We start from the raw sequence: 72,089 nt of genomic DNA, 5'->3' as shown, positions 1-72,089 counted from the left end.
TGTCATCTAGAGTAATAGTAAAGGCAGATCTCCCTCATGGAAGAGCCAGCGGCTACTGAGGGCTGTGAGCCTCAGTGTGGGCTGAAGGCTTGAATTCTGATGCTGGCCCTGTCCTATGATTTGACTTTCTTCTTGTCCTATAAGTGGAAACTTTACACCTTGAGTCTGTAGCTTCCAGAAAGCTGGAAGAGACATAGATCTTTGTTTTGGCTAATTTGTAAGAGCAACCTCTTAGAAACCCAATTTGCTAGATAGGTAATACTAAAATCATTTTTTAAAAATTGGTTTTCACCAGTCATGCCTCAGCTTGAGCCTCAGAAGCTTAATCTACATGATGATCAACCTCCTTGGATAGTTTTATAAAGGAGCCTATTGGTCCAAACACTAATTTTTAATCTTCAGTGGCAAGTGCCTCATGTGCCAGGTGTTCTAAGATGAATTCTTAGAATGTTCCAGAAGATCTATGTTCTCAGACCCAGTTTTGTTATAGGATTTACCTCATAGAGAAAAAATTCAGAGGTCATGAGCTGAGGAGCTCATGAAGGCAGGAGTTCGCTCCTATCTGTATTAACCTGGGGCACAGTGAGTCTACCCAGGGGCCAGTTTGCCCAAGTTCTGGGTCCTAGAGCAAGGTGCTGTTCTGAGTACCCTGCAAGTCCAGCATCAGTGAGAAACCAGGCCCCTGTCTCCATGCCAATGACAGGCACAGACCCCCAGCCTCCGAAGCTTATCGGATAAAGCCAGGGCACCCATGTGAAACCTGTTAAGAACTGATGATAGCCAAAATGATCTCGTTGCAAACCAGTCCCCTTTCTAAATTAGAGGGGACGCTTTGGCTTCATCCAGATTCAAATCTGAATGGAACAGAACGGAACGCTGTCATTTCCTAGAGACATGAGGCATTGCTTGAACACCAGAAGAGGAGATTCTATTGCTGCCGTCCATATTGGGAACAGATACCCCCACCCCCTCCTTTCTTCCCTACCCTGAGAAACCAGATACTGACATAAAAGGCAGACCAATGAAGAAAATGAAAGTGACAGCTACAGAGGATACCTTCTGGGTGATGTCCTGATGGAGTGCGGTTTGAGCCTGCCTGAGCATGGGGGAGGAGCGGGGAGCTACATCAGAAGATCCGTGAGCACGTGATGAAGGAGGCACTGGACCTAGTGAGCTGGCCTGACCTGGGATCAAGGATGAGTAGCAGGATCCATGTCATTTGCTCTCTGGAGCCTTTCTTCGGGTTAATAAATACCTAACACAGTACTAAAGATTTTCTAAACGCCCAACTCAGACAACCCATTTTTGGTTTTGGTTTTTTGGTTTGGTTTGGCTTTTGTAGTTAATGTGCACATTGTTAGTTAATGAGCACATCTGATCTTAATATATGTGTGGATTTACAGGTAAAAAGCCGAAAGCTTTAAATTCATACTCATCAAAGTGGCAGGCATTTCTATGGCACGAACGTCTTTAGAATGTGAGCATAGGTCATGTTTTTAAAACCATCTTGTGATAAGACACAGTCAGCTTACGGCAGCAGATGAGGTCATCTCAGAACCCATTTCCAGGAGCAACCAGCTAAAAGTTCTGCAAAAGACTGTGGCGCGGGGATGGAAGAGGGGTGTTAGTGTGTGCATGGTTCGGGTGACTGAGCGAGCAGCCCACTTCTGTGTGTCCCCCATCACATGGCTGAATTCTGAGATTTGCTGTCGTGGTACAGAAAAGTGCTTTGTTGGGGCTGGAGAGACGGCTCAGAGGTTAGGAATCCTGGCTTGCTCTTCCGGAGGATCCAGATTCAATTTCCAACATCCGCATGGCAACTCATAAGTATCTGTAACTCATCTTCCAGCAAATCCGATGCTTTCACACAGACATGCATGCAGGCAAAACACCAATGCACATAAAAATATAAATCATCAAAAAGAAAAAGGAAAAAAGGGCTTGTTAAATGTGTCCAAAGCCAAAGTACAAGCTGCGCAAATCAATTAGCATCCAACAAAATGGTGGCCCTGTCTTTCAGTCCTTGTCACAACTGTTTTACCATCTTAATGAAACCTCTTCTATTGAAATCATTTGCACAGAATTGAAATGATGACCTCTTCAACAGTTTGGTTTCCAGAATCCCTGCTCTGTTTTATCTTCTTTGAAATTCTAAGTGACTAACATACCATACTGCAAATATATAGTCTCTTTCCCCAAAAAGCCCTAGTGGACAAATAGAAATGTGTCCCCTTTAAATCCAGGAAATGGTATCTCGTGATTAAATTAGTTCGAGCAGTCCTGCTCAGTGTGTTTTCTATTGGGGAGTTTGTAGCAGATGGCCTAGGCATTCTTAAGCTGAAGCAAGTTTGGGCTTGCCAACCTCAGTTAAAAATCTCTCAAATGTTTGCTTTGGACTGAGTTTCTGAACAATGGGAAAGAACCATATGCAACCCTTATCGTTAAGGAAAAATAGTCCATAAAAATACTGGGATTCATTACGGCTTGTTCGGTGCGAGCAGGCTGCAGGTTTGGTTGTTACAGAGATCGCATCATTAGAGATACTGCAAGTCTGCTTTGCGTTACCCTAGCTGCAAAGCCAGCCAGCCCTGTGCTCCCATCCCCAGCATCTGTGTGCTTACCCACTGTGATTCATTACAATAACAGGAATTTGCTGCTGTTATGATTGAAATAAATCAGCTTTGTGGTCTGGGCAGCCCGTTGTGATAACCATGGCTCCACCTCAAATTTGCTGCCTGGTCTTAAGTCATCTGCTGTAAAGTCTGGCCAAAGACACAAACAAACAGATCCTATATATGTTGGGAATTTATATATAAAGTACTTACTGAGAGCCAGGAATTTAACTAGGACTTTTTGCTACATGAACCCATTTCATCTAACATCTCAACAATGATACTTATGGGTTCGTTCTCTAATCTGCTGTGGACACACTAAGGCCTTCTCTAATCTTCTGTGGACACACTAAGGGATTGCGACCCTCCATTAATGTGCTCCAGGTCCTCCAGCTGGCCCCTGGCTCTACTGGCCAAAGAGCCCTGGCTCTGAACAGCTGTTCTTTCACACCGGCACGCTGGCAACAGCGTGAGATCTGGAATCCTTTTCATTCATTTCTGTTGAAAATCCTGAGAGGAAGAAGAGGGCTGGCTTGTTCACACACTCCCCAGACCACTCAGGTGTGTGCATCCTGGGCCAGGTCCATCACTGTCCATGGACTATGCCGGTCTCTCTGCAGAGAGAGAGGCCAACCATTCCTCAAGCTTCCTTCTTCCAATGGTAACTGTAACTTCTCATTCCTTTTTTATACTTTAATATTTATTTCTACAAGGATCTAATATTTCATTTTCTGTGTGATGTGTATGTGTGTTGCATGATCTTAAATTTAAGTTTAGCCTATATTTCTGACTATTCACACTGGTCGTGTTAACCTGAAGTATCCATAGGTAGGGCCACACATGTGCTAAACAATCTACAAGGCCAAATGGCCAATTAAAGTTTCAGTAGCTGTGAACAGTGATTTCCCCAATTTTTTGAAACCTGTTTGCCTGATGTTCCCACCAGTGTACTTACTAAGGGCCTTGGTTTATGGTTTTCTGTTACTATTGCTATTTAAATATTCTGTTCTGCTACTACTAAAATATTCATGAAAGGGTTACCATCTTGGAGCATGGTCTTTGGGGTAACCTGAATTTGTGATCACAAGACTGGTTATGTGATCATCACATTTGTGATCATGGTGACTGATACTGGATTCTAGAATAAGTGCTTTCCTGATGATATGTTTTGGCATCAACACATAAGAACGCTACCCTCTACACAGTAGGGTAAGGGCCCAGTGAGGGACAAGGGCTCTGATACCATCTCCTCATGGGTACATCTTGTCCATCCATCCCTCTGCTCGCACAGCTCAGATTGTGCTGGCCACTCTGTTGTTAGCCATTTCCCATTCTGAGTTCTACTGTGGTGCCAACTCCAGACCTCCATGCCTGACCCATCCTAACGCTGTGGACTGAATGTGCCCCCAGTAAAACAGTGTGTAAGGAGAGCCCTTAAGAAGGGATTAGGTCAGCACCTCTGCTTATTGGATCGGACTCCTCTCAGAAACAGGAGCTTCAGGGAAAGATTCACACACACACACACACACACACACACACACACACACACACAGTCTGCCTTGTCCTGCTTTCCACCATAGAATTATACAACTAAAAGGTTCTTGCCTGCAATGAGACCTCAACCTTGGACCCTAGATCCCCCTGAAGCACACAAAATCAATCTGTTCTCTCATAAATTATTCAGTCTCTGGTATTCTGTTATAGTAGCACCCAACAGGCCAAGATTTGTCATCTGTATTTATGAGTTCCAAAGCCTACTAATAGCTTTTTTATAATGTGTGGTTTTAGTCATGTGTAGTCCCACCTGTTCAGAACAAGGGATCTAGGCTGGCTTGGGCATCTCCACCTAGTCCATAGTAGACTGTACAGCAGTTACAGCAGTAAGTTCTCCAAGGAAGCCAGAGCGTATTCCTTTGTGTACTAATGAAGAGTGATGCATACTGCTCAGTAAGGCACGTGCCTGTGCAAAAATGCCCACGGCCACGGCCACTCAGCTTGGACCACAAGTAAGGTAACACATTGCTTTTCTTCTCAATTCCAAGCCAGTTAGTGCTGCTTCTCTTCCACTCACCATGGTAACCTTGCAATTCCCTTCTCATCCGTGTTAGAGTTGAAACTACTTCCTGATTCCCTCGGCCAGGTGAAATGAACATCTATAGAGCATCCCAGGATCAAATATGCTACCTGCCATCAGACCAAGGATCAAGTGGATAGAGACCTCAACAGATACTGCGCAAGACATGGGCAGAGCATGGCCAGCCAGGAGGGGGCTCTCACCCTTTCCTGTAGGGGTCACCAGGTAGAGAGCAGGAAGGGACACAGTTGCCACTAATTAAATAAGACTCCCCCCCCAGGTGACACTGAGACAAGAAATCACCACAGAAATATAACAGAGGTACTGGTACTGTCTCTGCAGAAGCAGCCAGTGTACCTCCTCAAGGCTGCCATGTGCCATTGACACTAGAAACACTGATGGAAAAGATGAGTCCCCAGGGGACTGTGTTTCTCATTTTCTCTTAGTCTCTAATCAACTCGACTCCTCCTAAGGACAGAGATGCTTTTGATCCACAGAAGCTAAGAGAAGATTGTGAGTAAAGAACACCTCACATCCTTTGTGTTATTCTATGAGCCATGAGAAGGAAAGAGCCCCGACGCTAGAAATACCCATAGCTGAGAAATTTGCAAAAGCGGTATAAGAAGACGTTTTCAAGAGGCAGCCTGAATTCTCAAGCCGTGGGCTGGGCTCACATTTAGGAGCGAGCATTTTCTTTTCCTGGATATGGTCAAGCAGAGGCTAAGTTGTGTCCTAACAAGAAATCTATGACACACATTCAACATGACTCACGCCTCTTCCATGGCAGGACGCCGTGGTAGGACTCCCAGGGTTCACTTGGTGAGGCTATTGTGCTTTCCCAGTCAGGGTTCTCCAGAAAAACATGCTAATAATATATATATAACTATATGGACAGAGATTTATCATGGGAATTTGTATGTAAGATTGCAGAGACCGGGAGTCCCAAGACCTGCCGTCTGCAAACCAGAGGCTCAGGAAAGCTGACAGAGTGACTCAGTTTAAATCTGAAGGCTCAAGTGGCGTCCAGGTCAGTCTGAAAGCCTGTGAACGAGACATGTTGACATAAGAGGGTGAGAGGAGATAAATTTATGACAGCTACCAAAAGAACTGGCCCTTCCCTGACCTTTCTATTTGATTCAAATCCTAAACAACAGGATGCCCTCCAACACTGGCAGGGGTCTACCTTCTTTATTCATTTGAGTCTAGTCTCTTCTGGGAAGTCTCACGGACCCCCCAAAAATGTTTTCCCTTCTATCTGGGCATCCTCAGCCCAGTGGTCACATAAATGAACCACCACAAACCAACAAGGAGGTACCAAGTGGTCCCTTCATGCTTATCAGTTAATTAGCTCAAGGGGGTTGGATTAGGCATCCCTGGTCTTCCTAGGTGATCAAATTTCTCATTCATTGATACAAACCTAGCAATTGAAGATCACCCAGTAATGTCTCCTCCGCTCCTTCCTGCCCCGCCTTCCTCTCCTCCTGCAACACCCCATCCCATCACCTAACAGCAATACTTCAACAGAGAAAAGATCCACAGAAGCAAGGCGGGGCTTGACTTTGTCCCTGCCCTGGGAGATGGGGACTTCAGCAAGTTGTTGATCTGCAGCCACATTCCATTCCAGTGACAGGACTGTGTGAAAGGACATGTTCGTTTAGGCACACACAAAAATTGAATCTCATCTCTAGGTCTGGAGCTGAGTAAGGAAGTTACCTTAATTAAATGCATCAAGTTTTAAATGTGTTGCTCACCACGCAGAGTCTCTTAGGGCCAAACTTGACATTATAGAAACCATTCCCACTGGTGCTCATATGCTTGTCCACCTGCCAAGGACCAGCCTCAGCTTGGAGAGGAGTTCTGAGAGAAGGGATGTCTGGGAGCGGCAAAAACAAGTGACTCCGAGTCAAATCCTGGCTCCACGCTGGAGGCCTATGCTCTGCTGGAGGCAGCTTTTTAGACTGTTTGTTCTCTGTTCTGATTGCTTGTTGCTTGCTTGCTTGTTGCTTGCTTGTTGCTTGCTTGCTTGCTTGCTTGCTGATCTGCTTTCTCTAGAGATCTCCAGACAGCTCTCTCTGTTCTGCTTGAGACTGTTCTCCAAAGAGTTCTCTCCTGCTGTTCTAAAAACTTTCTTTGGAAAGCTCATCTCCTGCAGATCACAAGCCCAGTCTTTTATTTTACACATCAGTCTAGTCATTTACTCCAGGTTTCCTTTCAATTATCCTGGGACCCCTGCCCCTTAATTCTTAGGAGACAGCAAGCTCACATCTTTGTTTTTTTAACATTGCAAAAGAATACAGAGATCTGCCTGCCTCTGTTAAGACAGATGCTAAGCTAGCTGGGTGGGACCCTGTTCTGAAATGACCATTTCCACCACACATGTGCCTGGACTCACTGTGTCCTAACCTTGATCTCAGGAATCTTTCTGCCTTTGTATCTTTCTCACAAACTGACTAATTACTGCAGCTGCCTTTGTTCCTTCAGATTTGTGAAGCCCCTCATAAGTCCCTTATAGTTTGAATAGTTGAGAAATTATACGTTTTTGAACTCATGTTTTAAGAGTTCTTTTCCACGGCCTTAAGATGCTGTCCTAAAGGTCCCAGTGTTGACCATTTTGCTAAGACATTAGCCACGCCTTCACCTTCTGGACTTGTGCTGATTATCACAGAGTCATTAATGTTAACAGGGAGGGCCTTCCTTAAAGGAAGGATGTAAAACATGTACATCATTATACAAACAAGCCCAGAGCAGCCATCAACACTCTTGGAGGCCCATGTCCGCTGGCCCTGTCCTGGGGACAGGTACCATGTCAGTCTATCCCCACCAAGGCCATGCTGGACCTAGCACCCACCTGTGGTTGTTTGATTCATGGACCTGGGGAGAAGAAATCTGCTCTTTACTTTCCAATGCGCTAAAGACCTATCATTTAACAAAAAGATTTAATTTTTTTTTAAAAAGTAAGAGCAATGGAGCTAGTAGAAAAATAAATATGAAGTCAGGTAGCTGCCGAGGCCACATGTCCTTCTGGCTAAAGCTGTCAGTCCTCCCTCTTTCTCCTCCCTCCTCCCTCTCCCTCTCCCTCTACTGGAATAATTAATAGACGTGCTCTTTGTTCTAAATGAATGAACTAGTGCTTTGGCATCCTGTGCATTGCTTCAGCCCCAGGTAGTAAAAATAGTTGACTGTGGGAAAGTAGTTAGGGAAATAAAGTCATAGATCAAATGTATACATAATTAAAGCCTGAGAAGCAGATTGTTTCCCCAGCAAACAGGCCTAATCCAGAAAAGAGGAAACACTGAGCACTGTGACAGGGTGAATGGTCTAATTGTGTCGAGCAACTGAGAAAAGAGACTACGAGAGGCACCCCGTCCACCGAGCCAGCCAGAGTTCCCTCTGAGCCACTTGTGTGAAAACTTCAACCAACTGCTGGGATCATCGTTGCACATGCCCGAAAATCTTGTAAAAACAAGGCAGCGAGGCTTTGGGCTGGAGGGCTCTCTCTACTGCATTCACCTTGACCTTGGCAGGGTTCTTCCTTGGCTTGCTTTCTTTGTTTGACTTGAGTAATCTCAGGTTCCTATCACCACCTAAACCCCCTTTCATTCGGTAACTAGGGGCTTTCCCCTAGAGCCTCATTTACAAAATGTAATGGGATCCCCCACACTTGTCTCCTGAGTATCTCTGACGATGTTCCTTGTTCCCATCTAAGTTTAGTATCTTTCTATAGAAAAGTGCCTCTCTCCCTCCACCCTCTGTCCTTGTCAGCTCTCTCCATGGCCCTAGGTAGCCCGGCCATCAACCCTGCCTTGGCTCCAGAGCTGTGACCCTTCCAGCAGCTCTACTAGCTGCCCCAAACAGCATCTCTAATCACAGTTCCTGTCATGCCTGCTTGCCCCTAGCCATGGGCATATCAGGGGCATGAATGAGCTTCTGATGCTCCCAGCCAAACTTATCCAGGGAAGAAGCCATCTTCCCTGCCATTGTTTTCAGCCTGTATCAATCCTGACTCCATCATGTACCTACTTTGAGGTTGAGTCCCTGATGACCAGTGGATCCTAATTGTCAAGCCACTTGTTTGATAAGTGCCACTCCAATACTGCTCTGACCCCTGAGGGACACTCCCATATTGGTCCCAAGTAGCCATATCTGTCCTCCTTGGAATCCTGGTCCAGGTCTGGAGCTTCCTCTGCATCCCACACCTAGCAGAAATGCACACCTGGCTTCAGACCTTCTGCGGCTGTCCAGGAAGCTCCACGGGAGCCCCACCGCCTGGTCACTACAACCCAACTGCTAAAAGACCAGTAAAGGCCTTTAAAAAAAAAAAAAAAACCTACATCCATCTGGCTGCTCAGCCTCATCCCCACAACCTTCATTCCGGATCTTGTCATGTGAGGTTGTTCCTCAAGGGAGCCCTGAAGCACCCTGCCTTTGTCATTTGCCCCAAATATTAACACCTTCTCCATTCCCAGTGACCTGCCTTACACCCCTCCTGCAAGACTCTTCTCACCACACCCTTGCAAGTCAGTCAAATGCTGCCAGAGAAGATGCCAGGCTGAGTGGACAGAATTGACTTCATAGTAACACAGAGAGATCACTTTGCACTTATACGAGGGAGGAATGTTACTGTGTTGCTGCATGGTGAGAGGGCCTAAATTCTGCCAACTGTGTGTGTGTGTGTATGTGTATGCATACATGCATTTGTGTGTGTGTACATGTGTGCATGCATGTGTGTATGTGTACATGCATTTGTGGGCATGTTTGTGTGTGCATATGTTACATGCATATGTGTATGCATGCATGCATTTGTGTGTGTACATGTGTGCATACATATGTGCATGTGTGCATGCATTTGTGTGTGTGTTTGTGCATACATTTGTGTGTGCAGAGTATGCATGTGTGTGCATACATATGTGCACAAATAGAGGTACTAGGTCAGTGCTACACCACTGAACCACATTTGTGGCCCATTTTTCAATTTTGATGTTTTGAAGCAGGCTGTAGCTCAGTTGCCTAAGCTGGCCTTGAACTGACTGTGGTGCAAACAGGCCTTGAAATTGTGGTCTTCCTGCCCCTGCTTCCTGAGTAGCTGGAATTACAGGTATTCCCCAGGTTTGGCCTTCGCAAACTTCAGTCCTAATTAAAGATTTCTACTTTAGCCCTGTTGCTGTGCCGTGAGTAAATGGGAAAGATGAAAGTAATGGAAGAATGCCTTTGTCACGTGTCACCAACTGAAATATACAGACTTCTGACCCTACATAGAAATTAGGCTGCATGCTTACCTCCTCGCTCCCCAATGTCAACGGATTAGACAGCATATGCGTTGCCTTCAGCTATTATAAACAATCTAGACATGACTGGAGCACATGGGAAGATGTGTGGGGGTTTTACGGACACACTACATCTGGGCAGTATCTGATCACTTGCCTATCTCCGTGGGATCCTACTCAGTTCCGGCAGATGCCAGTACAAGGCTGTGTCATATGGCAGTGTGTGTTGCCAGCTCTACGGGTATCATAAATTCTATCGTGTTTTTTGGAACACTCAAAATTTCACATTTGAGGCTTTAAAATTTTTTAATGTAATTTTTAAGATTGAAATTCTTTAGGATGCTCTCTCTACACAATGTAACGAATCCCGAAGTAATGAAGGAAGGGCAACATTGTTCTGCTTGGACATCCAAATAAACCCAGAACTAACCATGGGAGTAAAGCTAAAACTGAATTGTGATCAGGGCACTGCATCTAGAAACTTCTAGAGTTCGTTCAGTGTGGCACACAAAGGAAAATATGTGGAAATGCCTCTTAGAAGTGAAAAATAATGAAGTAAACAAATTAAGCACTCAACATAAAGGTTATGTCAAAACAATAAAACTATCCAAAATCAATAAGAAAAATAAAAATGCACACATTCAAATAATATAGGAGGAAATTACTTCATGGGGAAAGTCAAATAAACAGTTGGTTATTTTAAAAAAAAACAGACAAACATCTTTAAGTCAGGCCAAGAGAAAAGAGGAAATTGAACAGAGTATAAATAATGCGAACGTGTGTGTGTGTGTGTGTGTGTGTGTGTGTGTGTGTGTGTGTGTGTGTGAGCTCAGGCACAGACTGACACAGCATGGGAGTTCCACGCTCAGCCACAAGCCACATGCATGGAGATATGAAGGAACTGGGTAGTGTTTTGAGAAAGTGTGTATAGACAAAATAAAGTAAAAAAGGAGAAAACTTGAGTAGTGGACCCAGGCCTGAGCCACCGGTCAGTTTTCCAGAGCTTCTGTCCCTGAAGCCTTTGGCCACCACTTCCAGTCCCCAAGGCACCTTCAACACAGCTGTGTGCTGGGACCACTGAAGGACAAGCTAATGCCTGGCACACCGGTCAGGATGCTGCAGCCCCCCACTAGCTCACAGAGCCACCCTGGCTCCTGCAGTAAAGATGCCTCTGCGAAATCAAGACGAAAGCACAGGAATAGAGTTCAGAGACCAAAACAATAAAATCATCACACAAAATTCTTGCTGAAGAGTAAGGTGATTTGGCTAGCATTTCAATATTCTCACATCGGTTCCTCATGAAGCTGAAAAATGAATTTATCTCTCTCAAGATCAGCGCTACCATCTAAGACTTGTTTCAGAATCTATGGCTCGCCCCTATGTCATGTTTTCTTATCTTGTTCTATATTTACTAACCTAAGAACATTTCTTCTCTCTCGAGACTCAACTAGCCTGTCCCCTGACTATGAGGACCAGCTGTCCCCAGGTAGACTGAGTCCCCTCACTCTCTGTACTTCCCACATCAGCTCTCTCCTCATAATCCCTCCCTGGCCCTGGGCTTCAGCCACTCTCACCTTTTCTGTTCCTTAAGCATCTCGAGAATATTCATACTCATACTCATCTCTGTCTGGAAGATTCCCGCAAGGATAAATGCTAATCATTCTCCAACCTGTCGCTACCGTCTCCGACCAGCAGAAAAGGAGCGACTACACAGCGTTCTTCTCAAAGCGGGTTTATTCAGGAACCTTACAGCATGTCAGTGAAAATCTTTCTCTGTCCCCTCTGTCTCTCTTTCTGTTTCCCTTTCAGTTTCTCTTTCTCTTTCTCCCCTCCCCCAAGCGCAGTCCTATTATCCTGATCTCGAGTCATGGGTGCACCTGCACAGCTCACACGGGGGAGTGGCTAATCTGGGGGGTGGGAGTGGCTAATATGGGGGGGGGCAGGAGGAAGTCAGGTGCTAGTCACAAGACTAGGCCGGAGTCCCAAGCATCATCTAGGGACTGCCGCCACACCCGCTCTCCACACCAACTGTCACTGTCTATCTTGAAAGAATAATGAAGGGCCCACCCCACCCCACTGTTAACCTTTTCACCATCTTGATTTCTTCATAACACTGCATGGAAAAGTCTAACTTTCTCTTATTAGACTATATATTTAGTGGCCCAGAGACCTTAGCTCTAGAACCCCAATAAGTATCTGTTTAATTAACCCACTTATAGTTAGATGAGCAATGGGTATGTGAGCCAATGTTTGGATGGATGGATGGATGGATAGATGGATGGATGGAAGATAGATGGATAAACTTATAAGTTAGTAGATATTGTTATATTACTGAAGGAACCGCTTCCTGCCTGTGTACTAATATGAGTCTTCAAAGATGAAGATGGAGTCCTTCTGGTTCCACTATAGCCAGGTCACCAGTCTCTCACTTATTTAATTTACTCATTTTTTTTTTGGTTGCCCTAACTCATTCTGAAAAGATTCTCAGACTGAGTTGGTCAGTATAATCCCTGTTCATCTTATTGTCATTCTCCTTGCTCCTTGTTTGGCAAACCGTGTAGAGTCACGACCCCTTTAGCACAGTGAGAAGTAGGTGCTGATGTCTTTCCACTTAAATCTGGGCTTACCTGAGTGGTTTGCTTCAGTTCCAGAATGAGGCAGGAAGTTACCCTGTGAATCTTGACACTGGATCATCAGGAGCCTTGAAGCTTTCCTGTGGCTCTTGGGTGTCACATTCTTGGAATCCTGATGCTGTGTATGGCGCATACAGACCACTTGAGAAGTGAGAATAGACCAGTCATTGAGTTTTAACACCACCATACAGGCCAATGATCCAGCCAGTCTACAAGCCCAGCCCAGCTAAACTTTCAGATGAACTCGCCAGCCAACGCAGGGTACAGTGTCCAGCCAACAGTAGGGCCACAAGAGCAGTAACCAATAGTTTAAACCACTGCATGCCCAGATAGATTTAGGGGCTGCAAGAGCTAACAGAGCTGCTGTCAAGCCATGCTAGAATTGTGAAGTAATAAGAGAAAGGCCAGTGTGTGCTGTGGGCAGATGTGAGGTCAAGTACATAGTCAGGGAAAGATAAGGGGTATGGGGAGGGAAACGAGCCCCTCACCCCAGAGTCTGGCTGAATTCTCTCACCAGTTAGAGTGGAGAATTTCATTTAAACTAACACAATTGGCTACAGCAGGTCTTCCTTATAGGTTTGGCACAAGCAGAAGAATGTAGACACCTGCACGTGCGGGGCTAGAAAACAACTTGAGACTAAACTGGAAAAGGGATAGAGAAGTGGCATCTCTACCATATGCAGAAGTGAGTACAATATTCCCTTTGTAGAGAGAGAGATTTTAAATAAAAATGGGATTCCTCTGACCCTGTGACCTTTGTTTTATCCCAGCATGCAGCTCAGGAGCCACATATCCCATTTCCCAAGTGAATGAATGAATGAATGAATGAATGTGTAAGTGAGTGAGTGAATGAGTGAATGAAATTTTTCAAGCATATAAATGGCTACTGCTGAGAAAGTACAGTGTGAGCCTTAAGCTCATGCAGCACACGGTTCGTTCTGCCCTTTCCCCGAGCCCCTTACTCCGTTAACATCCTGTTCAAATCCATGCTAAAACATCTGCTAATAAACTCGGGCTCCAAGTGCACTACTTCAGCCTGAGCCTCTTTCCTGCGCTGAAGCTGAGGTTCTGTGCTGCCCTTGAAGAGGTCTCTGAAGCAAACACCTAAAAGACCATGCAGGCAGCAGTGTAGATCTGCTTTGTGAAGCTGTTACCATGACAAAGTACTCCAGGACTAGGTTGTCTGGTTTTAGACCTGTGCCCAGCTAGTCACTTGCTTCTCAGTCTTCCTTGGGTCTCTTTGTAGATGGCATTTTTGCTTGGGCTAAAAAAAATGAGACTGGGCCCCTGTAAGTTCAACTCCTCTCTCCCTCTAGGTGCATATTTTTATCATGTGTTGTCATTAAGATCTCTTTTGTAACTAATTGTTTTGCGATAAAAATCAAGTGTCATCACAGTTTTGCCTTGGGTTAGGTCCAGTCTAAGGGACAAAAAACAAGAGTAAGTTGGCAGGTGTCACTCTAGAAGGCTCTTCTGTGGTGAAGACTCCAGCTGACACTGAGACAAAGAAGAGAGCTTGTGCTGCCCGTGATCAAAATGGATCTGTTAGAAATCTGGTGGCAAACCAGGCAGGAGCCAGAAGCACTGTTTGTCTTTGTTTCTACTTTTAAATGAAGGGCTTGGTGATGTTGACAGGTGCTTGGAGAGGACAGAGCTCAGGGAGGAACAATTGATGTCCTTTCAAGCTCTGAGAACCTCATTCTAGGACTTCAAACACTAGCCTTGATTTCTAAAGCAGAAATCCGATCACATGGCTTCCTGCTGAAAGCCTGTCAGGTTCCCATTGTCTACAGCAAAAACAAATTCCTTACACTTGAGGTCAAGCTCTACACTAGCCACACATACTAGCACACACACATGTACACTCACACTGCACATGAACACACACATGTACACACACACATATACACACACACATACACACACACATACACACACACAAACACACACACACACACACACACACACACACACACACTCATTTCCCCATCCAACCTCCCATGATCTGAGCACTCTGATCCATGAGTCCCATCTCCCTGGAGTTGCTCGTTCCTAAATGAAAGCTCACTTGCAAGGACCAGTGGCAGGTTGGCTTGGCTGCCTCCACGTGACTCTTCGACCTGTTTGTTGGACCTTCCCACCTATGACAATGCTACCTTTGGATTTTAGCAATTATTGGAGCACAGGTTTTTTTGTTTTTTAAGTGCCAGATCTTGGGGTATCAGCCCTACTTCACACTTACCATTTTTTTGCAAGGAAGCTCTGAAGAGTACCTGCCTCAGACTTGACTACACCCCATGCTCCCCCACACTCTGGTGGAAATTCTCTACTACCTGACAGGTGTCCCCCATACCTCCTCTGCCATCAAGGGGACATAGCTGGATGCACCTCTTTGAAAGGCTCTCCATCAGCCCAGATGTTTAGCTCCTACTCTGCCTTAAGTCTTAACAACACTTCCATTCAGCCCATTCCTTCAGACATCTCCTCTGGAGGAAAAGAGCATTGACTTAGCACAAAGTTTGACTCCCAGTGAGAGTGAGCTATTTTTTTAATCATTCCTTCATCCACTTTTAAAAATTATATAAACAAGTTTTGAATAAGATATATATGTACAAAATCAAGAAGATATTTTTGGTCAAGAGACATAACTCAAATTTTCTGTCTACATATTTATTTTATCCAGTATATTAGTGTTTGGCATATACAGCACTGGATCCCAAGTGTTTTCAAAAATACTCCAGGAAACTTTATTTTCTCTTTACTTTGCTCAATAAATTCAGCATGTCTGTCTTTTGGCATTGTAAATAATATATTCCCAGCGTGGACATGGATATGAGACAGTCACAGTCCCTAAGTGCTCTGGGAACTTCTTATGTTTCTTTTACATTGGAAAATTCTCATTTTAAATGTCAAAGTAGAAAAGCATCTAGAGGTTGTGCGATAAAGTCTTGCTGTATCTCTTTCCCCTGGATACCCAACCACCCTCTACTAAGAGGCAACTGCAACTTTAAAAATATTTTTACTATCATGCTATTTATAAACTATCTGCCGAATTGATGATTTCTTTTTTCTGCCACTACTACTCACATACCCTCATGTTTGGAACAAATTCGGGTGATTTGATTATTATTTACCACATTAGTTTCTCCCCACTTGACAGCAATCATCTCAAAATCTAGACCGGCTCTAATTTATCTTCACTTTTCGGGGATATTTCCTGTATGGAGCACTAAGGTAACAAAAAAAAAATGGTTTGTGACTAAGCTGATGGAGCTGCTCATGTCCAGACCTTAGCAACTAGCAGAATAATCTAACTGCACAGACTTGCATAAATTCAGGGAGCTAGGAAATCAGAACCTACCAGATCCATCTCTCTTTTCTTGCCTGCTATCGCCTTCACACACATCCCTGACATCCCCTGTAGGTCAGGCTGCTTACACTTGGGGACCACTTCCTGGCTTAGCAGGAAGAGTCCAAGAGAGAGGCCTCAGGGTCAGAAGACTCAGCCTGAGGCTTGGGTCAGCTCCAAGCTTTTCCTGGGAACCTGAGGATTCCTTACAACTCACTGGTCTCTAGCTGCTCATCAACGGAAACCTCTTCCCACCACTTCTCCCTACTGGTTTTTCTGGGTTGCTCTCTACAGATCTGAGCCTGAGCACCACACCCTCCAGAGATGGTGGTTCCCTCCTGTGATTATATTGTATATGTCACCCCAGAATTTTCCAGTCATTGGCCTCCACTTGCCCTGATTGCCAGAATATGATAGTAGAAATAATAATGACTGGGTCAAAGTTTGCCTGTCAAGACACCGCCCAGAAAGCAGAGCTGGACTTAAAAGCAAATGTCATCCCCAAACACTGGGCTCCTGGTCTCACACTTGCCAACTCCAGGATCCTGGCGAGAGGTGAGGTGGTCACATATGCCAAAAGGGAGAGGTATGACAAGCAGGCTCGGGCTCTAAAAATGGTACTGTTGATAACCAGTAGTACAGTAATTTTCCCCACGGCATTGCCACCATACCATGAAATAATTCAGAGCAAGGAGCATACCCAGAGAAACCTGATGAAAAAGAGAAGCATTTCATTGCTGGCCATTGGCAATCACGTGACCTCTAGTCAGTGCTCCAAAAGGCCAGACCTGAGGTCTGAGAGGCCTCCAGCTACCCCATAATCCCAGGCAGCCCCAGGAGAACCATGCTCTCAGACAGACAGAACAAAGGAAGAATCCAGTCAACCTGCCACATCCTGGGACTGACTGTCAAATTGTCCCAAGAGCAAATGAAAGAAGAGATCAGAAGTAAATGTGAAGTCTACAGGCTAGGAACAAGCAAATTGTAACACCCACGGGCCCTGAGGGTGGCCTCCAACCCTGATATCTTCTCAGTTACAAAGCATGGTTGGAGGCAGGGTATCAAAGGGGTAAATTGATCAAAACATGCTTCTGGAAAGTTCCCAACACCTGGCATTCCAAGTTCATTGTCTCAAACATTAGAGAACAGACAGTAAATAAATAGTAACTTGGTGGGGTGTATATTAGTAGTTAGGGTTTCCATTGCTGTGAAGAGACACCATGACCCAGGCAACTCAATATTTAATTGGAGCTGGCTTACAAGTTCATGGGTTTTGTCCATTATAGTCATGACAGGAAGCATGGCAGCATGCATGCAGAAATGGTCCTGGAGAAGGAACTAAAAATTCTACATCTGGATCTGAAAGCAGCCAAGAGGAGGGACTCTTCACACTGAGCAGAGCCTGAGCATGAGAACCTCAAAGCCCACCCCCCACAGTGACACACTTCCCCCATCAAGGCCACACCTACTCCAAGGCCACCCCTCCTCCAATAAGGCCACACCTACTCCAACAAGACCACACATACTTCAACAAGGCCACACTTCCTAATAGTGTCACTCCCAGGCCAAGTATATTCAAACCACCCCAATAGCCTTGGTCTCTCTTTCTGTTACTATGACAAAACACAAAAGACTTGGTAGCATAACTTTTTTAAAGGTTCGTTTTAGCCTAAGGTTCTGGGAACCCAAAAGCATGGTGCCTGCATTTACTCAGCTTCTGGTGAAGCACTCGTGATAGAAAGCATCTCCGTGACCAAAGAAGAAACAAGAAAACCACCAAGAAGGCACAACCTTCTTTACAACAAACCTTCACACCATCTCATCCATTCCCAGGAGAACTGCCCTGATATTCACAGGAAGGAAGCATCACAGACCAAAGCTTTAGCATACAAATACCCAGGAAGAATCCATACTCAAACACATGGAAGCCCTGCTTTGTTATAATGTGCCTATAGTTCCTGCTCTACGGTGTCAACTTCCCTTTGGATAATGTACAGCCTTGTAAGGGTAATTGCTCATGCCTCCTATGACCATCTTCTGGCTTCTAAGGATCTCTCTGGACGTGAGTGTGGAGGAGTCAGGTAATCTCACAGAACAGGAGAAAGATTACAAGCTCCGAAACCTTAAACAAATGCTGAGCAACAATACCAGCTGCAGTGTCTGAAGCAGTTCTGGCCAGGTGCTGGCTACCAGTTGAGAACAGAGTGGCATTCCATCATTTCTGAACTCAGCCAGGCTCAGCATTCCTTCTGCCAGCTCTGCTGACTGCATAGTACCCAAGGCAGGGACCTCACTCTCCTCCTGCACGTGGCCTAAGGCAAAACGCCCAAGCATCTCAATTGAGGTAGCCACTTTCCCATCATGATGAACCTAAGATCTCTGTGCTTAGCATCTACCCCAAATAGGAGACCAAGCTGGATCTCTAATCTTATGCAAAGCCACCACCATCAGGAAGCAGGCAAAAAGTGTTCCTTCCGCACACCAGCAGAGAACAGGCAGAAACATTTAGATATGGTTGAGCCCCCGTCCAGATCACCCTCGAACTAATGTTTTTCTCTACTCTTCTCCAGCTCTTTTCCGAAATCCTAAGCCAGCAGAGAAAATGTCCTTCTCCTGTGCTCTGTCCTCATTATCCAACATTCATATCTGATCGGTCCTTCTCGGGAGCCCAAGATTTTTCCTCAGAAGTGTGTAGGATTTTAGTGTAGGCAGATAGATGTCTATGAAGGAGCACTGTGTAGAATACAGAATACTTTTTCTCTACAAACAAGACCCTGCTCAGGAATTCTGGATACTAAGCTCATCCCCTCCTATGGCCCCCAGGAAGAACCTCAAGCTGGAATCCTGCCGTGTGTCTTCCCTACAGCAGATAATGTGGTCAAATACTGAGAACACGCTTTCTAGGAGAGGAGAAGGCTCATTGTGACTAGACACATGGCCACCAAGAGGGTCCATAGACAGATGTCCTACTCTACATGGGCAATTTTCCTGAAGCCAACTAAATTATGGCCCTAGGGGAGCTTCGGTGAACTTGGTGGTTGAGTCACAGGGTGGCCCAAACTCTGCGAAGTGAAAGGTGTGCTCTATTCTGCTATAAAGTACCTGGTCTGCTCGTGGCTAGGACACAGGCTCTACCCACACTGTTGCTAGTCAAAGCTTCTGATCCCTTTGCATTTGCCTTGTCTCCCTATTTGGAAGAAATGCAAGACCTTGGGAGCTACTACTGTCTGTAAAACAGAGTACAAAAATGTCTCCAAGTTGTGGATACTTGGACAGAAAATACCACTGGGCATGGCCACCAGGTCTCCATTGAAGATGAAGTGGGAGGAGAGGACTATAAACCACTGATGAAAAAAAAGATTGGCTCAAGAAAAGGAAGTAAATGGATTCCAGGGGTGGGGGCAGATTAATCAGATCCACCTTCATTGATATCCAGGTTATGACAGGCCCATGAAAACATCTGACTAGCGACCGATCAGTCTCAAATCAGAGTTTTAACAAGGAAAAAAAGTGTATGAACCCTTTAAGAAAGTGTAAGGCCTCTGCCTCATTAGAATTTAGCTGACTTATTCAAAAGGTCTTCATGGAAGGTTCTAAGGACAAGAAGCTGGATGGGTAAATGGAATGTGTGAAATCACTTTTTTTTTTCAGTCAGAACAACTGTGAATCCAGCCCACTCCAGGAAGGTGATAGGGCCCAAAGGAAGGAGCAGAGACATCCGGATTCAATAGACTTGAGTTTAAATCTTTAGGACTTGAGGAGGGGACCCCTCAGGGCGAGCAGATCCACAGACAGGCCCAGAGAAGTGGAACTAATTGCTGGAGTGGGGAAGATGTGAAATTGTCCCCCTTGGGTCTGGAGAGGGTGGAATAGATACTGAGCGTGAAGAAGCTATGGCTGAGTCTTGGCACCCCATCCCCCAGACCATTCTCCATGCCTGCTCCCCACCCCAGGAACTGTGTCAAAAAGGATGCTCAGATATGCTACAGTGGAGAGTTAGTCCCTTCCTCTGTTGCTCTATTAGGCTAGGCCTCAGCCTCACTGTTTGGGGAGATAAATAAAGACTGATAGACATGTCCTCTGTCATTGTGACCCCCTGCATGGCCATTCTTCCCTGTGTCTCCTGCAGAGTGTCTCACTTGGCATTCTCCTTGACCTGACATACCCATTTTGCCTTCGTATTTCTCCTTGGCTTGGGATAAGCCATGTTCTCTGACTCCACCTCTGAGCACATTGCCTACCAATGTTCTTCTGCAGGTCAGGCACAGCACCTAGGCTGCTCTCTCTGCCTCCACATCGTGCCCCTGCGCTGTGCTCATTACTAAAATAGATGTTGTTTCTAGGGACTCATTCCCAGGCCAGAAACATACACAGCAGAAGAACACTTCTGTCTTCTCACTTAAGTGACACATGGGAGAGTTCAGGGTAAGTGAAGGAATGAAGGCCTTGCCTACCAGAAAGGAAGCCTGGATGTTGTTTTCCTTTATTTTCTTTGGTTTCCCTTGCCAAAGCTGTACGTATTGTTGAGCTTGATAGAACACACAGCATAAACATAATTGTTATTTCTAGCCTCAATCCCTGTAACTCAAGTCTTCATCTTCCACACTGGCATTGCCTTCTCAAAGTGTGTGTGGGTGTGTGGGTGTGTGTGTGTGTGTGTGTGTGTGTGTGTGTAGATAAAACAAATCCTTTCCTCCCCAAGTTGCTTTTAGTCACGGTGTCATTTCACAGTGAGAAAAACCTTAGCTAAGACAGAAGTTTGTACAAGAGAGTGGGCTATTTTGATAGACCTTCCCATGTTTTAGGGAAGATAAAGGACTTTGTAACTTGTGGCTGGGAATGCCATTGCATATTTCAAAGAGAAGTAAATATTCTATCAGGGCTGTTTGAGTGACACTTTGAAATAAAAAGTACTAAAATGAAATTTTTGGTTTACTGGGACAATTATTGCTGAAAGCTGAGAATTTAGCTGTGATTGATAGGAGACTCATGTCACTGAAGTAATGCATTCTGGGAGTATTTCCTCAAGGTCAGCATACAAAGCTGTGGCCCAGAGGGAGCCAGGGCTGTACCTTGCACTGACAGCCAAACTTGTAAGACATAAGAATCACCCAGGTGGCACTAGATTTGAAGGCATGAAGCTCGGCACCACAAGAGGCCAGGAGAGACCATTTCTGAAATTCAAGCCCCAGTTATATTAGAAGCCCCAGGGTTGGGGAAATCATGATCATGTAGAGAAGTTGAGGGTTGGTATTATATGGCAAGATCCAAGCCTCTGAAGAGAGCCCAGAAGGAAATGTTGGTGAAGTGCAGCCAGGTTTCATGAGACATTTTAGAGATGTCAACGCTCTGAAACAACCACCAAGGACTACAGGTGGTATGGGGTGGAGCTAAGCCTACGAAACAAGCTGTGCGTACTGACGACGGCACAGGTGGAGAAGTGGAACGCTCTGCAGCGCCCAGAAGCTAAAGAGTGACTCCCAGATGCTGGACACTGAGCCTTTCACACTGCTGCACTTCAGGTTTTTTCATGATTGTAACTGTGCCTGGGTCTTCTTTCCCATAAGAAGCATGTAACTTATTGTGCTGACTAGTTTTATGTCAATTTCACACAAGCTAGAGTATCTGAGAGGAGGGAACCTTAATCGAGAAAATATCTCCATAAGACTGTGTTCAGGGACTGGAGAGAAGGCTTAATGGGTTAAGAACACTGACTGCTCTTCCAGAGATCCTGAGTTCAAATCCCAGCAACCACATGGTGGCTCACAACCATCTGTAATGGGATCTGATGCCCTCTTCTGGTCTGTCTGAAGACAGAGACAGTGTACTCACATATAATAAATAAATCTTTAAAAAAAAAAAATAAAAGACTGTGTTCAGGCAAGCCTGTAGTACATTTTCTTAATTAGTGATTAATAAAAAAGGGCCAAGCCCATTAGTGGTGGTGCTATTCCTAGGCTCATGGTCCTGGGATCTATAAGGAAGCAAACTAAGGAACTCCTGAGGGCCAAGGCAGTAAGCAGCACCCCTCCTTGGTCTCTGCATCAGCTCCTGCCTCCGGGCCCTGCCCTGTTTGAGTTCCTGTCCTTACTTCCTTCAGAGATGAAGAATGATGTGGAAGTAGAAGCCAAGTAAGCTCTTTCCTTCCAAAGTTGCTTTTCGTCATGGAATTTATTCACAATATTATTAACCTTAACTATGACACTTGCTTTTTACAGGAACCCACGGTTAAGAAACTGTGGAATTGGCCAGCTTCCCCTTCTTTCCAGGCTGGGACCACGGAGGCTGTTCCAGAAGGTGGAAAAAGAAGGTTGCTGTTGTGCCAGAAACCCTTAAGAGAAAGTTCCTGCTGTGCCAGAAACCCTCAAGAAAAAGTAAAGGAATTTCACAGAGTTGAAGGTGAAGTGTCTGAGGAAGAGGTTTGCCCTGAAGACCCTGCGGAAGGCAAGGAGGAAGCTCATCTATGAGAAGGCAAAGCTCTATCACACGGAGTACAGGCAGATGTACCAGATTGAGATTCGAATGGCTAGCATGGCAAAGAAGGCTGGAAACTTCTATGTGCACACAGAACGGAAATTAGTGTTGGTCAGCAGAATCCGGGGTATCAATGGAATATTCTCATAGGTGCACAAGGTAGTCTTTGACAGATCTTCAATGGCACCTTTGTTAAGCTCAACAAGGCTTTAATTAACAAGCTGAGGATTGTGGAACCATACATTGCGTGGGGGTACCCCAACCTGAAGTCAGTGAATGAACTCATCAATGAGTGAGACTATGGCAAAATTAATAAAAAGCAGATTGCCTTGACAGATAACCCCTTGGTTGCTCTATCTCTTGGTAAATTTGGCATCATCTGAATGGAGGATCTAATTTATGAAATCTATACAGTTGGGAAACACTTCAAGGAAGCAAATAACTTCCTGTGTCCCTTCAAATTATCTTCCCCGTGAGTTGGAATAAAGAAAAAGACAACTCAATTTGTAGAAGGTGGAGATGCTGGCAACAGGGAAGACCAGATAAACAGGTTTATTAGACGGATGAACTAAGATGTCGTCCATGGTATTTTTATAATCTGGTCAGTTAATAAACAGTCACAGCTTGGCAAAAAAAGAAAGAGAGAGAGACGGGGAGGGGGGAAAACGAGCAAGGGAGGGAGGAAGGAAGGAAGGAAAGGAGAAAGAAAGAAAGAAAGGAAGGAAGGAAGGAAGGAAGGAAGGAAGGAAGGAAGGAAGAAAGAAAGAAAGAAACTTTGGAACTTTAGAGAAACTTCAGAATGTTACAAAGACTACAGATTTTTCAAAAATCCAAATATTTCAGAGAGATTTGGATATTTAAGAGAGGCTTTGAACTTTAAAAGAGACTTTGGATGTTTTAAAGAACCAACTTTTAAAGGATTTAATTTTTTAAAGACTGTGGGACTTTTAAAATTACTTGTGTTGAATACTGAAATATTGGTGTTAAGACTGGATTTTGGGAACAGACAGTAAAGGAAAGGTTGTGGCTAGATAGTAATATGTTTGTGTGCTGAGCTGAAATTTGTGCTTGCTAGTTGTGTGTTTTGTTTGTTTTGTTTTGGTTTGGTTTGGTTTGGTTTGGTTTGGTTACCTTAACACAGCTAGAGACATTTCGAAGGGAATGCCCCCACCAGATTGACAAGCTTGGGCAAGCCTGTGGGGCATTTTATTGACTAACAATTGATGTGGTTAGACCCACCTCGCAGTGAGTGGTACCATCTATGACAGGTGGTCCTGAGTGGTGTAAGACAATAGGCTAGGTAAGCCATAAGGAGCAAGCCAGTTAAGCAGCATCCCTCCCAACCGGTGCTTCAGCTCCTGCCTCCAGGTTCCTGCCTTGCTTGATTGAGTTCCCGCCTTGACTTCCCTTAGCAATGAACTGCTACCTGGAAGTGTCAGCTAAAGTAAACTGTTTTCTCCACAAGTTGCTTTAGGCCATAGAGTTTATCGTAGCAATAGACACCCTCACTAAGACAATGTGGCTGGTGAAGTTCCTACACATTGAAAGAAATAAACACTATGAAGGGGGGGAACTGCATAAAGCATTGCTGCATCTGGTGTCTGAAATAACTGTCCCTGTGGATTCTGTATACATAATCTCACCATGTGCTCTCAATAATGCTAAGGACAGGCTAATGTTGTTCTGGTTTGTTGTTCTTGGTATTATTCATTAGGCTTTACTTATTCACATGAGAACTGAACATTAACTCGTTCAGGATCGCAGAGCTAACAGACAGGTCTCTTGCCTGCTAATTTTATACTTCTCCATTGCATGAAAATAAAACTGCTTCAGCAGTTACAATTTCTCTCAAGATACAAATAAATGAAACGTATTTATTTATACAACCATATAATAGAATATTACACGATGCTAAAAAAAAAAAAAACTAAAGTGACTTGTATAGCCATGGATACGTGAGTAAGAGATGGAAATGCGTGTTTGTAAGTAGATGAAGCCAACCATAAAGAACTTCCACATTTATACTCCAAGAAGACAACACTGTGGGCCTGAGAGAAAGATCAGAAATTTTCAGGAACTAGATGATAGGGCGAGTGAGTAAGCAGCGCATCGTGAGCGTGAAGGCGGTGTAATGTGGGCTCTTGCTTACACAGGCTTCCAGTCTCATAGACTGTCTCATAACGTTAGTGGAGCCTATGGCTTCTGAGCAATAGTGAATGGATCGTTTCATCAATGTAAACAACCCCCATGGTGTGATGGGATGTCGAAAATGGGGGACTATCTATATCATGAAAATAGAAAGTAGAGACCATTTCTGCACCCTCTACTCTTACTATAAACCCAAAATTGCTTTAAATAAAACATTAGAGTAAGAAAAAAAATTTCATGCACACCAAATCAAAATTCCATTAACTACAAAAAAAATTCTTTTTATTACATAGGAGGTAACATGGACCTATGAAAACAAGGCTGGTGTTGGGTCAAGATTTCATTTTGCATGGGTTTATTCAGATTAATCTATGAAGGGAATTTAATAGCTAAAAGGGAAATTAGATTCTGCCTTATCTGCCAAACTATGCTCCCGCCTTGCCATGAACAACCCTCTCTACAATTAGGGCTCTAGTTTGCAAAGTAAAATGTTCTCTTCACCAATCTAGTTTGTGATAACAGTGCCTCAGATGGGTAATCTCTAAGCAGAATTACTTAGCTCATGGTTCTGGAGGCGGGCAAGTCTAAGAACAGAGCACCGGCATCTGTTCAACATCTGGTGAGGGCCCTCTGGCTGTGTCAGCCATGGAAGAAAGTTGGGCGTAAAGGGGGAACTGAACCCATGTTATTATCAGTACTGCACTCTCACCATCACCGCATGAGTCTGTTCTTGAGGACGGAGCCCTGTAGACTTCACTTTTTCAACACTGGCCAGGCAATATTACTGCAATGGGGGTCAGGTTTCCAACATACCTCCGGGCCGGATAGCCAGACCTGCAATCATAATTGCTGCTACTCCAGAGACTACGACAAAAGGATCAGCAATCCAAGGCCAGCCCCAACTATAGCACATTTAATATTTAATAGTCTATAACTTGGTGATAGTCTGTCTCAACATAAAAATTAAAAAGAAGAGGTCTGGAGTTATGCCCAGTGGTAGACAGTTTGGGCAGCTATATCATAATTGAGTCCTAGGTTCCATACCCAGTACCACTGAGGGGAGGCCATAACCCCAACACAAGAATCTGTGGACCGTATTCAAGTTACAGCAGCCATTCTATTTCAACTCTAATACCTGGGCCATTCTTCCTTCTGCACAGTGGCCTCTGCTTTCCTAAGATGTAGTTAATTTTTTCACACAAACTGGCACAGATAAGCCTTTTCAACACCAGGGTGTGATCTGGCACATTTCTCATCTCATTTTTATGCTGACTCTACATTAAAGTGGAGAGTTGTCAAATATTTTACTTAAATTGCCTCTGGAAAATATCCCTCCCTCTTCGTGCCAATTTTTGTGTAACACCCAGTCCAGATGCACACAGATCTGCCTTCTAGCATATCCTATAACTGATGGCAGTTGTTACACAGTATGCGCCTGGTCTTGGGTACCACAAAAGCAGGTGAGATGGGTAGCCAAAGACTGAGCAGAGACATGAAGGTCCCTGCTGTCATCCTGAAATCCTAAGATCAAAAGAAAACCCAAGTCTCCCAGCCCAGCAACCCTCTCAAATGAAGAAGGTAATTTGTTTAAAATAACACAGTTAAAAGCTAAACAGGTGGGTCAACCATTCAGAGTTTTTTCTGCTCCTGCGAAGACCTGAGTTTGGTTCCCAGCATCCATATGAGGCAGCTCACAACCACTTAGAACACTGAGAATGTAAAGCTCACTCTGGCTTCCACCAGCTCCTCAATTCATAATATACATACTCCCCCCCCCCACAACACACACGTGTGTAATTATAAATAAAACAAATCTTTAAATAACACAGTGTTTTAGGCTTTGTGGAACCCAGATAAACATCTGGTAATTGTGTCTTCAGCTCAGAGCTCACAAGCTATCATTTCTGAAACTCCATTCTATCTCCTAATATTATTACTGTGAGCTGCTGTTTGAAGAATGCTCAACTTTGAATTCTTACTTTACAATTACTTCAGAATATGTGGGGTTGTCCTACCTACCCATCAACTTCATGCTAATATGCCTCTTTTTTCACACCACGAAGGTAAATTCTCCAAAGCTAATAAGAGTGATTGTGCCGGGAAGGTTGGGAAGTGTTTGCTAGCAAAATAAAAGGTATATTAAAGACCCAAAGGAAGGCAAGAAGCTGTAGGAGGGGGGTTATAAGGGAATGAATAGGAAGCACAGGGCCTCATATGAGAACTAAGATACCATCTTGGAGCAGAGAGCAAGTCTCAAACACTGCACCAATTCTTAGGGTCAGTGTGAAAGAAAGGTTATTAGATACAAGGCCAATATACAAAAATACCTAGTACAGCCAATAAATAAGAAAGCAAAGACTAAGAAAGGTGGTTGCATTTATAATAATGAGAGTAGGGAGAAACTCAAAATACATAAGTCCTTTATAATGGAGAAGTATTTTTAACTTTTTTTGAAAAACTAATACAAGAAAACCAGGCAGTTAGGTTGTCACCTAGTCATAGTGACAGACAAATGCTCCTTTTTTCATGTCACAATAAGTGAAATATAAGTCCATATGACAAATGGCAGCTCAATGGGTCTTGTCAAAGTCATCTCAAAGGACGTCTGGGGGAGCAAAGATCAAAATAGTGCAGGTAGTTCTGTGGCCAAAGGATAAAACAAAAGAATGGTGCAATGCACTAGGTACCCTTCCTTACAAAAGACTCCAGTGGCTAAACAAGAGTGTCCTCGAGTGGACAAATGGCCAGCTTAACACTAGAGATTCCAGAAACTGTGACACATTCATAGAAAAATGAGCCACAACCAACATGATCCAGAAATCATGAAGGAGACGGGTTGGCTTCATAAACAGCACCATGACACAAGACTCTTACAGGGCAAGACAAAATAATTACCCCATACTGCACCAATTAATTTCAGATGAACTAAGAGCACTACCACATTACAGGAACTGTGATATTTAGTAAAGACCCCCATCCCCTAATCTCCTCATATGCAAAATGGAACAATAATGACATGTAACTCCTAAGACAGAAGGAAGAGTAAAGTGAATGGGGTGATTTTGCTACTCAGAACCAGATCCAATACATACATTCATTCAATAAACAAAGATCAATGGTAATGAGTAACTGAACATGTTTGCAAGTTTCTCTGGGAACTATCATCAAGGGAAATGATAACTTTTTAAATAATATGCCAACATCATGAACACAACTGAAAACATAAATAATTTGACTTGGGGCTGGAGATGGCTCAACAGTTAAAAATACTAGCTGCTTTTCCAGAAGACTGGGATTTGGTTCCCCCATGTCTCCTAAGAACTCTCTGTAGCTCCAGGCCAGGGAACCTGATGCCCTCCCCTGGCCTTCTATAACCCTGTGTAGACATAGTGCACAAACATACATGTAGGCAAAATGCCCATATACATAATATAAAAACTCAAAAAAGATAATTTGATTCTATTAAAGTTTAAAAATCTCTATGTTGAAAGATGGCAGGACTAGCTTTTGCATTTCAAATCAGCCCAAAGGTTGAGGGAAGATATTTACAACATATATAATATCCATATACAGACTTTGTAAAGATCTATTAGAAATAAGAAAAGGACAAGTCTAATATAAAATATGAGCAAAGAATAAGAACAATGATTCAAAAAGGAGAAAATCAAAATTCAATGAATGTATAAACATGTACATCATGGATAATCATGGAAATTGATATGTAACAATGAAACAACTTTACAATATTCCTTTACACTTGTTGCCTTACTATAACAAAATACCAGAGGCTGTGCACTTTGCCACCTGTTTCCTACATACCACAGCTGACAACGCAGAAAGGCTATTGCCAGAAAACATCCAGAAACAAACCTCAGGACCAACCTCTACCACTGTCCTCTGGTCTAAGCTCCATCCTTTCCTCCTGGACCACTGTAATAGCCTTTTACTTGCCTATCTGCCTGCCCTCCTAGGCCATTGGAGTCAGTTGCCTTTCACTAGCTATCAGCTTGAACATGTGCCATCTTTTAATGTATTTTAGGTGCATCAACTGAAGCAAAATTTTAGTCAGATCACATTACTTTCCAGCTCAAAACCCACCCACAGCTTCAACCCAGAAACAGGCGAATGATGTCAAGTGGCCACAACCCAACCATGGTCTGGTTCCAATTCCTCCTTGGCCTAAGCCCCTACCGGATCCATCCTTGGGCCCCTGCACTGATGCTGGACTTGAAGGCAAAACCTACATTTCCTTGAACTCACACAAATAAAATCATCTCAGTGAAGCCTCTTCTTGCCAGGCTTCTAAATTCTGATAGCACCAACACTCCCCACCCGTGCTGTCTGCTGTACCTTTTATTAAATTTATGTCTCAGGAACAAGAGATTTTTGTTCTTTTGAGCATTTGACATCCCAGTATTCAGAAGGCACTCAATAAATATTGGCTCAATAAATAAGCAACCATGAGTTATAACTCTATTAACTTCCAAGCATCGTGTTTGTAACTGGACCATAGAACTGGAAGTATCTGGGGCAATCTCTTAAGGACTGGCAGTTATGTAGCAGAAAATAACTGAACTCTTGCATATACACATGGCTTAAGGATTTAAAATAATTAATTGAGGAAGCTATGGAGGGGAATTCGGCTGTTTCCACTTACCAAGGCTGTTGGTTCTGTTTTGTTCTGCAGAAGACACGACGCCAACCCAGAGGATACCCTTGCTAGCCCTCATGGAAATAACTGTCTCTGAGCTGCCCATTGCTCTACTGTAGACATCATACAGATTCGGAAAGTCGGAAAGTCATGTTTCTGCCCTCTGTTCCAGTGTCAAGGGAGACCCGTCTCACATGTCCCAGTGATGATCCTAAGATGGAGTGACAAATTGGAGCCCCCTTTCTCCTTCCAGGAGAAGTATTTGGACTCACAGGTAGCCTCCGAAAACAGAGCACATGGTGACCTACCCGCCTGGGAATGGGGCTTTCTGAGGCATTGGGGGTTTGTGCCTCTCTTAGGTCATAGAATTGTATGATTCTTCTATGACTTAAAACATGATTTCAGAAGCCTGACAGGGTGTGCTACAGATGGTGTTTGAGTGTGGAGCTCTGAATCACAAACTTTCCATCATATCTCCCAGCCCAGCCCCAAATCCACACTTGCTTACATTTAAAAAGTGGGTGAAAGATCTTGGGAAGGAAGCCATAGAATGCATGAAGATCAGACTGCATGGGGAGAACTGTCTTTATTGAATGCAGTTAGGAAGGGACGTGCTCCCCCGTGAGGAAGTTCACTGCCAGCATGCACTGTAGGGAAGCACACCAGGACCTGTCTGCTTATGCAACTCGGAGCGTTCATCTTTTCACCCCTTCCTTTAGTCAGCTCCAGTCTGGCTTTCATTAGCATCGCCATGTGTTGTCTCCTTAGTGTAGGCTGCGGTTGTTGACTTGTAGAGCATTTGAAAGCAACGAAGCAGGAATAGCACAATTTGGTCAGAGCCAGCAACAGCCCAGAGTTTAATGAACTTACTCAAAGCAGGTCCTGAAAACAAAGGCTTACAACTGTGCCTTTTGCTTGAACCAATGCCCAGAGCCAAGTTCTCTGTGTCCAGGAATTCTTCAGCATGGATGAATCCCTGTCTCAACCTTGCGAGGCCAGCTGAACCCAAAGGCCAGCTCTCAACACCTTGCCCTGGAAGACTTGTGGCAAGCTGTCTTGCTGTGACATTTAAGAGTCTCCATCCCCGGGGAGCTTGGAAAGTCATAACAGTTTCCATCACTTCAAAGGTGGATCCGTCTTGGCTTTGAAATACTGTGTATCTGAGGCACACTGTGTTAATCCACTCCTTGGCATGTTCTATTCTACTCTCTGCATTAGCCACTGATAATCAAAATGACCCAAAGATGCTGTGACTGTCCATCAAACTTAACACATGGAGGACACCCTTTATAGTGGGCACAGGTAACCAGCACCCAGTCCAGAAGAAAAGAGTGCTACGCACCAGCTTTCTGCTTCCTAACTAGCTGCCTCACTCTCTTGCCACCATGACTCAGTTCCCTACAGTGAAAGACTAGCTTCAACTTGTGAGTCAAAAATACTCTCTCTTTTTTGTTGCCTTTGGTTTTTTTTGAGATAAGGTCCATCTCACTATGTAACTGACTGTCTTGGAATCCACTATGTGGACCACAGAGATCTGCCTGTCTCTGTCTCCCAAGAAGTGGGATTAAAGGTGTGTTCCAGCCACCATGCCTGGCTCTCCTTTCCTGAATTGGTTTGGTTTTTTTAGGAGTTTTATCACAGAAATAAGAAAAACAATAATAATGCATACCCTGAAATAAACCATCACAGCAACGGCTACCTTATCGTTGGCAAAGGTGTCAAAACTATTCATCTGTTTTTAAAACATGATGCCTCCACAGCAAAGAACACTAGGAAGACTGGATATCTACATGTCGAAAAGTGAACCAAGCCCAATAGCTCACACCGCACAAAAGTCAATATGGAATGGATCACAAATCTTTGTGTAAGACCTGAAGTAGTAACACTTCCTGAAGGAAATAGGGCAAAACATTAAGATATGTGGATGGGCAAGACCTTTAAAGATGCTCCCAACAGCAGCAGAAATGGCCCCAAAAACTGACCAAAGGGACTGCAGGGAGTTAAACGGCTCACCTAGCAAAGAAATCCATCAGGAGAGAAAAGAGATGCTCTACAGATGGGAGAAACGTTTCCCAGCCTCAGAACTCGTAGACATATCCGGCCATACCTGTTCTTCTAAAAGTCCTGTGTGTGAACACAACAGTGTGTATGTGCTTAACCTTCTGAAATGAAACACATTACTTGATGTGCTTTTCCACATCCCACCAACATACAACTTCTTCAGCAACGCCTGCTTAAAGCTGGACTGCTTTCTTGGCTTTCACTGCACAGGTTCCTTCACTTCTTCGTGAGCTGACTATATGCCCAGTGCCTCCCATTTCCTGGCTTGGTTCTAGAGGCACAGCACCTCTCTGCTCTGCCGATTACTCCTATGCTGGGCAGAGTCTTAATTTGACCATTTACACATCTTTGCTTTTGGTACCTGAGATTTTTCCTGGAAAAAAAATGTTTGCCAAGATGTTTTCTTTCATCCATTTTACTCCTGGAGGTCTTAGATTTGGATTTTAATCTATGTTGAGTTGCTTTTGATATACATCTTAATTAGTTTTCTCATCTAAGAACCTCTCAGAGACTTTTTATAAAAATCAGAATTCTCAATTCCTTCAGGAGCCATTCAAACCGGCTTAATAAAATTAACTGTATTCCTTAATTAGTTTTTTTTTAACAAAAGGATCAATTTTTTCATAAACATGGGTTGATGCGGTCTTGGGGGCACTTTTTCTCTCTTGTTCGTTTGGTTTCAGATTTGTTGTCGTGAGGTTTCTTCACCATGACTTGCTGTCCTGACCATCTTCTAAACCTCGGTTTAGTTTGTTGTGGTCTCCTCGTTTCTCCTGGGTTATGGCTTTGTTGTTTAAAGCCCCGTCTGTCTTACTGTATGTTGAACCTAAGGAATTATTTGTAGGGAGGTTTCCCTTTTATTTCCTCCCTAAACTCAGAAGCAAGACCAAATCAGGAGGAACAGCAAGCTTTTTTGCAGAAGCCCAACAGTAAGCACATTCGACTCTGTGGTCCTGTGGTTTCAAAAGTAACCAGAGATAAGTTAGCATAGGCTGGGACTGTACCAGTGAAGCTGGGAAACTGGGTGACCAACTGAGCTTGTCCCATTGGCACCAAGTTAACTGCTGTTTAAAGCTCAGTTCCACTAGCCACTGGGCACTTTGCAAGTGAGCAATACCCACAACAGCAAATACAAGTCCTTTCCATTCAAGGTTCTACTGAGAAAGGCTGTTGCTTTGGGCCCTAGGCATTTATGAGGCTCTCCCTGAAGTCCCTCTTTCAAAATCCCAGCATTATGTGGTGCTTTCTGACCAGACCTCAGATCTTCCTACAGCCTGCTGTGAAGTCCATAAAAATCCAAAGTGCCGGTCTTGCACTTGATGAAGGATGCTGAGTGCTAGTTCCTACCTATTCCAGGTCAAGCAGTGGATGCAGCCTGCTTGCCTCTCCAGATGTGACCACACTCACATCGTAGCCTCTGAGGACATTCTCTGCTTTCATGTGTCATTGGCAATGAATTTAAAATATTCTTAATGTACCTTATACAGCATCTTTCATTTATCCATTTTGAGTAGGTGTTGAGACACAGTCTCTGTAGCCATGCAGAATTCACTGGGCTTGGACTTGTGAGCCAACCTCCAAGTGCTGGGATTATAGGTGTGTCCACCATACATAAACGATTACACATATTTAGGTGTTATATCTTGCTCTAATTTGTTCAAATATTTAGCCCCCCACCACCACCAAAGATGGAGATGGCATCATTGGAATTTCCCCAAATCATCTCTGTCTGTCTTTCTTCCCCTCCTCCTCCCTCCTGTTTATTTCTTCTTTCTCTTCTCCTTTTTCTTTCCCTTTTTTATTCCCTCCCTTTGCTTAGAAGAATGAAGGGAAAAAATCAGCCTCAAACAACTAGCTGAAAGCTCTCATTCTTAGGAGAACACGAGAAAAAAACTATGATCAGTGGGTCTGGTCTATCTGCAACAGTTTAATGACTCATATGAAACACACCCTTGATTTGTATTTGAAATAGAGTCTTAAATGACGAGAGAGTCTGCTTTTGATGTGCTGGCTCTTACAGGAAGTCACTGAAGGGAAGAACTGTTTGTTGGCTGGTGTTTAGCTGGGGACAATGTAAAGGAGTACTCTATTTGCTAATGATTATGTCCTGCAGAAGAAATTAAAAAGCAAAAAACTAAATGACATTGATTTGGGGGTTTTAAAACTGCACACCTTTCTCAGTGGGACCAAGGCTCTGGTTTAAGACCAGAGCTGGGAAGGATGCTCAGCAGTCAGACATCTAGCAGTTAAGAGGCCCCAGGCATCCCAGCTGGGGAAAGTCTTTCCAACCCTGGTGGGGTGGGGGAGGCTCTGTGCTTGCTCTCTCCCTCTTGCTGGAGCTCTCTCTGACTGGGAAGCATTTATTATGTGAAGACATGTGAGCAAGCCAGGCTTTTGCTAAAGTCCTTGGGTTTTAAGGTTTATTGTAGTGGGTATTAGTCAGAGCTCCTTATAACTCCTTTCAAGCGAGGAATTACTCAGGCAGGCTTAGCCTGGGATGAGAGGTGAGTCAGATGAGTGGATTCTGTTTTATGGCTGCTATCCTGAGCTGGGCATCTGCTTGCTCTGCCAGCTTCAGCACGACACATACTGAGCTAGACACACTGATCCTGGCTCTTGGTTGTTTCTGCTTTGCTTTTGGCTTTTTAGGCAAACAGAGAAAAGACGAAAATTTCTAGTAAGATTGTAAAGCTGTATTATTGTGAAATATTTAGATCATCCAATTCTACTATTTTGTAGTTGAGGTTTATAAGAAAACACACCCAACCACCTTAGAGAAAAGTCTATCTGTGGCCTAGGCCCATCTCCCCTGTCCCTCTGTACCCCTGTACTGTTTACAACGGTAAAACAGGCACACAGAACCTACAACCCTGGAGCCTGCTTTTCAGGCTCATGGTGGGGGTCCCAGAGCCACTAGATTTTTACCTAAATTACAATAAACGCATCAAAGCCGAAGAGGACCAAGGAGACACGTTTGATGGGACCAGATCAGTCTCTAGTAACCAGGCCATGATGACATAAATATGCTTGACAATGGTGTCAGTGATCAGTGCACCTTCATGTAGCTCAGCATGGGACCAGCCCTGGTCATACACTGTGATACAGCTGAGGATGGGAAGCCTAGACTCTTGAGTATGAGTCCCAGCTCCCAACCATGTCATTTTGGACAAAACCTTACTCTGTGTCTCATTGCTCATCCTAGAAAACAGATGGCAGGACAGTAGTGTCAGTAAGTGGCATAAACCCCGTGAAAGGGTCCAGTAGGAAATGCCAATCCAGACCCAGTTGGGAAGGCAGCATGCTTGGACTGCACACGTGAGCTGGGAACATCTCACACATCTTTAACGGAAGGGTTAAAACAAACCTATGGACTTCTCAGCAGAGTGCATCTAGTCTTCCATTGGCCGGAGCTACCTTTCCCATGGTTGAGAGGAACAACATGACAGGAGTCTCCATACCTCCTGTGTTCTAACTGCACTATGAAGCCAATGCCAGAGAGCCAAGGAGGATGAAGGAGCCAGAGGTGGAACTGATGCTGTTTCTCCCTCCTTGGCTCTCAAATTACCCTTGTTTTGATTTATCCATGAAAACTTGTATGTCTTTTTCTCCTTTCCCTCTTGCAAAGTCAGGGAGCTCCCCAAGAAGCTACACACTGCCCACAGCTATTAAAAAGCAACTGGGGAATTCCTTCTACATTATCTAGAAAGTTCCTCTGCAAATAGCCCTGAAAAGAAGCTGGTGGGTAAAGGGAACACGGGAGTAGCAGGAGGCAGAATACTCTGAAAAACCCCACTGCCTGCTGACTACAAAAAACACTGGGAAGGGAGAGCCCAGCCTCCTCTGGCTGGCTGGAAAGGGCTCTCTGTGATTATAGGAAGCTCCACCTAGGGGAAGAAGAGGTCCTGAGACTCATCCAAACCTGCATGTGGGAAAGACTGCTAAACACCAGCCCAGCCCTTCCTTCTACCTGCTTCCTCCGTTGAAGGCTTAGCCTCTTAGCCTAGAGTTTCATTTTGTTCTGTTCATTTGGGAGGTGAAGGGAGTGAAACAGAGCTTTATGTAGCCCGGCCTACCCTCCCCAATGCCAGAATTATAGGCCTGTATGCTGAGTTTCTTGCTTTTTTTTAAGATTTATTTTATTTTTGATTATGTGTATATGTGGGCATGTCTGCATGTATGTATGATGTATGTGTGAGTATGTACAAAAGAGGGTTCAGATCCCTGGGGCTAGAGTCACGGGACACTGTGACCTGCTGGGAACTGAACTTGGTTCTCAGTGAAAGCAGTAAGCACTCTTACGCACTGGCCCTGGAACATTGTTTAGAACCTGGAATAAACCATTACCACTCGGGACCAGGAGGAGGTTCTTTTGAGTTGGGGAGGTTAATTAGAGCAGGCTAAAAAGGGATCAACACAGAGAACCAATCTCAGGCACTCAAGGACTAAGAGGGCAGTTAAAGGATCTCCACTTTCCATTTCTTCCTGATTTTTCTGAAATAAGTGTAGTAAAGATCACGCATTATTTTGAAATAACTGTTGGTAGCTAAGTGTGTTCGTTTGACCGCAGCTCACTCAGGGATTGAACCACATGGGGCTTGGCCCTCGGAGTTATGAAATCACAGTGGGCCATGAGGTCCATTTCCAAACAAGCTTCTTCCCATAAACCTCCTGGATTCCCTCCCATTCGAAGTCTAGGACACTGCTTTTGCTCTCCCCAGGCATTGCTTTTCCCTAGTTTGGCAGGATAAAATAGTTGCCCAATAATTGAAGTCGGCATTTTTGGGCAGAAAAACCAGCCACAGAACAATGTTCTATGGAATTGTTTTTGATAAGGGGCTAGCCAGCTGTGGCAAACCCAAGCAAATTAAAATGTATCTTTCAAAAAGAAACAAACACAAGCAACCTCGGGCTACAAAACATGCATTAAAGCAATACTGACCAAGTATGGTTCAGTGGTGGAGTGCAGCTAGCATGCTAGAGACTCTGGATCTAGCCCCAATATCTCAATAAATATATGAGAAAATTAACAAAGAAACAAATAAAAAGTATATAAAATTACTTCCCTGTGGGTCTCCAGGTCCACAAGGGAATGTTTACACCATTCTAAATACGACTAAGGCAATTCAATCCAATCATAAAAGTGTGCATTTACATTCCAAAGACCAACTACCTTAATATTTAGAAATATTTGAATACATATGTGTGTGTGTGTATGATTCATTTGACTTCATTTTCATTGAAAGCAAGTGAATAGAGCCAATTTTTTTAATGAAGTGAATTTTCAATCCCCTATGGTAACTTTAATTCTTCCATGGACTGAGAAAACCATATTTAAAGCGTAAAGCTACACCCAGCCTTTTAAATAAACCACAAAAACAAAGATCTGTGCTGCAACAGACCTACTTGAAGGCTTACCAGATACGGCTTACTAATCTCCTAAATGCTTTCCAATCTTTGCTGAAATGCTTTCTAATGAAAGACAGGTAGCAAATAAAATTACAGAAAGAAAACACAGTGTAATGTGGTATGTCATATTATCCAGGGCCTGACTCTTCCCTATCACTCCCTCAGAAAAATGCCACAGCTCATGTGCGTGACAGCACCACACCAGGAACAGCTTCGAGTGCACACTGGTGACAGACAACGCTGTCAGAACAGTCTGAGACTGGGTGCTCAGCGTCCCACTTTAAGACCTCGAATTTCCCCCAAATAGCATTATGAAGTCATATTAGCATAGTCAGAAGGAAACAAAACTATTAAAGATATCCTCCAAAAGAATGAAAAGATGCCAAAAATCACACAAGGACTTAATAACCACCGTCTTTACAACGGAAAATAACACTTCTGCCAGAAGCTATACTCATTTTGCTAGCCGGGCTTGTTATGTTTAATTTTTATGTGCAAGCTTTTGCCTACATTTATGATTCAGTTGCTTTTTTTTTTTTACAACCTTCTCTAGGCTTTGTTATCTTGCTTTTATCAAACTTCAAACCATTTAAATTTGACAGCAAAAGAAAGTAAAAGCTCACATGTATACACAATGGAGTTTAGACCTGCTTAGAGCCACTAAAACAACTAGGAAAGAAAGTCATTCCTCTGCAGGAGACCTCGGAAGCACAGACAGGTTGAGTAATCAGACCAGGTCACACGTGGCAGGAGGTGAAGCTTCAGTTTGAACATGAACAGGCTAGTGCCAGACCTGCTCTCTCTTTCCGATTCTAAAATCCACCTCTCCATTGGGTCCTGGGAGCCTTTTTCTTCCCTGGCATCTGGGACTTTCTAATGGCTACCCCCAGTTCCCCATCCTCCCACTGCTACATATTCCTATTCTGTGCCTGACCCTCTGTACTTCTATCCTGTCCCTTCCCATACCTGATCCTGCCCTCACCCTTTTCCCCTCCCTTTCCCTTCCCTCTTTCTCCCAGGTCCTTCCTGTGATTAATTTGCCCCCCCCCCACTTCTATGTAAGATTAAAGCATTCATACTTTGGTCTTCCTTTTTCTTAAGTTTCATGCAGTTTGTGGGTTGTATAGATTTTGGGCTAAGATCCACTTATCAGTGAGTGCCTTCCATGTGTGTTCTAAACCAAAATATCCAACAAAGGAGGGAGAGGATCTGTAGAGATCACCTCCAGAAGATAAGCATGGTCCCCAGTTGAGGGATGAGGCCAAACACCCATCTCAGAATTTTTAACCCAGAATGGTTCCTCTCTAAAAAAAAAATGCCAGAACAAAATGTATATGTATATGCCATCCAGAGACTGTCCCATCTAGGGATCCATCCATCTGCAGACACCAAACCCTGACACTATTGCTAATGCCAAGAAGTCCTTGCTGACAGGAGTCTAATATGGCTGTTCCCTGAGAGTCTCTACCAGCACCTGACCAATACAGATGCAGACACTCACAGCCAACCATTGAACTGAGCCCAGGGACCTCAAAGGAAGAGCTAAAGGGAGGGGAGGGGAGGGCAGGGGAGGGGAGGGGAGGGGAGGGGAGGGGAGGGGAGGGGAGGGGAGGGGAGGGGAGGGGAGGGGAGGGGAGGGGAGGGGAGGGGAGGGGAGGAGAGGAGAGGAGAGGAGAGGAGAGGAGAGGAGAGGAGAGGAGAGGAGAGGAGAGGAAAGGAAAGGAAAGGAAAGGAAAGGAAAGGAAAGGAAAGGAAAGGAAAGGAAAGGAAAGGAAAGGAAAGGAAGGGAAGGGAAGGGAAGGGAAAGGAAAGGAAAGGGCCGATCTGGGGCTGCATCTAAACACCCACATCTTCTGAGTCTGTCTCACACAACACAAGTTGGCTGAACGCCTCAGCTGCTTCACCCAGCTCTGCCTGCTCCAAAGGCCAGCCTCTTCTGCCCTTGCCTCAGGACCCCGCAGTGATTAACATATCTCCCCAGGACAGGTAGAGCTCTACTCTTTCTCTCTCACAGGAGGACACCCAGACTTCTGAGGCCAGCACTGAAGCCCCTGTATACCCTGATGCAGCTCAGCGTCACCTCCCATATGACTGTCTAGCCCAGTGTCTATGGAGAGTTCTCTCTGTCCTCCTGTATTCGTGCCTGGTCTCCTCCAACTTCTCCACCTTTAATTATGAAGCCATGTGCATCCCTTAAAGTTCAACTCTTCTACCATTTCCTTTACAGAACCTCTGCCCGCCAGCTCTGTTCCTCCAGTACAGGGTGGAGGTGGCATCTGTCTGTGCTTCTGAGCCTTGGAGAAAGTGTAATGGATCCCTTTCAGGGACTGCAAATGACGAATGACCTGGCTTCATGCCTATGGACATCAGACTCTAAGGAACGTGAGGATCATGGTGTGTGCCTGCAGATTCCAAGCCTCCAGTCTGGGTAAAGATGCCCTGAGGACTGCTTTAGGCTGGAGCATGGGTAGCTGCCAGGTCACGTGAGACACCCAGTCGGTGTTGTCCCTGGCCAGCCTGATGGCCTCAGCTGCTATAGGTCTCTATAGAAAGGCCCCACAGCCCTCACTGCCAACTGCTATGTGATTCTCTATCTACCCTATCTCTGAACACCCATGGAGACCCACGGAAGACAGAAAGCACATTGGGACCACCAAGTGTTGGGACAGGTGGGCTGTTGATAAAGATTCTTCTTGAAGTAAAAAGAGCTTTGCTGACCCCCTGCTCACCTCCCTGCCAAAGGAGCAGGTGAAATAAGTCACACTGCCCCCCCCCAAGATATGGCCCCTGTGTGAACACCTCTGATGGCTTTTCTTTATTTTGCCAGAGTCTGTTGTCTAGCAACTGGAATAGAAGAACTTTCTCCAAAGGCTAGAGTTCACACAGGCTCTGGAAAAATCTTCCAGCCAGGCAAAGCAATGCCAAAGGGGGGCTCTGGCCTTCCACACTAAAGCAAATGCAGTCAGAATCTGTGTTCTTTTATGGATTGGAGCAATAAGAGAGTAGAGGTGGAGATTGTGGCCTATAGCCGGAGGCTCAGAGAGGGGGTGACAGACACACAGAGGAGAGACTGAGGCTGGCTGGCTTGAGAGGAGGGGAAGGCAAAGGAGGCACCAGGGAGGTCTGGCTGGTCACTTTCTTTTTCTGAAACTTCCCAAGATGGTTCCCTTGACTTGGCTTCCAGCATGTTACAGGGCTTCAAGCACAGATTGCATTTGAGACATTTCCAATTTATACACATGAGCGGATATGATTTTCCTGCATTCACATTCTTAGTGTAATGTGCCTGCAAGGAGAGTTATTTCCTTCAAAGGGATTTTTCCTAATTTTAATCAGAAATCAATTCAATAGAAATTAGAATTTTATTGAACTAATTCCCATCTACAGTGTAAATGTCATAGCACTCACAGAATCCATCTTTAATTCATTTCATTCATGCTTGCTTGTATTTTTCAGAAGGTGCCATTTTATTTTTAGCCCTTTAAATCTAATTTTCATCTCTTTCCTAATCTAATCTACAAGCCTTCATCTAATTATCGAGGTAATTCCTAGTTTCCATTCAGCTCTGAGCACTCTCTCCAGGATAAACACTACATTTTCTCTTTCTCTGTCTTCACTTACAAATGAGGATGCTCTAAGATTCTTTATCACCGGCAGCAGCAAGGGGCAGGAGACGGGTATGAAGAGCTCATGTTTGGGCTGCACACAGGACTGCCTGTTGCTGGCTGCACCATGATAGTTTCATACACCATCCATTTTCTCTTTCCCTCAGCTCTTGAGCCAGGATTCTGCATAATGAAAATGCTCCTCGTGCTATGTCTTCTCCAGTGGCACAGGTGGCATCGGAGCTGGGATTCTAAGAGACCGAGGCTGCCCACCAGCTGTTGTCATTTGAATATATTTTTGGTGTCGCCCAACATTCACATGTTGAAGCGCAGTGCCCGTTGTGAGCTATAAAGAGAAAACTCAACCTGAATGGTGTGCTAGGAGGTGACTAGACTTGGGTCGAAGTCATCAGTATCAAACACTGGTGGTCTCTTAAGGTTTGAGGGACTGGAAAGAACACACACACATGTACTAATTCCCTTCTCTCACCAAAAGATGTCAGAAGCAACTGAGGCATGGAGGTGCCATCAGGCAAAATCTTTGCATATAGCTTTATAAAGGTGGTTCTGTTCCCAGTCAAATGTCCCAAGTGCATCCGTTTCAATTAAGCCATGTGGCTCCATGTCCTTCCTGTCTCAGTGCATTGGTGAAAGCTGTCAGAACCCACCCAGACTCAAGGCCTGAAGACCTGACCCCTTCACAGCATTCAGAGATATTAAGGAGCTGATGGCCATGTCAAGAGGACATTGACAATGGCAGTGATATAGTTCTTTGCTAGGATTGTGTCCATCAACTGCCCAGTCCTGTCTGTTTTACCTCCCAGTGCTCAGTAAGAACCAGCTTAGCAGCCACAACCACACAGCAATCCAGCCTCAGGGAAGTGGAGAATTTTTCCCCTTTATGTGTGTCATCTCACAGTAGGGTGGGGATGGAGCAAGACTCTTGTTATCCATTTCTGCTTCTCCCCTGACCGACCAGGTTGCTATCAGGTACCCCTCTCAGAGCTAGCATGGACTCATCTGCACAGTGCTTGTCCCTGTGTTCAAGAGACTTTTTTCAGTTAACAGAACCCCTGCTACCCCTCTGCCTGACCACAGCCAGACCTCTATCCCTTTCCCCTTATTTGCAGCCCCTTTGCAAGAGCAGCTGAATATTTCAGAACACCAAATGCCACCTTCTTGGTGCCTGCCAGAAGGCATAGCCACAGTGCCCTGTTTGCTTAAGAAAATTGACCCAAGGCTGGGGAGATTACTCAGCAAAGGAAAGTGTTTGGCATGCCAATGTGAGGATATGAGGTCAGAACCTCAGAAGCCACACAAAGCTGAACATGTGAGTGTAACTCCAATCCCATCATTTCTATTCCACCGAGAGGTGGAATCGGAAGGGTGAGGAGCGTCTAGCCTGGCACATGCAGCAGCAAAAGAGAGACTATGTCTCAAACAGGGCAGAAGATGAAGATCAACAAACACACACACACACGCACACACAGAGGCAAGAAGCAACTATGGATTTTGGGGTGGGAGGAGGGGTTCCCACTCTGCTTTTCTCCATCATATTTGAAGTTTGAAAGAAAGAATACTTTCTGAGAAGTAGGGGGTGCCTTTACTTTGCAAGTGTAAACTCCTAAGTGATTGGAAACAGATGTTCTCAAAGACTTTAGAAAGTTCTCATTAATTCCCAGGCAATATAAATGAGAGAAATGACTTCCATTCCTGTTCTTGCCATGATCCTAAGACTCAGTAGTGGTGCGTGCACCTTTTCCGGAGACACAACTATCTGCTCAACCCTAATAGGACAGCAGTAAACAAACTATGACAAACCTTAGGCCAATGAATTTACTGGGAATTCTTACAGAGCATGGAGGAAGGGCTACTTATGGGAGTTAGAGTGACCTCCATCCAGCTCCATTACCTTTCTGGTATCCTTTCTGTTAACCTTCCATTTTCTATATACTCTCATATCTACCAAGTAGTTGATGGAGACAAGAATCTTATGTGAGAGTATTGAGACCCTCCTGTCCCTCTCAAAAGAGATTTTCAACAGTTCCATTATATAGACCTAGCTACCTCCATATTGCTCTGATCACTTGGTTGCCATATGTGATGGTTTGCATATATTTGACCCAGGAAGTAGCACTATTAAGAGGTGTGGCCTTGTTGGAATAGGTGTGCCACTGTGGTCTTGGGCTTTAATACTGTTGCCCTAGCACCTGGAAGCAAATCTTCCTCTGGCAGCCTTTGGATGAAGATGTAGAACTCTCAGCCCCTCCTGCACCATACCTGCCTGGATGCTGCCATGCTCCCACCTTGATGATAATGGACTGAACCTCTGAACCTGTAAGCCAGGCCCAATTAAATGTTGTCCCTATGAGAGATGCCTTGGTCATGGTGTCTTCCACAGCAGTAAGACCCTAACTAAGACATCATGGCTAGTTGTCAAGATGTTCTTTGCCCCAAGATGACATGGAGTGAGTATGTTATACCTGGAGTGAAAAGGGCCATAGTTCAGCAATCAGAAAGACAGCAACATCTTTGGAATTTAAGAACTCTGGATTAATGGATCTCTGAGCTTACCACTGCATAAAGGTGCAGACAGCTGGATGGAGCTGCTGTTCCCTCCTGATCTAATTCAGCAGGTTTTGAGACCACACCAAAAGGATGAGGGCAGACATTCCTGTGCTAGCATCATTCAGAAGCAGGTGGTAGCAGCAGTGATGGGGCAGCCCAGATGCCTATCTATACATCAGCAGTGATGGGGCAGCCCAGATGTCTATCTGTGCATCAGCAGTGATGGAGCAGCCCAGATGCCTATCTATACATCAGCAGTGATGGGGCAGCCCAGATGTCTATCTGTGCATCAGAAGTGATGGAGCAGCCCAGATGTCTATCTATACATCAGCAGTGATGGAGCAGCCCAGATGTCTATCTGTGCATCAGCAGTGATGGAGCAGTCCAGATGTCTATCTATACATCAGCAGTGATGGAGCAGCCCAGATGTCTATCTATACATCAGCAGTGATGGAGCAGCCCAGATGTCTATCTGTGCATCAGCAGTGATGGAGCAGTCCAGATGTCTATCTATACATCAGCAGTGATGGAGCAGCCCAGATGTCTATCTATACATCAGCAGTGATGGAGCAGCCCAGATGTCTATCTGTGCATCAGCAGTGATGGAGCAGCCCAGATGCCTATCTATACATCAGCAGTGATGGAGCAGCCCAGATGTCTATCTGTGCATCAGCAGTGATGGAGCAGTCCAGATGTCTATCTATACATCAGCAGTGATGGAGCAGCCCAGATGTCTATCTATACAAGAGCAGTGATGGAGCAGTCCAGATGTCTATCTGTGCATCAGCAGTGATGGAGTAGCCCAGATGCCTATCTGTGAATCATGTTTCACAAAAAGTTACTTCTACTTTCAGGGTAGCTGAAGCTATCACAATCATCAGGACAACACTTGAGTCCAACTTTGCCTTGGCGTCTGTTCCTGGTGACACCCAAACTCTGAAGATGCTCCATCTCTCAACTCATATTGTGCACAGAGTCAATACGCCAACTCCTTTCTTTGCCATCTAGATCTTTGTCACCTAGATAGTAAGGTGCTTGGCCTTCTCCTACCCAGGGCTGATTCAAAACTGAGTTTGATTGTGACGCTATCGTGATGGCCTCTTTCCTGGAGAGGACATAAGTGACTAAAGGTTTGGAGGGCACCATCTTTCTGGGGCTTGTCCAGGGGCCCTACTTCCAACTCAGTTCTCATGTTGAATGAGATACTCTTGAAACACCCATTTTATAAGAGCCCTAACTATTCACCTTCCTTCTTCTAAAGGCTCATCGAGGCTTTTCTCTGTTCAAACATCAATAGTCCGTTATGCATCATCTTCTAGGGTCCAGAAGCAATTCTTCTTAGGAGGACTGAGAACAAGGCCGCTATGCTTTTTTAGCTGGGAACTGTCACAGCCAAAAGGAAAATCAAACATCTGGTTCTGAAGGTGATGATAAGTCAGAGGGGAGAGGGGAGGGAGGGAGGCAGGGAGAGAGAGAGAGAGAGAGAGAGAGAGAGAGAGAGAGAGAGAGAGAGAGAGAGAGAGAGAGAGTGTGTGTGTGTGTGTGTTTTACAGAGCCCAATACGCCAAGGCACTCCAGCCCTATGGAGCTCAGAGGCCACAGGACTCAGAAAAGGCTGGCTGTCCTTTGTTAAGGAGGAGAGCACACATTTCCAGAAAGTTTTCCCTGAGATATTTATAAACAGGAACGTTAATCTTCTCCTTGGTGACCTCTCTAATACACTTTCTCTGCCTGTGAATTATTTACAAGTTCAGTGAACTGATTCTTCAAAGCACCCTTTACAATGGACCTCGCCTGGTTTGTGGTGCATCCTCGCCAGTTACCAACAGAGGGAGCTATTTTCTGTGGGACTCTCATAATACTTCCAGCCACACCCTTTCTGAAGGCTGCCCTAGAAGGGCTAGCTCCAAGAAAAAACAAGCACCCAGCCTCAGCTACACCAGTGACTCCAGAGCCCAGGACAACCCCATCTGAGCTCAGGGTGACCTTAGTCCAAGGGGCTTGATCTTCAGCCTTTTGCTCTGAGCTTACCTTTCCTTGTTGCGCAGATCAAAGCACCTGCCCGGGAGCCTGATGACCTTCGACATAGTGAGGGAGAGCACTGACTCCCAAGAGTTGTCTTCGACTTCCTCAATCATGGCTCAGCATGTATACTATGACAATCACAACCACATTAATTAATTAATTGTAATCATTTATTAATATAATTACATAGTTATACTCCACCTAGTTATATCAATAATATATTATATAAAATTATTGTTTATATAATTAATTAATTATAAATAAATAGGTGAGTGAATAAATAAATGTAATAAAAAAATTTAAAGCACAAATCTCATAGTAACAGTCCCTAACAAGAACAACCAAGTTTGGATATGAAATGCAAGACATGGTGTTCAAAAGAAAAATTATAAATAAACATGTTCAAAGAGCTTAGGGAATTCAAAGGAGACACAAATAAACACCTGAATTGGCAGAGAAAGGACAGGAATAAACTAATTGAAGCTCAGAAAACACAAACAAAGAGCTGAAAGAAATAAAGACAATCCAGTACATGAAAATAGAATTCAATAGAGATAAAAATACTGAAGGAAACCTGAGCTGAAATAAAGCTGGATATAAAAAGATATTCAGTAAGAAAAAAAAGCTTCAGTGGAAAGCCCAACTGAAGGATGGATAACACAGAAAAAGGAGGAGGAAGAGGAGGAGGAGGAGGGGGAGGAGGAGGGAGAAGAGGAGGAGGAAAAAGAAGAAGAAGAAGAAGAAGAAGAAGAAGAAGAAGAAGAAGAAGAAGAAGAAGAAGAAGAAGAAGATGATGATGATGATGATGATGATGATGATGATGGTGACGATGACAATGACAATGACTGGGGTCTGAAGACCAGGTAGAAGAACCCAATAGTTCAGTCAACCAAGAACTGAATAATATATGAACAGAGTATGCAGGATCCCGAGACACCATGACATGAACGAATCTATAAATAATGGATATAGAAGAAAAAAATCCAGATTAACTGTGTGGAAAATGTCTTTAATAAAGACACTGAAAAAAATTATAAAACCTAGTCAATGAGATGCCCATCCAGGACAAGAGGCACACAGACCACCAAACAGACAAGACCATGAAGGAAATGGCCCATGCCATATTAGAGCTGAAACACTAAAAGTCCAGAACAAATGAAGGGCATTGGGAGCTAACGAAAAAAGGACCCACATCATCTATAAAGACAGCATTAAAATCACAGCTGTTTCTCAATAGAAACCTTTGAGATTTTGGTTTGTCATTTTATGTATACATGTATGCTGAATGTGGACTTGGTGTTTGTAAGTGCAGTACCCACAAATTCGAGAAAGGGGGAAGAGGTGTATCTGAAGGAAATGGAAGGTATTAGGGGGAATATTGGGAAGAGAGGGAAGGGAAACTACTGTCAGGATGTTAATATAGGGGAGAAGAATAAAAAGAAGAAGAGAAAAGAAACAAAGAGAAAAGAAAAGAAAGGAAAAGAAAAGACAAGAAAAGAAAAGGGCATTGGATCCTCTGGAGCTGAAGTTATAGGTGGTTGTGGGCGTGGATCCCTGACTCCGATGCTAGGAAACAAACTCAGGTCCTCTACAAGAGCAGTACACACCCTTAACCACTAAGCCTCTGCTCCAGCCCTCAGTGAAAACTCTAAGAGCCCCAAATGCTTGGAGCAACATAATTCAAGACCTGAAAGAACACAGACACACAATTTTAATCATGCATGCACCAAACTTGACCACGCCCAATTTCCCAAAACAAATACTGCTAGGGCCTTAACCCACAGATTAATCTGACACTGTCATAGAAGGTAACTAATGTCCCACTCCCACTGAGGGAAGTAAATCAGAGGCTACAATGAGGGCAGTCCTTTCTCCAAGCCATCTCACAGCATTAGTGAGACCTCAAGTTAATGACTTGGAGATGGACCTCGTTCTGGTTTCATTTCTGTGGTTGGGATAAACTATATGGACAAAAAGCAACTTGATGGACGAATAGGCTCATAATTTCAGTTACAAGCTGTCTTAGTCACTGTTCTGTTGCTGTGAAGAGACACCATAAAGTCTTTAAGAGAAACAAATGATCAGACCTTGAATCTTGAAGGAAAATATAGTAGCAAGAACAGCTGGACCTTATTCCAATAAACAGCTGGACCTTACTCCAGGGAACAGCTGGACCTTACTCCAGGGAACATCTGGGCCTTGTTCCCAATAACCCCTGCTTCAAGTAGCAAGGGTCCAGAATCACATCTGCTCTGCTTCTGCCTAATGACAAATATGACACACGTGCTACCAAAGATAAACCATCAGCTATTTCAGATAAGGTGCTACAGGGTCAGGAAGGCTGGAACAATGGTCCAGTGGCTAAGAGCACAGACTAGTCTCTCAGAAGACTAGAGTTCAATTCCCAGCACCCATATGACAGCTCACAGTTGTCTAAACTCTGCCCTAGGAGATCTGACGCCTTCTTCTGGCCTTCAGGGGTACCAGGCATGTTGATGGTGCATATACTCACATGCAGATAAAACACAATACATATAAACTATAATTTTAATTTAAAAGTGTGGTTCTGATCTTAGTTGCTTTTGTTAAGACCAAAACAATAGGCCCATGGTGACATCTAAGAACAATTTTTGTGTCATTTGGTGCCTATTCTAATAGTGACATCCACTCAAAAACGTTCTAATAGGTTCTTCCCTCTTTATAGTATTGTAAGAGGGGAAACAAATAAGTCCTGGGCAATAAGAGACTTCTCTTCAGACTCTTGCAAACACCCCACTGCCCATTTTCCTCCCCCACTAAAGTCTGTGAAGCCTGACTTCCATGAAGAAGTTTGCCACTTTACTCTTATGGTGCTTACTGCTACCTCAAGCAAGAGATCAAAAGTCAGGCATGGAGACATGGCTAGGTTCCTGGCTTATATGGTGGGTTTCCTGTTCTGAACCTGGGCTTTTGGGATCATATTGATTCTAGCATCAGAATGCAGTTAATAGAAGGTTCTAGAATACTGAGTAAGGTGAGTTAGCTTGCTAAGATGATATTAATTGGTTAAATTCTTTAAATTTGTAATTGTTGAAAGGCAAGTGCTTAGAGACTTCAGAAGGTCACATTTGCACAGAATTGTATTTTAAAATAGAAGACTGGGTGCTGAGTTGGAAAACAATTGGTTGAAAGGGGTTCGTGGGGAATACAAAGAAACGGTTTTTACTGAGCAAGTGTGATGTGCTTGGGCACAAGATGTCAGGGGACTGTTACCAATATCCGCCTGTCATTGATGAGAACATGGAGGTGTCCACAGGTGAGCTCTTTTATGTATTAATACACATCTGATTGTAGGAACTGTTCCACAGAGCTCAGAGACATGGAAGTGAGAGGAGTGACGTAGAAGTGGGAGGAGTGATGTGGAAGTGGGAGGAGTGACGTGGAAGTGGGAGGAGTGACGTAGAAGTGGGAGGAGTGACATGAAGTGGGAGGAGTGACGTGGAAGTGGGAGGAGTGACGTAGAAGTGGGAGGAATGACATGAAAGTGAGAGGAGTAATGTAAAAGTGGAAGGAGTGACGTGAAGTGGGAGGAGTGATGTAGAAGTAGGAGGAGTGACATGAAGTGGGAGGAGTAATGTAAAAGTGGGAGGAGTGACGTAGAAGTGGGAAGAGTGACGTGGAAGTGGGAGGAGTGACATAAAAGTGGGAGGAGTGATGTAGAAGTAGGAGGAGTGACATGAAGTGGGAGGAGTGACATGAAAGTGAGAGGAGTGATGTAGAAGTAGGAGGAGTGACATGAAGTGGGAGGAGTAATGTAAAAGTGGGAGGAGTGACATGGAAATGGGAGGAATCCCTGGTGCTTTTAAATCATGATCTCAAGAGAGTTCTGTCATCCCGGGAGTCTGTAGCTCCGGGGTGTTTCACCTGGTTAAGTCAGGGGTGTTCTCCACACCTTCATTCCTTTCTTTTCTGGTCCTCTTCTGAGACTATGCTCCTCTTGGGGGAGTTTTTTGTTGTTGTTGTTGTTGTTGTTGTTGTTGTTCTCATTCTTTACACACTTTCATTCTCCCTTTGTTTCCTAACCTCCTGCCTAGCACCCCATCCTGCTAGAGTCAGATGTGTCTGCTTTCTATGTTCTTCTCTTTTTTTTTTTTCTTTTTTTTTTTTTTTTTTTTTTCCTTTTTTCTTCTTTTTTTTTCAGGAAAGAAAATTACTTATGTCTTCCAAAAACTTTCAAAAATTTGGACCCAACTACTAATTACCCCACATCTGCTTTGCCTCAAAACTGAACCCGGACAAAGCAGGCATTATCTGCAGACCTCTCCGCCAAGCTCTCAGCACCGGAGGATAGATGAGCCATCACCCCATTAACAGATTGCACCCTATTTTACAGAACTCCCACGGGCTGCTTTGCAGCCATCAATTTGCTAAGACCTTGTAAGAAGTAATTGACTCCAACCTTGGTCACACCAAGGGCAATGAAAACAACTAGAATTCTTAAACCAGAGAGGATAGAAACCAAAGTGCAGACTGTCCTTGATTTATGGTGGCTCGACTTAGAAATTACCCACTGTATCAAAGGGCAGAGGCATATCCATGCAACCGACCTGCTTTTCACTTTCAGAAAAATCACATATGATATTCAAGGCTTCATGCTTGATGATTTTGTTCAACAGTAGGCTTGAGTAAGTGTTCTCTGCTTTTAGGGATACAACCTATCATTAGTCAAGGGACATCTGCAATCCCCAGAGACATAAATTTAACAAAGAAAGGAAGAAAAGAAGAAAGAAAGACAGAAAGAAAGAAAGAAAGAAAGAAAGAAAGAAAGGAAGGAAGGAAGGAAGGAAAAAGAAGAAAGAAAAGGAAGGAAGGAAAACAGACAGGGAGGAAGGGAGGGACAGAGAAAAAAGAAAGAAGAAGAATGGGAAAGAAAAAAGAAGGAGACGCTGCTGCGTGCAGGACAGGGGACGCTGCTGCAGAACTGGGGACACTGCAATGGTTTCTAGTCACCCCACCTCACTGCTCTTCTCCGTAAATCCTAAAGTCTGTCTGTGAGCATGAACACCAGCCCTGGCATGCAGTTCTCCTCACATCTGGACCTCCAGCCACCTGCTTCTACAATGTAAAAGCAGAATGGGACTAAATTCCAATTTTTACAAAACTCGGAGACTAACAACTGAGCCACGTGTGCAAATCACAATCCAAAGGAATGGTTCACATACGTTGTTTAAGGAGCGGTGACAATTTGGATCCCAGGTTCATTCTCAGGCTCTGATCTAATCCTCTCTCCTTTATGCATTGAAAAGTAAGGCCAAACATGTGTTAGAAAAAAGTCCAAAGCTTATAAAGAAGGTAAAGGTGAATAGCAAATCTGCCGTCATAAATCATGGTCCGGGTCTCTTGTGTAAGGGAGCCATTATGAGTGGCATCTACTACCTCCACAAAAGTGTCTGCATATGCAAGTCCTGGTGCCCAGTCCGCTGAGAGCATTCATAGTCTAAAGCATCCAGAGCCCATCGTAATGTACTTCTCTCTGCATGTTCAGGAACACTCGGTCCTTTCTAACTGTGCTCTCTCATTTTATAGAAAAACGAGAATGCATCTCCCCAAACTCCTGAAGACTGGCACTTAGGTGCCTTCTGTCTTCTACCCTGCAGAAAATACTACACCTGTGCATGCATGTAAGCTCTGCACATACATGAGCATCCAGTGTGACATATCCTTAGGGGGTGACCTCAAGGTCCTCTGTCCATCTTCTGCAAACTACTAAATGTGCTCTAAGAAAATAACATAAATATGCTCTCCCACCAAAGCACAGCGACCTGTCACCTTTGGCTCACTAAACTGGCTTCCCCACTCTCTGCTTAGCTGACAGGAAATAATGTCACCCTACACTTTGGCTCCATGGCCTTTTCTTTTGCAGCAGATTGCCTGTGCATTTTCTTTCTCAATCTATCCACTGAGCTTCTAAGTTTTAGAAATAGATTTATGTAATTCCTGGCTTTACCTCATCTGATGTATTTGGCAAACATCTTTCCAGCTTCACGCTGTAACCTCAGCTCTGTTGCTTTTCCCATTGGTAGACTTTAATCTTGTTTGAATACGTTCATATTCACTGCTGTTTGCTTTTACAGTTTCTGCATTTCACGTTGCTTAATTCCTTAAGCCCTACACACTCTTGGGAAATACGCATGAAGACTAAAATAGGACATGTGTGTCTAGAAGAGGAATTCCCAGTTTCTTTCCTGTATGGCTGTGGTTTAGCTCTTGGCTTTCCCCTAGAATACAGTTTCTTAAAGCGATGACCCGCAGAGTGGCACTGCTGGGCAATGGCAGCAACTTCAAGAGGCGGAGTCTAGTCATTGTGGGTGTGTCCTTGAATAGAATTGTATGACTCTGGTCTCCTCCTCTTCCTCCTCCTCTTCTTTCTCCTCTTCCTCCTCCTCCTCTTCTTCTTCTGCCTTTTTCTTTCTTCCCTTCCTGTCATGAGGCAAGATTTGCTGTCTTGATGGCCAGATGGCCATGAAAATGAATGGAAATCTGTAAGTGACAGGCATGAGGAGGTTGGGGGCATCTCCAAGATGAGACAGAGACCTGGGATAGGAGAGGCTCTAAAGAATTAAGGGGGTGACCTTAGCTGTGACTCACAGCATTGGGGACATGGAATCTAAAGAGGCCTCCTAAAAAGGCCTCCTAAAGAGGAGACATGAAACCAGGCAGGAACCCCCAATGGAGCAATAAGGATACTAACCCACCTACAAAATTTTTAACCCAAAATGTATTCTGTCTACAAGAGATGCAGAGATGGGAGATGGAGCAGAGACTGAGGGAATGGACAACCCATAACCAGCCAAACTTGAGACCCATCCCATGGGCAAGCACTAATCTCAGACACTATTAATGATACTCTGTTTTGCTTACAGACAGAAGCCTAGCATGACTGTGCACTGAGAGGATCTACCCAGCAGCTGACTCAGACAGATGCAGACACTCACAGCCAAACAGTGGGTAGACACTGGGACTCTTCTGGAAGAATAGGAGGAAGGATTGCAGTCCCCAAAGAGGATAGGAACTCCTCAGGAAGACCAACAGAGTCAACTCACCTGGACAATTGGGGCTCTCAGAGAATGAACCACCAACCAAAGAACAGACACGGGCTGGACCTAGGCCTCCCCACACATATGTAGCAGATGTACAGGTTGGTCTTCTTGTGGGTCTTGAATAACTGGAGCAGGTGCTATCCCAAAAGCTGTTACCTTTTATATACTGTACACAGGATATGTTCTTCCACCTGGCTGCCTTGACTGGCCCCTGGGGGAGGGGATACACCTAACCTCACAAAGACTTGATGTGCCAGGGTGGGTGGATAACTCAAGAGGCCTCAACCCACTCAGAGGAGAAGGGAAGGGGAATGAGGAGAAGGACTGTGAGAGGAGGTGACCCAGAGGGGGGTCGGTGAACAGGATGTAACGTGAGTACATAAAAAAATTAAATTAAAAAAAAAAATACGGATTTACTCTCTTAATCTGATCTAGACATGTATGCCCCGTTTTTGCTCAAATCGTTTAGCTGGCCAACCGTGGCTCAGGGAACACTGTGGAAGAAGAATCAGAAAGATGGTAAGATCCAGAGGAACAATAATGCCAGCTGCTAGATAGTGTCTTCTAGACATGATAAGGATGCTAAACCCATAAAATCTCAATAACGTAGTTGCCTAAACAAGTCCTTCACGGTGTCAACATCAGATGTCCTGCCAGCATGAGTGGGGGAAATTTCATAAGGTCACATGACTAGATGAACCATACACAGTTGGTGGCTGCTGAGAGAGCAGATGATTGGTTATCTAATCTTAAGTGGTCATCTCTTGGCACATGGATATATGAGCGACCCTAAATGGACTTGGTAGATTACGTACATAACTTGTGTGCATGAGGCAATCATAAATAAGGATGTCGTGAATTTCGGAGGGGGAGAAAGAACACAGAGGAGCTGGAGGAGGAAGGGGGGAGTAGAAATGACATAAATAAGAGAACTTCATATGAAATTCTCAAAAAATTAAAAATAAATAGGGTTTCAATGGAAAGAACACTTATTCATCACTATTGTGAGTGTGGATTGCTACAGCCACTGTGGAAAGAAGTATGAAGGTTTCTGGAGAAACTAAAAATGTAACTGTCACACAACCCAGCTCTGCTGCTTAAAGATAAAATAAGCCCAAGTCCTACCCCAGAGGCGCTTGCCACCTTGTGTTTGTTGTATGTACTGTTTACAGCAGCTAAGCAGTGTGCCCAGATAAGATGCCATCAGCAGATGAATACGTGAAGACCACATGGTGCACATGCCTGATGGGATCTTATCCAGCCATAAAAAAACAACAACAAAATTGTGCATTTAGAGGCAAATGGAGGGAAATAGAAATTATTGTGTTATGTGATATAAGTCAGACTCGGAAAAATAAGTATTTCACATTTTTCTCTTACATGCAGATAATGTATTTTAAATTTTATCTATCTGTGTACAGATGTTGGGATTATAAAACTAGAAAGGGGACTGTCTGAATGAGATGTTCCCCTCAGCCCCAGGCATTGGAATCCTTGACTGTTTGAAGACTTCTCGGCTGGTAGTGATGTCTGGGGAACTTTAATAGGTATAGCCTTGTCACAGCAAGTGTGATTAAGAAGTATAGCCTTGTCACAACAAGTGTAGTTAATAGGTATAACATTGTCACAAGTGTGGTACCAGGGGTGGGCTTCAAGAATCTGAAGATTCATTATTCTGTTTTGGGTTTGAGGTTCAAGATGTAGCCCCTCAGCTTGCTGTTCCAGCCGCTGTGCCTGCTGTGTCCCCTTTACGGTGATAGACTCTGTAGGAACCAGATGTCCAAATAAACCCTCCTTTCATAAATTGGTGGTGTGTTCTGTCACAATGATAGAAAAGTCACTTAGACAGAAGTTGCCAGGGAATGATCTATTCTTGTGGCAAGCTGACTATGCTTGGGAGCTTGGGGGTTTTGTGGCTTTGTTGTATTTTTTGTTTGTTTGCTTGCTTGATTGATTTTTTTATTGGACTTGCTTATTTGTTGTTTGTTCTGAAGAATGTAAAAGACTGAAACTTTGGACTAGAAAGGTGGCTGAACACTATAAGTGGAGCTTGCTGAGCCATTTTTATAAGAGTTTCCACGGTGCTGTAAGCTGGCCAAGAACCCATGACTGAGGAGGGCATAGGCCCTCAGAGGGAGAGGAACATACTCGTGTTGCTTTGTTTCATTTAAGAAGCTTCTTTTCCGTGGAAGGCAGTTAATACAGAGACAACTAACTGGTCAAAGAGAATAAGTAACTACACCGTGCTCGGCCAAGAGCAGGGCATCTCTACCGCACATGCGCGCACACCCAAGGCTCAGGGACCGTGCTCGGCCAAGAGCAGGGCATCTCTACCGCACATGCGCACACACCCAAGGCTCAGGGATCTCTAAGAAAGAGTAGGAAGAAAGACATAGAGCCAGAAGCTGAGGAATGCTGAGAAACAACGTCTTATATGACAGCTGCTGCACTCATAAACTCACCACAGTTGCGGTTTCATGCACAAGACTGAGTCATCAGCATGTCGTCAAGGAGGAGGAAGGGCTCACCCAGCCTCCTCCTTCCCTTGAGGGATTGACAGTTAATGGTAGCTGGAAGGTACGTCACTTTCCTCAGTGATGTATTCACTGGGAAGTTGTCCATGCTCCAGTAAATACCCCAACCCCCATCCCCCACCCTCAACCCCCCCACCCTCCACCCCCAACCCCCATCACCCACCCCCCATGCTCACACAGGCAAGCCTACTCAGTGGGTCAGATATGCAAAAGGTCTGAAGTAGGAGAGATTCATTATACATGAGTATAAAACTATCAAAGAATAAAAAGTAAAAATTAAGGTGATTGAAGACTTGGATAAGTATTTAAGAACACACCCTGCTATTCCCAAACACCCTAGTTTGGCTTCCTGGACCCAAGTAGGGTGGTTCCAGGAGATCAGATCATGGTGTCTCCTCACTGAAATGGAAGTTTGTGGTTTCTTTGGAAAGTCAGTTGTGTTGGATGGTGTTTTGCTGGAGCAAACATGTGAAGAAGTGTTTTCCCGAAGCAGACACAAGTGAAAACATTTTTTACTAAAGCAAGTACACGAAAGGACATGAGATAAAGGATTCTTCACTAAAGACACATATGCATTGGTTCACCTTACCTTGCATAACTGAGCTCTGTATGTTGCGACTCCATAGAGAGAAATGCACCAAAAACTTCTGAGGCTGTTCTGGTGGCTTCTTGCCACTTCCTGGGACTTGGGTGGATGGACAGAGTGATGTCAGCTGATACAGACTCAGGTGTAGTTTTGCTAAGACAGACTCACATGGTGAGGCAAGACCCAAGGGGGACATGTGATGTTTGGAGGGATTTTAAATAGGACTCAATGGATAGTGACAGGGGCTGGCTTGCATAACTAGCTTTGCAACGCTCCTTGGTCTCCCATCTTTGCTGATCTTTGCTGAGAGACGCACAGCAGAGAAGTTCTCCTGGTGTCCCTGGTGGTCATGGTCATTCCTGCTGAATCATCTCAATTGGCTGAAGCCTGGCTGCTTCTACTAGATCATGGCAGCATGGCTGATTCATGTCGGCCATCCCAACACCACTGAGTTGGACTGCTGGTGTAGTCATGAAGTATTTGGGAGTGGATTGAGCTGCTGCTGTTGAATCATGTCAACTGAACTGCTGATTTCCTGCCAGTGCAGATGGGATTTGCTCTAAAGAAAAATTTCCAAACAGACCCACTTCCCCATCCCATATCCTAATAACTTTTCTTTACTACTACTTCTCTTGAGTGGTGGGCTAGAAGGGGAGGTTAAAGAATTTAAGAACCATCATTAAAAGTAGGGTTTGAGAAAAGAATAGCATTAACACTTCATAGCGATAGAACACTCAGACATAAGTCAACACGGTTTATGTCTGCTATTTTTTTGTGTGGTTGGATTCTTTCTTTCTTACTTTCTTTCTTTGAAATAAGCTCTTACCCTGTAGTTCAGGCTTACTTAGAAATTCTGATAATCTCCCTACCTTAGCTTCCTCCTGCATGCTGGGAACTTGATGGTGGTGGCGGTAGTGGTGGTGGCGGTGGTGATGGTAATAGTGGTAATGATGATGATGATAATTATGATGATAAATGATGTTACTAATATCTTACATATCCAGGCTCACTTCAAACTCCCTACATAGCTGAAGCCTGGACCCTCCTGCCTCTATTTTCCTAGTTTTAAGATGACAGTCACATAGAGTTTATCTAAGCTGTCCATTTGTATCATGACTTGAAGGACAAACCAACAAAAAACACTCTCACTCCTTTGCAAGACAGTCACTTTTGTTACTAACAGAAAGGTCTGACTGAACCCCTTCGGTCATCTTTGTTCTTCAATAAGCAAAAGGCCCTGCTTTGGATCTGGGTGCCTCCGTACTGGGAATTGGACCTGTGCCTCACCGAAGCTGGACAAGCGCTCTACCATAGAGCTGTGTATCCCCAACCCAGAACCCAAAAAGCTTCAGGGACAAAGAGAAAAATCTTAACACTTGAATCAAGAAAGCACAACAGAGAGAACAAAAATTGCAGCACCCCAAAATATCTTGCCGCTGTGTACATGCTCTTGGGGGCCTGGCTTTCTGTCAGCCCCCACTCACATGGAGAGGGTAACCCCGTAGCACATCTGGCTACATCCTACTGGCCATCGCCACTGCTCCTTAGCACGGAGCTATGCGTTGACTTTACTGCCATCCTGGAGTAATGTCCGGTGGCGAAGAGGTTTTGAAGCAACAGAACCTGGAGTCTGATGGATTTTCCATCCTTTCTGTGTAAAATGGCTTCCAGTAAGGAGCACTGCCGATTTATTTAAGGTCCAATGGAAGATGAAAATAAACAAGTATTAATCCTGAGAACTTTTCTGTGGAATTATGAAAACAGTCTGTTATAAAATACATCCAGATGTCAGCCAAGGCTCAGGCAGTTGGGATAATAGCTCCAAGTAAAATCAGCGAAGGTCAACAAGCCAGGCAGAGGAATGCCTGGTTCACGGCAGCAGGGGAGGAGTTGGTACAAGAAGGCCAGCTCGGAGCTGTCCAAGACATAATTGTTTAAATGACCTACGAAAAAAAAGTTATGGATACAGTGGGTCAACGTAGTTTTTTTTTTAAGATTAATTTTGTCACATTGTAGGGGTAGGTTTACAGACCAAAATAAAATGAGTGTCATTTGATAATAAGAAAAAAACTCAAACAGAGCAAAACTTTTTAAAACATCCTCTTGATTTGAGGGTTATTAAATTTGTATTTCAGTGAAAGAGAAAGCTCAAAGACTTTCGATCTTCCCGTTAGCAATACACTCAACCAGTTCTTCCAAAATACTTGTATAAAGGTCATTTATAAGAACATGTATTGTTAAACTCTGTAATCTTATCTGTGTGCCCATGTGTGGCATGCTGGTTGGGTAAATGACAGTAGCTGCTGTCGCAGAAGGAAACACACATCTGAAAAGGATAGCAACTTGCTGTTACGAGCCGGAAGTACACCTACCGGAAGTACACCTACCGGAAGTACACTGCCTGTGTATGAACTGCCCGAGTGCAGGGAGCAAGCCTTAAACCCATCACTGCTTCAACATCTTTACCAACAAGTGGTAAAGCAACAACCCATGTTTCTCTGTGTGTGCAGGGTTTAGTTCTAGAAAAAAATAACAGTGTGTATAGAAGCTGGCGCTGGGGAAAGCACCCGTGTCTGAAAACAGCGGCACTTTCCTTGTGATGTCCTGCATTGTGCTGGCTGAAGCTGTCACTTTGGGCAGGTATTGCTTTTGAGAAAATGTTTTGTAGGAGATGGAGAGATGGCCCAGCAGTTAGACCACTGGCTGCCATTCCCAGCACCCACATAGCAGCCATCTGTAACTCCAGTCCCAGAGGATCTGACACGTCCTCTGCCCTCCTTGGATACCAGGCTCACACATGGTTCACAGACATACACACAGGCGACGTACTCATACACATAAAATAAGTGAATAAAACTTTTTAAAATGTCTTTTGTATTTAGTTTTTAAAACCAGGAGAGGATTGAAAGATGCTGAGAGCTAAGCATTTGGTGAGCTGGTGCTCAAAAGAAAGCAGAGACCCATTGAAAATTCTGACACCCTATGAAATGTTAGAAGTCCCAACAGAAAAATAGTCTGATTCCTTATGCTTTCCAGAGAGAATGCTAAGTTGTTACATTTATTTAGTGCCCAGGGAAGGTCCAAGAGCTAATTATTATCTCATTAGCCTGATGGTGCCGTCACTTTGAAATATGAGAAGGAAGGGAGAGGGAGGGGGAACTGGGGGGAAGGGAAGAGAATCTGTGTGTGTTACCAGCCTCAGACACACTGTGAAAGACCCTCATCACTAGCCCCTATCTAGAGACCTTCCTTCCTTCCTTCCTTCCTTCATTACGGATGGTGCCTAAGGTGCTGAGTACTCCAGACAGAATATGTTGGTACAAATTTCTGGGGCCTCCTCATAATGAAGATTATACCAAAGCCCAAGACAGAGCAGAGGCTGTAATCCCAGCACAAGCAGGGCAGATCTGAGTCGGAAGACAACTAGAACTTCATAGTGAGACCCTGTTTAGAAAAAGCGAAAGGAAGAAAGGAAAGAAAGAAGGAAGGAAGGAAGGAAGGAAGGAAGGAAGGAAGGAAGGGTGAGACCAACACAGTAAATGCCTCTCCCTAGCTAAAGCACTCTCGTAGGATGCTGGCACATCAGTGGAGTGGACCAAATTCTCCTCACTGCAAAGCTGGCAAGGATCCTTGGTAACTTGGGATAGAATAGGGAGATTTCACAAAGAACATAGGAAATGGCACAATCAAGTGTTTAATACCCAAAGAAGCCTCAAATGTGAGTCTGGGGTTGTATTAAATGGAAAGACTATGAGCCATTGATAAATAGAATGGGGTGACCCCAGGCACTGGGACGTGTGCTCAGAGCTGTGAGTTCATATTAGAAAGAATCGAAGGACTGACTGTTTTGTGACTTATCTTCTCAGTCAGGTGTCACTTAAAAGCCCAGGGATGAGAGGGCCGCCAACCCTGGGTAGTGGAGCAGCCAAAAGTTTGAGGTACCCTGGAGTGTTCCTGAGGTAGAAAGTTGGGTTCCAGGTGCCTCAGAACTGGAATAAGGCAGGTCCCCTTAAGTTGTGCCTTCCGGTGGCTTTGTCACACTCAGCCTGTGGCTGTCACTGTATTCAATGGTTAGCAAAAGCTAACTAGAGAGTATGCACAGCTCCTGTGAAGGTTAACAGGCCGTTTCAACTCCACTAGGCCATGGGTGCCTTGACACTTGATCAAACCATCCCCTGAGTGTGTGTATAAGAAGGTGTATTTGGACAAGAATAAATCTGAACTAATATACTAAGTAAAGCAGATTGCCCTTCATATGGAGCAGAAGCATATAAACAATCAATACTCCAAACAGAGGAAAAAGCTAAGCGTGCAGAACCTGCAACTGTAGACTTCTCAGCCTTTGTGATCATGTGAGTCAATAAGTCTCTTATACACACAAACATATGCACACACATGCATATGCACAAACATGCACACACATAAACACACACATATACACAATGAACACATACACCACAAATAAGCATATGCACACAAACATACACACATACATATAAGAATATACACAAACATACATATATACAAATATATATATATATATATACATACACATACATGCAGCGGAAGAATCTTCCCCAGCATCATCATGGGCTTTCTGAAAGTTCATTGCACACCCACATTCTACTTGGAAACGCTGACCTTCCCCAGCAGCTCCAGCTCTCGGCCGCTTTGCCTCGAGGGCTGTGTTCACACGCTCAGTACTATTAGGCACCTAGTTTACATTCCTCCTTCTGCTCCCTTTGTGATCTGTGCTTATGTTTTTCATACATTTTATTTAGTTGATGTCTCCTTAGAATTAAATGTCTTCCAAAGGCCCGTATGATAAAGTCTTAGCCCCCAACATGATGCTACTTGGGGAAATATCTTCAGAGGTACATCCCATGAGAAAACATTAGGCCTTTGGGAGCATGTCCTTAAAGAAGATACTGACACAGTCCAATCTCCAAAATATATCAGGTACCCATGAACCAAAACTGTGTGCCAAAAATAAATTTTGTCTTCATATAAATTCTTTTTTGTAAATTACCTTATAAGTTAATTATCACTGGTGTTTGTCAAAGTGACAAAAAGCTGACTAAATCCCCTAAGTCACATTGTCTAACAACCAGACTCTGACGTAACAATGTTTGTACATGCAGCAGATTTAGCAAGTATGGTGGTTGGACTGGGAGGTCTCCATGTGCTCAGGCATTTGAATATTTGGTCTCTAATGATGACTCTGGTAGGTTTAGGAGCTGAAGGAAGCAGTCTTGCTACAGGAAGTATGTCGCCAAAGGCAAGCTTTGACATTTCAAAACACTGGAGCAATTCCCAGCTTGTTTTCTCAGCTTCCTGTTTGTACTTCGAGATGTGAGCCCTTGGCTCTCAGCTCCCAGCTCTAGCGGCCACACCTGCCTGCTACCACGTTTCTCTGCCATGATAGCGACAGACCCTTAGACCTGTGGAGCCAAGAAGCCCTAAATAAGCCCCTCGTGTTATAAGTGGCCTTGGTCATGGTGCTTTGTCACAGCATAGAAAAGTAACCGCTAGAGCAGACTTTCCGAGCATCACCTGGAGGGAGAGGAGAGTATTTAAGGGCCAGCTCAGCTGGCAAATCCTCCGATGCCTATTGCTTGGGCACCTGGCTCTTTACAGCCCTGGCAAGCTGAGCCATGCAGGCCTGCTGCCACTAGAAGGAGCTGCAGCGTTTAGACCACAGCTTTCTTCTGCACAGGGCAACTCTTGGGAAGGCCCTGGAGAGCCAACGCCCTTGTCAGTAGAGGAAGGAATATGTGCCCTGCAGAAAGGGCATGGGCATGGGAGGTAGCGATCAAGGCAGGGGGAGTTTACATATTCATTTGGAAGACCTCCGCATGCAGTCAAATTCATCTCCCTATCACATGTTCCCAGATCAGCTTTAGGAGCAGAGCATTTTTCTGTGATGCATGGGTCTGGGCGACACACACATACACACACACACACACACACACACACACACACACACACACACACACACACGCTGAGTGCCACACACAGCAACACACATTCACTTACTCACACACACACACACACAAAGGGTGGGCACCACACACAGCACCACACACACATACAATCTCTCTCTCTCTCTCTCTCTCTCTCTCACACACACACACACACACACACACACACACACACACTCACAGGCTGAGTGCCACACACAGCAACACACATTCACTTACTCACACACACACACCCAAAGGCTGGGCACCACACACACATACATTCTCTCTCTCTCTCTCTCTCTCTCTCTCTCTCTCTCACACACACACACACACACACACACACACACACACATACACACACACACACAGACACACACACACACACAGGCTGAGTGCCACACACAGCAACACACATTCACTCACTCACACACACACACACACACACACACAGGCTGGGCACCACACACAGCACCACACACACATACATTCTCTTTCTCTCTCTTTCTCTCTCTCTCTCTCTCTCTCTCTCTCTCTCTCTCTCTCTCTATCTATCTCTCTATCTCCCTCTTACACACACGCGCACACACACACACACACACAGGCTGAGTGCCCCCACACACACACACACAGGCTGAGTGGCACACACACACACACAGGCTGAGGACCACACACAGCAACACACACACACAGGCTGGGTGCCACACACAGCAACACACACACACAGGATTCAACTCTGCTTTATTTTGATGTTTATTATCACGTTTCCATCCTGAAGATGTTTTGGTGGCAGTGGTACTGTTTCTTGTTTGTTTATACAGTTAACTCTATCCAATCCCCTCAAGCTTTGAGATTCTGGCTCAAGATTACCGTGTGGCCTGTACTTTCCTCTAACTTTCTGTGGCTTTCTATCACACATTTAATTACCTTGATAAAGATCTCAGTTTATTGCTGCTGTGATTTTGTGGCCAGTGTTTTGCCAAATGCGTAATGAGTTGTGCTAATATATTTTACTGAGTAATAGCCCTCTTCCAAACATGATTTAATGTCATTCTTATTGTTCAGGAAATCTTCCTGTGTCTATCCACATTTCTAGGCACATGCTTATGCCCCGCCCTCCCCCCAGGTCATTTCAAGGGTATTCTGATCACTGAAACACACCAAGTACTTTAATAGCTCAAGCAATTACCAGACAATTACCCAGGGGGTTTTTCCCCAGAACTTTCCTGCCTTTCTTTAGAGTCCTGGATAAACCTTAAAACCTTTTGTTTAAGTTCTAAAAAGAAGCCCTGGTGGAACTGTCTGTCTGTCTGTCTGTCTGCCTGCCTGCCTGCCTGCCTGTCTGCCTGTCGCCAGGAAGAACTGAGGCTGCACCACTCCATGTTTTAATCAATGTTTTACTCTGCTTCTTCTCAGGCCCGAGCCATCTCATTTAAAGGACCCCGCAAATGATATTCCTTCCTGCAGCCGGATTGGGAACATCTCCGGTAGTGAACGATCCTTCTTGCTAGACTTCCACATCCTCTCAACAGTCACTACGAACGCATCTGCATCGGGTACGTGGTTTTCTGTGGTGGGGAGAACTGTCTTAGGGTCCTTGGGCGTTCCCAGCTGTGCCTGCCTATCCTTTTACCACTTCTGGTTTTGTTCCACTTAAGAGCCCTGAACACTGGGCGCAGCACAAGCCCACAATTCTGTCCCTGTGGAGTCTCTCCTGGGTCTCTAGTTGGTTCTCAGATTGGTCTGTAACCTCTTTAAGCCTCTGTAATTTTCCTTCCTGAGGAAGGCTTTGGTGCTATGCCTTAACGGCCTCCTGCTAATTCCCACCGACTGTTGGCGCATGCTGGTTTCTCCACCGGGTCCCTTTATGCTATCTCTGCACAGTTTTATTGGGGGGTGACCATGTTTTTCGATTTAAATATTTTTCTCATCACATATTGCTGTCTTTCATAGACTTACACTGCTTTGACATTATCCTGAGACTCCAAATCTGGATTTTCAAATGATTTCTCTTTTTGCTTGGAGTCAGTCCATTTCCTAAAGGAACACTGGCCCTTGCTACAAATAGAAACCAATATGGTGGATTTGTTGTTCTTTTTCAATCTGGTCTGGATTTTATAGTATTGGGGCTTTTTACACTTTTGTCTATACATCTTTATAGAAGAAGGACCATGTAACACACAGAGGAATCGTCATGGAAAGTTGGCTTCAAGGTAAAGCCTCCCCTGCAAAGACTGAAGAGTAGAGAAGTCAGAATTAGCAGTGCCCTGTTTTCCAGACAATCTTCTGGGAAGGTCTGGGATGCAGGAATAGGATCCAGAGTGACAGGACCCAGGCTGAATGGCTTGTGTCCCGCATTCCAACTCTTGCTGAGCTGCACAGGCTGCGCACAGAGCTGCCTATGTTACACTTGGACGTCGGCTCCCAGAGACAAAGGTGCGCTGAGAAAGAGACACGCTGACTCTACCTCTAATGCTGCTTGCTGCCTGACCCGTCCCCACAGAGCTCACAAGTGTTTTCTTTGTAGCTCTTTTGCTCTGTTATAGAATCAGGGTTCTCCTGCCCCTGTTTTTTTGGAGACACAAAACAGACATTTTTCAAAGCATCCTTCTGTTTCCTGTAAAGAGCGGTTTTAGAGGTCTGTACTTTGTCCAAGTCCTCCAGCTAGCTGTCTGCTGGAGGTTCAGAATGATCTCAAGACAACTTCATTTTAATCTTTGCCCCTCTTAGAAAGCAGCAAAGCCATGTCTCCAAGCTGGACATCTGCGGACAAGCATGGGATGTAGATTGTCTTGGGCCATTCACTCTGCTCTCCCAGGGGAGGTCAGCAGCCCCATCCAACAACTGTCCAAAGAATGAATAGAGCCCTCGGCCCCATCTTCCCTTCTCCCGGGTAGAACTGGTCACAGATCTCAATATGGTGATGATGCTGTCTCCTGGGAATGCCAGACCCCATTAAGGATCTGTAACAAATAAAATCTGCCCACCACTTCATGCACCACTGCCTAGCCCCCATCTCTGTGATAAGACTGCAGGTGATAAATTAGGAGATTATGCTTTGAGATATTGACTAGTTCATGAGGATGGAGGCCCATGGAGGAGACCAGAACCCTTATGAGAGAGGCATTGGAGGGCTGTGTCCCCTCCCACCATGAGAGAGCACAGTGAGAAGTGTCATCTTGCCTCACCAAGCAGCAAATCTGCTGGGTCTTTGATGGTGAACTTCTGGCCTCCAAAACTCAGAAATAAATTTCTGTTGTTTATAAGCTACTCCATCTATGGGCTTTTGTTACAGTGGGCAAATAGACAGACAGCTCTCATTCCTCCTCTTGTGTTCTCTTTTATAAATAAAAGTCAGAATCATGCTATCCTTGTGGGAAGCCATTTGAAGCACGGTGCTAAGAACTCTGTATACATTATTCCCCTTAATCTTCATGGCAGCTCCACAGAAGGAGGGAAGTGCTGTTATTAAGAAGCTTACTTTATGGATGGCAGAACTGAGCTCAGATACATCGACTTAGCAGAAACCACACAGACTTTAAATATGGAATTTCATTCTAGTAACAGTGGTCAGCCCCCCCCCCCCCCCCCCCCGCCGAAAGAGCACAACAATCTGGGACTTAGCATACCCTTCCCAGTGGCCTTTTGGCCTAAGGCTGGATGGGCAATTCAAGACTGTATCATAATACCTGAAAAAAAAAAAAAAAAACAAGGGTTTATTTTGGCTTAGTTTGAGGGTGCTGTCCGTCATCACAGAGAAAGTGAATGTCTTAGTCTGGTGCAGGCATAAATTTTTACAACGTACATTTAATAATGGTTCAATCTCTCCTCTAGCCCACCACCTAGCAGAGGTAGGGGAAGAGACGAGTTATTAGGATATGGGCGAGGTATATCTGTTCAGCAATAGTTTTTGGAGGGCAAGCTTCATCTTCTTTGGCAGCAGTTCTGTCCCATAGCAAACACCAAATATGATTCAGTAGCTACAGACCAGTCCTCTAGACAGGCAGACAGCAGGCACGAACTAACAGCTACAGCCCCGTGCTTTCTACAGGCAGACACCAGGCACAAACCAGCAGCTGTAGTTCAATCCTGAAGAAACAACTGGCCTGAGGCGAGGCTACAGAAGTAGCAAACTGCCACAGGAACCTTACAAGCAGTTCTTTGGCAAGTTTCTCCCACATTACCACAAGTTGAGCTCAACAACGCTATGTAAGGTGAACCAATACGTGTGTCCTTTAACAAAGAATAACAAGGCAGAGCAAACCAATGCTCAGTGCCCATCCCCCACCGTCTGTGGGATCATATTTATACTTTTTTATCACAGGTCCTTTCATGAGTTTGCTCTATCAAAACATCCTTTCACCTGTGTGCCCCCAGCAAAAAGTCAGTTGGCGTAACTAACTTTCCAAAGAACTAGAAGTTTCCACCTCAGTTTGGGTTTTATTTCTGTGAAGAGACACTATGACCATGGCAACTTTTATAAAGGAAAACATGTCATTAAAAGCTGGCTTACAGTTTCAGAGGTTTAGTCTATCGTCATCATAATGGGAAGCATGGCAGAATACAGGCAGACACGGTGCTGGAGGAGCCAAGAGTTCTACATCTTGATCTGCAGGCAGCAGGAGACTGTTACTGGGTGTGGCTTGAGCATAGGCGACTTCAGAGCACCCCTCCACAGTGACACACCTACTCCAACATGGCCAATCCTTCCAATAATGCCACTCCCTGGGGGCCAAGCATTCAAATCCAAGAATCCTATTCAAACTACCATAACAGAGTAGAAGGAGCTTGGGGTGACAGGACATAGTGTCTGAGGTCAGAAAACAGAGGAAATGCTGATATTTCACTGGCATTTTCCCTTTGTTCAGACTGGAACCCCATCCATGTAATTTCACCTCCCTAATTTAGAGTGAGTCTTCCCATATCAACTAACCACTCTAGAAATGCCTTCATAGCCAAGCCAGGAAGTTTGTGGTGGTGGTAAACATTAAAAGGTGGTTCTGTTGTTATCAGCACCTCAGTCTCACTCTGCAGGAGCCATTCTAGTGTGAAGCTGGACACCCGGACACTATCACAGGATCCACAAGCCGCCCCCTCCACTCAGTTCACGTCCCAGGTGGTTTATCTCACCCACCCATCTCAGTCATTGCTTACACACACTGTCCTCCAGATCCCAGTAAAAACATGACTCACAATCATTAATTTGTCAAACAGGTTTATATGTTAAATTCTAAATCCACAAACGTTCTACACAATAAGCTTACAACCAGTGGACAAAGATATAAACTGCTCATCCAGATAAGATAAATTATACCCATAAAAACCATTAAAAATAATCATAATAATCTTATCGAGCTAGAGATACACCAAGAGAAGCATTAAAATCTACTTCCATCTTCTTCCTCCCAAATCTCTTCCTCTCTGTCTCTTCCACTCCTCCAGACTCATTCCCCACCTACCTCTCCACTGTCCAATCATGTATCACCTTAACATCAACATACAGTTTGTCTCTTATTTTAACTCCAAATCCCATGTGGTTGGTAATCAATACTAACTACAACTCCGTCCCTTGTTCGTATGCTATGCAATTACATCACTTTTAAGTCATATTCTTCTGCCTTTCATCCCCACAAGCTCACGGCCATCTTATAATGTAAAATGTATCCAGTCCAACTTCAAAAGACCCAGTTGTCTTTAAGAGACTCAACACTGTTCAAATAGGTAAGTACAGAGTCTCTTCAGACTCATTGAGGTAATCTCTTAACTATGAACCTCTGGGAAAAATCTAAAAATAATTTATTTCCAATACACAATTGCACATAAAATTCCCATTACAAAAGGCACAAATGTGTGAAGAGCAAGGAATGATGGGCACAAAGTAACAAAGCAAACACTAAGTCCTGTAGCTCCATGTCCAGCACTGAAGACTCATGATGAAATCACCTGGGATTCAAAAAGTTCTGTGTAGCATTGTCTCACCAATTCTGCCACCTACACCTATAGCCCCTCTCTCGGGCCAGCTCCACTATGTGTGTTCAGCTTACCTTGGTGGGTATCTTATGGTCCTATGGTCCTGGCATCTTCAACATCCCAGGATTTCCATTGCAACTAACACTTAACATTTAACACATCATACAATGGCTCCCAATTGCTTTCTTGCAGGAATACAACACTGATCCACTTGTTACTCTTTCTCACTATAGACCTGGGTAAGTGACCATGTTGCAACCTAGATTCTATCCTGTTTTAATATTTCCTCCATTAACCAAAGTATTACTTTTTAGTTTAGCCCCAATCAAATTTTCAGGTTATACACAGAATACAACCAAATTATTTTCGAAACTATAACTCAAGTGGCCCCTATCCAAGTTCCAAATAGAATTCTTGTTCTTCTCTGAAAGTTCATGAGCTGGGTCTCCACTGCCTGCAGTTCTCTCGGGATTTGAATTTTCCAAACTCCCATTAGAGCAACCTAATAGACTAATAGGCTGCTCCAAGGGTTTTCTAGCCTAAAGCTCCAAACATTTCTCCCACATTCCTCTCACAAACTAGCTCTAGAGATAAGCCACATTGCTAGGTTTATTATACCAGCGACTCCACTGACAAAAATAACTTGAGAAAGAGTTTGTCTGGCTCACAGTTTGAGGGCACACAGTCCATCGTATCAGAGATGGCTCTGCATGAGGCAGCTGGCCATGACTCCCTACAGTCGGAAAGCAGGATAAGAATACTCTTAAGATGTCATTTGCTCTGTCTCCTTTATCCAGTCCAGGAATCCAACTCAAGAAGATGCCCATCACATCAAGACTGAGTCATCCTCCCTCAGCCAGCACGATCTAGAAATTCTTCCACTGATGTGCCTAAAATTTGCTTCTTAAATAATTCTAGATCCCATCAAGTTTACAATCAATATTAACCTTCACAAATGGGATATTGTCATTCCATGCATTTTGGGGGTGGTGGAAAAAGTCAGAAAGTAGCAAGAAACAGGTTTATGAGTGCAAAGAAAATTCAGTCATTTTTCCTGAGCTCTGATTAACCCCTGTGATGTTTGGGCTGGGTGTGGTACTATTAGGAGGTCTAGCCTTGTTGGAGAAGGTATGGCACTATTAGGAGATATGGCCTTGATGGAGAAGGTGTGTCACTGAGGGTGTGGGCTTTAAGACCTGTCCTAGCTGCCTGGAAGCCAGTATTCTGCTAGCATCCTTCGGGTGATGATAGAGAACTCTCAGCTCCTCCTGCACCATGTCCGCTTGAAGACTGCCATGTTCCTGCCTTGATGATAATAGACTGAATGAACCTCCGAACCTGTAAGCCAGCCCCAATTAAATGTTGTCCTATAAAAGATTTTCTTTGTTCATGATATCTGCTCACAGCAGTAAATCCCTAACTAAGACAATCCCTTCCCTTCCTGGCCTTTGTTTATTTGTTTACTGTTTATTAACCAATATGTCTGTTTACTTGTTTGCTTTTCAGTGCTTGTACTTTCCATCCCTCTTAGACCACTCCAGTAGGAAGGCCCTTATTGGTCTTCATATCACTGGCAGAAAAAAAATGCAAAATATTAAAACATTAAAATAAGCCATGATATTCCCCCACAAGCTCCTTCCTTTTACCATGAAATTCATCTGCAGGTAAAATCCTGGAGTGTGGGAACATGGAGATATCTACCTGGCCTTGGAAAAATGAATACATCAACTGCTCATTCAGCCCCAAACAAGAACAGACAGTAGATGCCCACAATGTTGGTCACGAAGGTCTTAAATGTGATGTAGTAATGAATGGTCTCCAAATCTGTGTCTTAACACAACACAGATTTATGTCTTAGTCTGTTCCATGCCCATTTTAAGTTCAAATGCTCTGCTCCACACAGAGAACCCTGCTCCTGGCAGCTGCTGTTTCAAAGACTCTGGTCACGAAGCAAGAGGGTAGGGGCACTGGGAAGATTCTGATGCTGACAGTTCAAAACTCCAACTAGGAGGTGCATCAGATCTTCTTCTCATAATCCATTCCCCAGAAATAATCTCATGCCTCTTCCCAACCACAAACAGGCTGAGAGGTATAGCCCTACTGTGTGCTCATAGAGAGGGAAAATACAGCCAGCCACTTATAGTGACAACTTCCACCTACCTCTGCCTACTTCAGTCAGTGGTGCCAAGATCCATGAGATCCACAAGCAGTCCAGTCTCCCACGTGACTGTGACAAAATTAGGAGCAAAGGTCCATCTAGTTGTGAGAGGAGAAACCATCTCTTACCATGGAGAAGTTTTCTTCTTTCATGGTTTTAAGCTCCCTTTCCAGTTTACCTGTGTTTGAAATATGACTTGTGTACCTGAGTTGTACTTAGCTCATGGATTAGCTTCAAGGGTAGCACCACCTGTGGACTGCATCTTGACTGAATGACTCTGGACAGAACCAAGCTGATGTTCCCCCCTGGGAAAGAGTCAGCATCTGTGCCAGACTCAGACGTCTGCACAAAGCAGATGTGCCGGCTGGCGGGGAATGGGAGTTTCCCAGCTTGTTTTCTTCTCAGATACATGAAGGAGCCAGGCTACATCTCACTAAGATCCTTTGTTGGAAAATGTTGTCAGTGCAAATTATTAAGGAAAATCAGTTTTCACTGCTGTTATAGCTAAGACTAATAATTCTGTCTTCTCAGTTGGCATTGCATTCTCCCTTGGCTCTTGTGAACATGAACATGAGTGTGTGTGTGTGTGTGTGTGTGTGTGCATGCAAGATGAATGCATCTGTGTGTATGTGTGTATACATACATATTCTGAAGCCCCTTTACTCACTCAGCACCTTTTCCCTGGGGAGATACTGTCTCCTGTAAGCACCCACAACCTCCAATGACACTTTTAGAATTCCAGACAGACACTTCCAGGCTGTTGCCCCGCACCTCACCTGCCTTCCCAGTAAATGTCACAAATTAAATTGTCTCAGGCTGAGCATCTTCCCTTCTGTTCAATTAAGGTCATCTAACTCGGAAATAACCACCTGTGATAAGGACCAAGCACATTTTCTAAACAAGTCTCTCCCTCGTCCTTTCCCTCCCCTCCCCGTCCACTTCTCCATCCCTCCTCTTTTACCTCCTCTCTGTTTCTTTCTTCCCTCTCTTTTCCCTCTCCCTCTCCCCTCCTCGACTCTCACTCCCCTCCTGCCCATGCAATAATCATAACCTTACCTCCGGAGGGTGCAGCACACGCTCCCCTCCGCCTTGGCAACGCACGGTGGAGACGGTAGAGCCGTGCCCCGCGCTCTGTGAGAACACTCCTCACTTATCTCTGTGCTTTTTGGCTCTCACCCCTCTCCAGTCCTCCTAGGACATGATTTTAAAAGGAACATTTATTATTCTAAAGCACGAATTGCAGGTGGGTCTTGTGCCACACACTTATAAACCCAGCCCTTGGGAGAGTGAGGCAGGTGGATAGCTCCAGCTTCAAGACCAGTATCATCTGCACAGTGAGTTCAAAATTAGTCTGAACTAAAAGGTGAAATCCTGTATCAAAGAAAGAAAAGAAAAATAACAGTAAAAATGAACTGTTGGGTAGAATCCTTTGTTTAAGATGATGTTCCAAGTCCTGGCCAGCTTGCACACCTCACGGTGCCTGCCTTTCTCCTCTTGTTCACAGGCCCCTGACTCTGTCTACTTACCTTACTGTGTGAATCTTCTGCCTCTGCCCCATCCTGGTCCCCCGCCAAGTGTGCCTTTCCTCTACCCCTTTGCCTGGCCTGTGTCCTCCCAGCGTCCTCAGCTAATGGTTGTTTCCTTTCAGAGACTATCCCTGGCTAGTGGCTGTCTCCTTGGACCCCATTCAACTGACCTGTCTATTCCCCACATCATCTAAAACACTTTTTATAATTATTGATTATTAGTGTATATGCATGTGTGCATATGCACACTTGTATGCGCAGAGGTCAGAGGGCAGCCTGGTTGAGTAAGCTTTCACAATCTACTTTTATATGGGTTCCAGGGATTGAACTCAGGGTTCCATGCTTGAGTAAATGCTTCAGTGACCAGTGACTCTACCCACTGAGACGTCCTTCGGGCACCACGCTTTCTTTTTAATTATCTTTAATCCTTTTTTACAGTTCACTCCTTATCCCCCTCCCTGTCCACCCTCTGACAGTTCTTTATCCCATTCCTCCTCCCCTGACTCCAAGAGGATGTCCCCACCAGCTCACCCCACTGCACCCCAACAGGCCTCACCACTCTATGGGGCAAGTCTCTCAAGGGTTAGGTGCCTCTTCTCTCTCTGAGGCCAGACCAGGCCGTCCTCTGTTGTACATGTGTCGGGAGCCTCATTCCAGCTGGTGTATAAATCCTGGTTAGTGGGTCGGCTTCTTAGAGATCTCAGGGGTCCAGGTTAGTTGAGACTGCTGGTCTTCCCATGGGGCTGCCCTCCTCATCAACTTCTCCCAGCCTTTCCCTAATTCAAACACAGGGGTTCCTGGCTTCTGTCCATTGGTTGGGTGTAAGATTAACACCTATTTCCAAGATTAGTCATATGGTTGGAAGTTCCACAAGGACAATAATCACGCTGTTTTGCTTAAGACTTTGTTCAGCCCTTTGCCCAGAAATTAGGACAGACGTTTGGTATGTAATAAGCACCAAGAAATACCTGTATGCAACGTGAGAATTGCTGTGTCCTATCCCATGGATACCTTCTAAATCCAGTTTCTTATCCAAACAAACAAAGAACATGGCACAAAGCTATTTATTTGTAAAAAAAAGAAATGAAATGCTCTTCCCAGTGTTCCTCAGTGGCACTCAACAAACTGGTACATCCCGATAGTGGATCCTGCACTGTTTAAAGAGGCAAAGAGAAGGGGAGTCTGATTCATCTCTCATCAGAAATCCTATGCGCTTAACTCTAGATGATTTCATCTTGATGGGAAACAGGAATGCTAACCAAGTTATCTGGGAAATCTCTAAAATATCCTGGGACCAAACTGGAAGGACCCCCCACTAGCTGAGAACATGCTAAGTGAAGCATCAGACAAACCAGTGAGCTGAATTACCTGGAACAAGTTAAAATCCATGGGTAAAATGATAGCAA

At 44.5% G+C, this 72,089-nt stretch overlaps 1 pseudogene across 1 annotated transcript; it reads left to right on the top strand.

The window, feature by feature from the left end:
* Positions 1-16,360: 16,360 nt before the first annotated feature.
* Positions 16,361-22,978, top strand: LOC308418869 (large ribosomal subunit protein uL30-like; annotated as a pseudogene). The gene is made up of 2 exons: positions 16,361-16,487; positions 22,202-22,978. The product of its transcript is annotated as a large ribosomal subunit protein uL30-like (transcript).
* The last annotated feature ends 49,111 nt before the right edge of the window (positions 22,979-72,089 follow it).

The sequence above is a fragment of the Micromys minutus genome (assembly GCF_963924665.1).
Source record: "Micromys minutus genome assembly, chromosome: 3".
In the NCBI taxonomy this organism is placed as follows: Eukaryota; Metazoa; Chordata; class Mammalia; order Rodentia; family Muridae; genus Micromys; species Micromys minutus.
This window is presented reverse-complemented; position numbering and strand designations above follow the sequence as displayed.